This window comes from Balaenoptera musculus, chromosome 20, assembly GCF_009873245.2.
Source record: "Balaenoptera musculus isolate JJ_BM4_2016_0621 chromosome 20, mBalMus1.pri.v3, whole genome shotgun sequence".
Lineage (NCBI taxonomy): Eukaryota > Metazoa > Chordata > Mammalia > Artiodactyla > Balaenopteridae > Balaenoptera > Balaenoptera musculus.
In genome coordinates, this window is record NC_045804.1 from 22,082,314 (window position 1) to 22,151,994 (window position 69,681).

Genomic DNA, 69,681 nt, shown 5'->3' on the forward strand with positions numbered 1-69,681 from the left:
CGCGTGCCTAGAGCCCGTGCTCCGCAACAAGAGAAGCCACCGCAGTGAGAAGCCTGCACACCGCAACCAAGAGTAGGCCCCGCTCGCCGCAACTAGAGAAAGCCCGCGTGCAGCAACAAAGACCCAATGCAGCCAAAAATAAATAAACAAATGAATAAATTTATTTTTTTAAAAAAGATACTAATGATACACATTCTACATTCATTTTTTCCTATTGAGTCTTTCAACCCCAGAGTAATTCAGAGTAGTCACATTTCTGGTGCTCGATGACCATGTGTAGCTCCCGTGGTGGATGGCACAGATTAAGAGGGTTTAACTGAAATAACAGTAATGGGAGCTGCCTCGTGCCCGGGACTGTGGTGTGGCTTATGTTGTTTTTATCTCCTTTAATCTCCTCGATACTGTCGAGTTAGGAACTACTTATTACAACACCTACAAATACCCCCAATTTACAGGGCAAGAAACTGAGGCACAGAGTGGTTAAGCAGCTTGCCCTGTGTTTGTGTAGCTGGAAAGCGGTAGAACCGGGAAGCCAACTTTGCAAACTGGCAATGTTGTCCCAGCGCTGGTGGCCATGGTGGGGAACGCTGGGCCTGCTACCTGACTCCCCTCTGTGTGGCCCCCAGGAAGAAATGTCAGCTTTGCCCACGTCCCTAGGCCCCCTCTGAGGAGTCGGGAGGAGCACACAGGGTGAGAAAGTTCCCATCACAACCTCAGAGCCTCTTAGCACCTTGCCTCTCCAATTGTGGTCCCCAGCTGGCAGCAGCAACATCCCCTGGTAGTCTGTTAGCGACTCAGACTCTCAGGCCCCAACCTCAGCCTACTGAATTAGAATCTGCATTTGAATATAATTTCCCAGGCTCCTGTACACACATTGAGATTTAAGAAGCAATGACCTTGGCATACAGGATCACTTCCCTAGCCAGTTTCTGGCCCACGCGAGGGGATTTCCATGTACCAATCTCAAAAGTCCAGGTCATTGCCGAGGTGCTGGGGTTCTCGGCCCAATCGGCTTGCCAGCTCCCTCTGGGAAGCCCCAGGTGCAAGGAAACCAGTCCACCTATGTGGGAGCAGCTGCAGGCTACTCCTGGCTTCAAGGTGCTCCTTCTGTTGCAGGAAGGGGGACCCCTTCCAGGGCCCGAGAGTGGGGCTCTTGTCTAACACTCGGAAATGAATTGTCTGAGGAGACACACGTGCTGACAAAGCAAGAGACTTTATTGGGAAGGGGTGCCCGGGTGGAGGGCAGGAGGGCAAGGGAACCCAGGAGAACTGCTCTGCCTCGTGGCTCGCAGTCTCGGGTTTTATGGTAATGGGGTTAGTTTCCGGGTCATCTCTGGCCAATCATTCTGACTCAGGGTCCTTCCTGGTGGCCCACGCATCACTTACCCAAGATGGATTCCAGCGAGAAGGATTCTGGGAGGTTGGCGGGACATATGGACTGGAGTCTCCTCTCTCCTTTTGACGTTTCCCGAATTCTTCCAGTTGGTGGTAGCTTGTTAGTTCTGCGTTCCTTACCAGGACCTCCTGTTTAAGATAATTCATGCAAGTGGTTACTAACAGGCCTGGCCAGGGTGGGCGGTTTCAGTCAGTGGTTCCCTTAACACTTCTGGTCTCTTTCAGCTCAACTGGCCATGGAGACACCGAGGAAGGAGAAGGTCCATCTCTCCCACTTGGTAAGGAAGGAGGCAAGTCCAAGCTCAGATCCCTGTGGGTCCAGAAGTCAGGACTCCCGGGCCCTGCCTCTCCGTCTCCCTGCCTGGTCCTCCACGGCTGACCTCAAGGCAGGACTTGCTTCCCACATCCAGGGAATCTGTGTAAGCCCCGAGATCAGCCCTTCAGGCTGCCCTCCTCACCCAGACTTCCCACCGGGTGCCAGCGGGGCTCTGCTCCAGGTCCAAGGCCCTCTTCCCATCCCCCCTTTTAGAATCAGAGAACATTGGAGCTGGCTCCACAGGGGAGCTTTGATATCATCTAGTCCAGCCTTTCTCTAAATTTGGTGCAAAATCCCTTACGGAACACCTGGGGGTTGGGGGGGGGGGGAAGCGGCTATCAGAAATACACTCTCCTCGACATCGGTCCCAGCCAGAACCTCTTGGGGTAGGGGCCAGGAACCTGAAATTTAAACGCTGCCCTGGGGGATTCTGATAGCACACCAGAATGTGACTACCAGTAGACTCTAGTCTGCTTTTGCAGAAGAGAGAACTGAGGCCCAGAAAGGGAAAAAGTCTTGCCCAAGGTCACACAGCAGGCTGTGGCCCAGATAGAGAGCAGGATCCAGAGCTCTCGACTCCCATCTCTCCTCTTTCCAGAACACCCTTCTCTGAGCTTTTGTTGGCTCTGAGACCAAGGTGGTGTGGCTACCTTGACACTCGGGCTGCGGGTGGTGCTCTGGAGACCGGGGGACAGAAAGAATGGGGGTCCCTGCGCCCATCATCCTGGAGAGAGGAAGCTGCCCTGAGTCTACCTGCTGCTGGGCCCTCCCCTGACCCCTGCAAAGAGAGACCCTCTTCCCACACCAGCACTCCTACGGAGAGAGTCACTGCTTAGAAAACCGAAGCCCCATCTGCCTCGCCAACCACCCCCCCACCCCCCGCCCCAGCCTCTCCTTCCTCAGCTGTTTACTGAGATGCCTCCACCCTGATTCCCTTAAACACTGGAGCAGGAAAGGGGGGCTGCCATTGCCTTCTTTCCTGGCGCCAGCAGGGACAAAACACTCAGGCACGATCCCCTTAGGGAGGGGCTGCGGTGGGATGGGGTACTGGGCCTTCCTTCACTTAGGAAGCAGCTGTTGTTATCTCAGGAAGCTCAGAAAGACCAAAGGGGTGGACGGGAGTGAGGGAGAGGTCATGGAGACAGATGGAGGGGCTGCCACGGCCACTGCCAGGGCCCTCCTCCCGGCTCGGCGTCCTGGGGCTCACCCCTCCCCCAACTCCGGAAGAGGGGCTGGGCTCGGAGGGAGACCCTCCATGCCTTGCTACTGTTTTTCTAGTGCCTAGAAGTAGAGGCTCTCATATAGATCTCGTATAGTCAACAACCCAGAAAATGCCTCCACGCTCACTGGAACAGCCCAGGGTCCACTGCGTGGGCAGAGGGACCATTGAGAGATGCAGACTCCCCCCGGACAGAGGGTAGCGGTCCTGGCCACAGCCTACATGTGTGGTTTGCTCTCTGCCCCCTGAGGTTCTTTCCTCAAATTCTGTCACCCTTGAGAAGGTGACACTTCTGCAGCTGTTGGTGGTCAGTGGTCAGCAGTGGGTGGGTTTTGACCAAATCACAAAGCTGTCAGTATGGGATTCATGGGAAATGGACCTGATGTCAGGAGTTCTCTGGTCCAGCCCCAGCTCTGCCATGTCCTCCCCACAGGCAGGCTGGGATGCAAGAGGGCCGTGAGTGACAGCATTTGTGAATTCTCCCTCCCCCTCCCCTATTCCTTCAGGCCCTCATCCCCCCAGTCACATCTCACCTGAGGAATTCTGTTCTGACTCTTACCTTGTCCCTGTAAAACTGAAGATGTCACCAGAGGTGGCTCATACATCTACCTCTGCCCACATCTCCCACACCTAGGGTATTGATAGAAGCAGGGGCCCAGTTAGTAGACAAGGGACACTGCCACAAAGAGAAGTGTGCAGGACGTCCTGCCAGGATGTAGGCAGGAAAGTGTAGTGTAGGAAAGAGTCTGAGACCAAAGAACCACGAATACAAGGCCCAGCTCAGCCGCTCACCAGCTGTGTGACTTCTGGCAAGTTATATCACCACTCTGAGCCTCGACTTCCCCATTTCACAAGACTGTGGTTAGGAACAAGTGAGATGAGACACCTCGCAGTTATCCAGAAAATCGGAGCTTCTTTCCTTGGCTTCGGTGCCTATCAGGCCAGGGGTTTGTTGGCCGGGCCACCTCAGGGCAGCTGTGCTGTTAGGAGACATGGCTGGGGGCCTTGGCCAGCTCCAGCCTCCGCTCTGCTCAGCTGCTGGGCAAGGGAGCAGGAGATGGAGGGGCCCGGCATTCTGACCTGAGGACCCATGGGAGCAGCTGAGCCCAGGTCAGGAGATGGGCTTCCGCACTCGCTCTGGACTACCCACCTCTCTTCCCTGGGCCTCGGTTTTCTCATCTGATCAGGGAGGGATTGCTCAGACCCATGATCCCTAAAGAATTCTTCCTGTGCTGTTTGTTTTTTGGTGAATCTTTGAGGTGTCCAACTTTGCTCTCTCCGGGCCTATTACAAAGAACCTGCAGCCTGTACATTCTTGCTGCTTCAAGGATAGAAATAATAATCATGGAAACAAATTAATCATTCTAGGAGTTCCCAGTTGTTGAGTGATAAAACATTATCAGAAATATTTATTCTAACCCTAAGGGAAAAATTTCTATCCCCGTTTTACAGCTTGGGAAACTGGGCCTCAGAGAAGTTAGGTGGCTCGCCCAAGGTCACACTGAGACATAGGAAATTGGCCGTAAAGACTCTGACTCTGCAATCCACCCCCCTGCCTTTCCCTCCTCCTGCTCCGGCTTGCGGACCATTCCTGCTGCCAAGAACAGGCTGTTCTGACTGAGTCTGTGTTTCAGCCACTGGGGAACAGCTGGGTCCCAGAGTATGCTGGGATCGACCTTGCAGGGCCCACTGGGCCTCCTGCCAGCCCCAAGCCCTCTGCCAGCCCCAACGTGGAGATCCGGTGCCTGAGCCAGGTGTGGACAGAGGGCTCTGGGGGTCTGGAGCCACCTAGCCTGGCTCCACTCAGACAATGCAAGGAAGTGGGGGAGGTCTCTGCCCTCAGCATCCACCCACCTCCCCCATCATAACCAGACCTTAGACCATTTCACCCAGGAAGCCAGTGCTCCTGACCTCACATCCTCATTTCTTCTGATCCAGAAAATTCTTGAATAGCATGGTGGGAGTGACAGCTTCAAGAGTTCTGAGGTGGCAGGATTCCCACATCTGCAGCCAGAACCGGGCCCGAGGCCATGAGGTTGATCTCCCAGGGAGTGGGGGCCTGGGAGGTGGGGGATGAATCAAAGCCTGGGGGTTCTGGGAAAAAGGAGTGGTTAGTCCTGTGTCCCCCAGATGGACAGGCCCAGAATGTGCAGAAAAGACTGGGCTGGACCCAGCAGCTACCTGGAGAGCCCCCCAGCCGGGCTGTGCTTTTCAACCCCTACTGTTGTCTTTACAGACTTCAAAGGAAGACGAAGCCTCGTGGCAGACCCCTGAGGGAGACATGACCCCAGGCCCTCCCCTCCCCGTGTCTGGGGACGAGCCAGACTTTTCTAAGTTCATCTCAGTCTAGCCACCTAACGCCCTCCGTGAATCTCTGGAAGGGCTGAATTTGCGCTAACTTGGATAAGTTTTCTGCTACGGCTTCAGAGTCCTCCTGCCAGAGTCCAGGGCTCTCCTCCACCCTCCCCAAGCTTTCCTCCTGCATGCCCCAGCTGACCCGGAAGGCTTTGTCAGCACTGGGGCCTGGAGTGGTGGCTTCACGGTTCCATCTGGAGACGGGGACCTCCCCAAGATGGTCGCATTCCTGGGCAAAGCGTGCAGCCGCTGGACCCTCAAGGGGCCAGGCAGGGCTCAGGGGGTCTGGTCCGAGTTTGTTTCTGCTACGGGAACTCCCCTGGGCCTGGGTGCCCAGCCACAGGCCGCTCCTAACTCCCCCTCCAGACCCTACTTCCTCTTCCCTTCCTTCCATCCTCAGACTCAAGGTCAAGTTCTCCTACATAAGCTGGTGAGGAGGAGGGAGACTGCTGGGTTAGACGGGATTCTGATTTCTCAAAGCCGGGCTGTGAACCTCCTGCATCCCAGTCCTTCAGAAAGCTGGTTAGAAGGATAATTCCTGGGTCCCATCAAGAACTACCAAAACGGAACTTCCCTGGTGGCGCAGTGGTTAAGAATCTGCCTGCCAACACAGAGGACACAGATCAGATCCCTGGTCCGGGAAGATCCCACATGCCGCGGAGCAACTAAGCCCATGCGCCGCAACTACTGAGCCCATGCGCCACAATTACTGAAGCCCACACGCCTAGAGCCCGTGCTCTGCAACAAGAGAAGCCACCGCGATGAGAAGCCCGCACACCGCACCAAAGAGTAGCCCCCACTCGCCGCAACTAGAGAAAGCCCGCACGCAGCAATGAAGCCAAAAATAATTTTTAAAAAAAGAACTACCAAAACCATCTCTGAGGCTGGGCCCAGGACTCTGCATTTCTAACAAGTGCCCTGGTGATTCTAACTCTTGAGTTTGAGCACCAGTGGGCTGGTTGAGCTCTCAGGCCCCTCCAGTTTAGAGAGTCTACATTTGGTGTGTGGAGTCTCCCCCCTGTCCCCTATAGGGCCTACTCTGACCATGACACCATGACCCAGCTGGGGACTTTCCTGGACCTGCCCGAGTCCAGGCCCAGGTCAAGTGCACATTGGAAGGGGTGAGCCCAGGACTGGCGGGGAGTGGTTGTCTTTCTGATCTCCCTACCCAGCCATGCATTCCAGGCTTTGGAAGGATGGGAAAAAGCACGGCTTCTTCCTTGTCAAGAAAGGGTTGACTACCTGTGGGTTCTGAGAGCTGGGGAAGGGGTAGGAAAACACAGGGTACAGATGGAGGTGGGTATCTAAAAGGGAGGAGGGAGGGGACAGGGCAGGACCCTAAGGGGAACCTGACGGTGACCTGGAGTTTGGTCCCCTGGAGTGGGCGGACGGAAGGTAGAATAACAGAACTACTGGGTTTTTGAAAAATGAACCGGGGGCTGCTCAATATACAAAACCTAGAAAGATGGGGGGATAAAAGGAAGAAAACATATCACCCATCATCTCACCGCTACCCAAAGACAAAATTATTGCAATTTGTTGTATTTCTTTCCAGTCTTTTTTCTCCACATCACTTGCTGATGTGCTTCTACAAATTATTTTGTACATACAACTTTATATCCTGCTTTTCCCACTTAATTATTATATCATAAGCATGTTTTTGCATAATGTTTTTACAAACCTTTTATAAATTCAATGTTGATCAGCAGCATAATATTTCAGATTGGTATTCTTCAGTTTATTTCAGTTCTCTCTCACTAGATATTTAATTTGTTTCTATTTTTGTTGTAAATAACAGCATGGTGAATCTAGGCACATAGCTTTGCCTGCATTTGGAGATTTCTTTCAGAAGGATTTGCATATGTGGAAGCACCAGGTCAGAGGGTGTGAACATTTCTGAAGTTACTGATACCCATTGCTAAACAGCTTTGAGAAATGGCAGTACCAGTTTCACCCCCACCAGGGCCTATCAGCAAGCATTTCTCAAAGTCCTCACCAGCCTCTGCACCTGTCCCAGTGGGTGTGGGAGGAGAAACCACCCGTAATGCCTATGGAGTGAGGGCCTAGGGGGCTGGGCAAGGTGGAGCCGGTCTGAAGATGCAAGGGAAACTCGCCAGAAGGTGGCAGCCAGTTCCCCGGGGGGTGAAGTAGTGAGCACTTTTTACCTTCTCTGAGTGGAAAGGGAGACCCGAGTTTGAGCTCTAGGGACTCTGCCCAGGATCTGGGCACATTGTGTGCCCAGATGTTGGGGGAAGTAGGAATTAGCAAGTTTCAGGTGGTCTCAGAGAGACCCCAGAAGTTCCTCCAAAGCAGGCTTCCCCCATGAGAAATCCCTCAGCTGGAGGCTGGTGAGAACAGGGGCTTCTCAGAAGGGAAAGAAACTTCCTGTCCTCTCAGCCTGTCACCTACAGCAGCCAGAGCTTTTGGGGGACCAGGAGTGGTCAGCTGGGTCAACTCAGTCCCACCCCTTGCCCGATTTCCGACCATGTGCCTGCTAAAGAGATCTGTGTCTTTTGTGAAGCAGAGCTCTCTCCAAGGCAGCCTAGGATTGGCATCCACTGGATTCCAAGTTTCCATGGATTTATTAGATACTCAAGCATCCTTCATAGACCCTGGCACACTGTCCTAGCTCCCAGTGCTGGCCCAGCGCCACCCTCCTGGCCAGGGGAAGAAGTCTACTCCCTCGCCAGCTGCCACTCTGCAGTCCCCCATCTTGATACACCTTGGTTTTATATTTGTACACCCACATCTTCAGCTCTGCGATCTTGTGTACCTATGAGAGGCCCTTGAACAAAAGAATTGCAATAAGCCGCTGTTCACCCATCCCAAGAGCAAGGGTTTCCAGCCTGGGAACTTGCTGAGAGGTAAAAATTAGGGGAACATCAGCATTGCTAAAGTTCTGTTTTGCCAAATTGGGATATTAGCTATAATAATAAACTACCCTTTATCCTCCCATTAGTTTCTTTTAAAGAAATATTTTAACACCAAAGAGAGTGTTGATGGGAAAATGAATGTTTTAAGATAGTCCTTCCCTAATCGACCCCTAGACAAAGAATTGGATGTTATGATCCTAATCCACTGAGGCCTATTGAAGAGAGATTTTCTACAATCTTTTGGTTACAAAAGGGGAAGAGTGGGCGAGGGATAAATTAGGAGTTTGGGATTAACAGATACGCACTACTACATAGAAAAGAGATAAACAACAAGGACCTACCATATAGCACAGGGAACTATATTCAGTATCTTGTAATAACCTAGAATGGAAAAGATACTGAAAAAGAATATATATATATATATGTTTTTCATAGAGACCCTTTACCAGGTTGAGAAATTTCCCTTCTAGTCCTAGTTTACTGAGCTTTTTAAAATCAGAAATTGATGTTGATTTTATCAATGATTTTTCAACAACTATTGAGATGATTATATGTTTTTTCTTTTTTAGTCTGCAAATATGACTCTATTCTTTGATTTTCTAACATTAAGCCAACCTGGGGTTAACTTGACTTGGTCATTACTGGTATGTAGTTTTCTTTTCTTGTTAAGTTCTCTGCCTGGTTTTGGTATCAGGGTAAGCTGAGAAGTGATCCCTCCTCTTCAATTTTCTGGAAGAGTTTGTGTAGAAATGGTAATATTTCTTTTTCATATGTTTGGTAGACTTCGTCAGTGAAGGCATCTGGGCCTAGAATTTTCTTTGTAGGAAGGTACAAACTAGACATTATTGTTAATTGCTATTTTACACAGACAATATTTACTTATATTCTTACATTTCAGATTTTCTTTTTAAAAAATCATGTTAGTGGTAAACTCTGTCAGTTTTTATCTGAAAATCTCTACTTCATCAAAATTCTTGAAAGAGTTTTGCTGGGTATACAATTCTAGGTTTACAGCCATTCTCTCTCAGCATTTTGGAAATACTATTGTTTTGTCTTCTAGCTATAAGTGTTGTTGAGAAGTCTGCTGTCAGACTGAGTGATGTGATCTTTTTTCTCAGACTGCTTTCTACTTGTACAGGTGTTCTGCAGTTTTACTCCTGCCATGAGTAAATTTTTCTTGTTTGTTGTAAATCCTTACATCTGTGGATTCATGCCTTTCATCAGTTCTGGAAAATTCTCTTCAAATATTTATCTATACTCCATTCTTTTTAATGTCTCCATTGACCAGGATAAAATTTTTTTAGACCTTATCTTTATAACTGCCATATGTCTTACCCTCTCTTTCATAGTTCCCTTCTCCTTATCTCTGTTCTTCATTCTATATAATTTCTTCAGCTCTGTTTTCTAGTTTAGTACTTCTTAAACTTGAAAATGCCTATTAATTACCAAGGAATCTTGTTAAACTGCAAATCTGATGCAGTAGTTCTGGATGGGGCCTGAGAGCTGCATTTCTAACAAGCTCCCAGGCTGATGATGATGCTAATCCAAGGACCATACTTAGGGGAGCAACTTTCTGGTTCATTCATCTCTTTTCAGTTGTGTTTGATTTGCTGTTAACCCCCTCCAATTAGTTTTTGTTTTAATCATTGTATTTTTATTTCTATAAGTTCTGGATGGTTCTCCTTCAAAACTAACTGTCCATTCTAGTGTCTTGTTGCTTGTTAATTTTTGTAATGCCATCTTTTATTTCATTAAAAATTTACATGCACATGGTTAGTTTACATTTTGTGCCTAATATCAGAAGTCCTTGGACATATAAATATGTTGTTGTTTATGTTGACTATTGCTCATGGTGGTCTGTTTCTCTGAATTTTGTGATCTCTTGTTGTGAGCTCATGTTTGGATGAATCTATGGAAAATCTGGGGGCTGAAATTGAGGATACCTTCCTCCAGAAACGATTTGCATTTGCTTCTGTCAGGATGGGTCCAGTATAAAGATACCAACTTGGGACCAGGTCCCTAGCTTACCAGAATCTCAGGTTGTCTTACCTTGACCCTGGCTTTATGTTTAACTTACCAAATAAGATGCTAATATTGGCATTTGCCTTTAGGACAACTCCACCTTTCCTGTCCACTCACCATGCCTAAGAGGGCTGTTTTCTTTTGTTCTGTGACCTCTTTGAGATTTCCCTTCCCACAAGCCCAGCAATGCAATAAAAAGTGTTTCACATAGGATCTCATTGTTTAAGAGCACGAGGTACCTTGTTCACTCTGTCTGCACTAAAACCCTGACTCCCATTTTCCAGGCACCATGTAAGGCCCTTAGATTTTTATGTAACTCTAGGGAAGGGAAGAAGCCCTCCAAAACAGGATTGAGATATCATTTCTTTCCACTCTGGTGAGCAGGGACTCAGGGAAAGATTTTATTCAAGTTAGAAAAATAATGGGGTGTTTCTTACACCGGCATGTGACGAAATAAAATTCACAGTCACCACATCAGAATAAAGGGTAATCCTTAAAATTAGATATATTCAGCTTAATTATAAACTATCCTCTTGTACTTAATTTTCTCACTTGCTACAGATGAAATGGTCCACAGACCAACACCTGGGTACCAATACTACACAATATAAAGGCAGGTTTATGAGAAACTGCAGAGAGAGGAAGATCAGTTTCTGGAAGGAAAACCAAGCCCTGAAAAAAATGGGTGGAAACAGCCTTAAACACTTAGATTTTGTGAAACTGTCAGGCACTGTGCCAAGACTTGCAAACATGAAATAAGAGAGGCTACAAATATAAACATCCAGATGCTGCACTTTCTCCTCCTTAGGTGGGGATGGTGGTCAGAGGTGCACACTCATGCCTCACACCTGGCACATCTGGTTCCCGCAGTGCACTGTGGCTCCAGCATGGCCTTTTTCGAGGATATTTGGCTGCTCCCATGAGCTGGACTCCCACCAAGGAAAGATGTCCTTGGTTAAGTGGGTTCAATGAACTCTCTTAATCGTCAGCTCCATCTTCTGGCAACTCTCCAAACACTCTTCCTCAGGCTCGGTCTCACTTCCCAATAGCTTTTCTCCTTGATTCCTTAGCCTAAAATAATTTTCTAACTCACTCATGCCAAGAGTCCTGAAAATGTCTATCAATCTGTTATTCAGAACGATTACAGTCATTATTGAAATTAACAAGTAGGTCGAAACATCCCTCTAGTTGACAGGACCCCTCCCAGGTGTGGTGCTGTAGCTGGGAGTGTTTGTGTGTGTGTTTAAAGTTTGTCTAATTTGGGCCAAATTTAACCTTTATCCTTTTGTGTTGTCCCAGAAAGCTCATACTTTAAGTTGTTTCTAGATCCTTCATCATGAATTTACGCTGACGTTTGACTAAGCTAGTGGTGATAAAGAGAATGAAGCCTCTGTTCCTAACTGGTTTCAGGGTTCAAAACTTACACACACAGGGTCCACTTCCTCCATGTAAAATGACATAACACTGCATCTTATAAAGCCCTTTCCTGTTCAGAAATTCAGAGGCCATTGCCCAACTCATAAATTTTTAAGGGAAGAAAATGTCGACAGATGTCAGCTGATAGTATTCATTTGTTCAAAGAAATGGTTTTTGGTTTATATAATTGTACTAAGCCTTGTGCCAAAGGACAAGAAAGCTTGGCCTCTGCCCTCTAGGAACTCCTGGTTATGGAGGGCGGGGAGCCACATAAACAATGACCACAGTGTCCCGAGGGGGTCCATGGGGTTCTTGGAGAGTCACATAGAAAGTGAACAGCAGGCACGTGCGACTGTGGATTTGGGTCTTGGAAAATCTCTAAGAAGTCCATCCAGGTGGAGATATGTCTCATGAGCAGTTGAAAATAGGGTTTGGGAGTCTTAATGTGTACAAGGTAACAGACGCTGTGGACCCACTGGCCCAGGAGTCCGTGTAGCAGAGAAGAAACAAGAGCTAAAGGCAGCATAACATTTCAGAGGTTGGCTTATTATATTCTCGTTTCCTCCCAGTCTTATGTCCCTCTTTGGAGAACACAGCTTTATTTTCTGCATTAAGTACAGTATATGAGGACACACCTTAGCCCCCCAGTAGGCAAAAATAGGGGCAGTATTCTAATCCGGCAAGTCTGAGTGTCTTAAGTCTGGCCCTAAGCCAAGGTAGCATGACAAACTAAGGGGAGGGATGTTCCCTTACTAACTTGGAAACTTGTAAACGGAAGGTAGTGGGGAATTAGGTGATCTGTGCCTTAAGCAAAATCCCCACGACCACCACCTCCCCTCACACATGTGCACACACACTCATAGCCAGGATTCTGGAGTAGAAAAAGAAATTCAATATCAAAAATATTACCAAAATACCAATTCCTTTTCAGTGTGCCACAAGCATTTATTCATCCACTTAGCAAACATCCCCGTATGTTTGAGAATTCGTTCCGGCATCAGCACCTCTTGGAAATGCTTTTTGATGCTCCCACGGACTGACTGAGGAGCCATTTCTTGGTGCTGCCGTAACAGCTTCTCATTACAGAGTCTTGATCAGGACCCTCTTCCTATCTGCTCCCGTAGACTCTGGGCCTCTGGATGTAGGGACCCCGCCTTGTTCAAAGGTGCTCAGTAGATAACTGTTGAATGAATACAGTAGTCCCCGCTTATCGGCGCTTTCAGTTACCCACGGGCAACCGCTGTCCAAAAATATTCAATGGAAAACTCCAGAAATAAACAACTTATGTTTCCAATTGCGTGCCATTTTTTTAAAAAATAAATTTATTTATTTTTGGCTGAGTTGGGTCTTCATTGCTGTGCCCGTGTTTTCTTTAGTTGCGGCGAGCAGGGGCTACTCTTCGTTGCAGTGCGCGGGCTCTAGGCACACGGGCTTCAGTAGTTGTGGCACACGGGCTTAGTTGCTCCGCAGCATGTGGGATCTTCCCGGACCAGGGCTCGAACCCGTGACCCCTGCATTGGCAGGCAGATTCTTAACCGCTGCGCCTCCAGGGAAGTCCCCAAATTGCGTGCCATTTTGAGTAGAGTGATGAAACCTCTCACCGTCCCACTCTGTCCTGCCCAGGACACGCATCATTCCTTTGTCCAGCGTATTTCACCTGATAGTCACTTAGTAGCCCTCTAAGTTAGATCGACTGTCTTGCTACCACAGCACTTTGTGTTCAAGTAACTTTTATTTTACTCAAAATCGCCCCAAAGCACCAGAGAAGTGACGCTGGCAATTCGGATCTGCCACAGAGAAGCCGTAATGTGCTTCCTTTAAGGGAAAAGGTGAAAGTGCTCAACTTCAAGAGGAACGAAAGGGAATTCCCTGGTGGTCCAATGGTTAGAACTCCGAGCTTTTGCTGCGGAGGGCCCCGTTCCATCCCTGGTCAGGGAACTAAGATCCCACAAGCCACACGGCCAAAAAACAAACAAAAAAAAAAAAAAAAAGGAAAGAAAAAAATCGAACGGTGTAAGAACAAATCTATCCAGGAGACTGTGAAGAAGGAAAAAAATTTGTGCCAGCTTTGCTGTCACACCTCAAACTGCAAAAGTTACAGCCACAGGGACTTCCCTGGTGGTGCAGTGGTTGAGAATCGGCCTGCCAATGCAGGGGACACGGGTTCGAGCTCTGGTCTGATCCCACATGCCGCGGAGCAACTAAGATATGACTTAGTGCGCCACGACTCAGTGCGCCACGACTACTGAGCCTGTTCTCTAGAGCCCAAGAGCCGCAACTACTGAGCCCGCGTGCCACAACTACTGAGGCCCTCGCTCCTGGAGCTGGTGCTCCACAACAAGAGAAGCCACGACAATGAGAAGCCCGCGCACCGCAACGAACAGTAACCCCCGCTCACCACAACTAGAGAAAGCCCGTGAGCAGCAACGAAGACCCAACGCAGCCAAAAATATAAATAAATAAATAAATTTATTTTAAAAATAATAAATAAAAAGAATAGAGTAATTGGAAACTTTCCTTACTAGATAGTAAAACAGAAGTTTCTAAAGAATTAAAACTCTGATCATGGCAATTAGGCTAGATAAACAGATCAATGGAACAAGTTAAATGGTCCCTCCTTACCAGCTGGCATGGCCTGCACTTGTCTCTCCCAGAACTCTGTGGTCCCCACCAAACCCAGCCCTGAGGGAGCCGGGGCAGTGAGCTTAAGTCTAAAGGTGATGCCCTCAACCCCCTGGGTCTCGTGAGGAGCTGAATCTGGGGATGGCAAGGGAGCCCACACGATCCCTCGTGGTTCCCTTTCTTAGCCCATGTTTCTCCTCCAACAGTGCCTCCTTCCCCAAGCACAATCAATTTCTAATCAATCCCCCTCCATTTCTAATTTCTAATCAATCCCCCTCCATCTCTGGAAGGCAGCATGGCAGGGAAGCCTGGCTGGGAGCCAAGAGTCCAAGAGCCTGGTTCCAGCTCTGCCAACAACTTTCTGTGTGACACTGGACAAAGCCCTTGCCCCTCGAGGCCGATCTTCCCAACTATCGTGTGATAAGAATCCTTTCTGCCATACTAAACACATGCTACTGTGCCAAGAGGGAAAAAGGATTTAAAAAAAAAAACTGGCAGAATTCCTTGTAGAAATTTAACTGTCTTTATTAGGAAAAACTGATGCTAGTTTGGGACTAAAAGGAAATTCCCCCCACCTCAAAGTTATGTCCAAAATAGATGGGCAGTGGTTGGCAAACTTGGCTACACATTAGAATCATCTGGGGAGCTTTTATTATTTATTTATTTAATGTGGTTTTTTTCAATTTTTTTTTTTCAATTTACTTTTGGCTGCGTTGGGTCTCCGTTGCTGCACATGGGATTTCTCTTGTTGCAGTGAGCTGGGCTGCTCTTGGTTGCGGTGCGTGGGCTTCTCTTTGCGGTGGCTTCTCTTGTTGCAGGGCACGGGCGTGGGCTTCAGTAGTTGTGGCACATGGGCTCAGTAGTTGTGGCGCACAGGCTTTGTTGCTCCACGGCATGTGGGATATTCCCGGACCAGGGCTCAAACCCGTGTCCTGGTTAGATCCTGTTTCCTCTTCTGGAGCACCAAGAAAGACTACATTTCCCAGCTTCACTTGCAGTAATCCAGGGCCCAGTGACTAGGGAGACTGGATCCCTGAATCACTGCAAGGAGTGCCACCCAATCTCCATCAGTTGTGTTGTGTTGTGAGAAAGAAATGAATAATAAAGTTGTTCAGTTGCTGAGATGTTACTCAGTTGTTCAGTTGCTAAGCTGTTAGCCTTTCCTGAACTTCAGATTTAATTGCTCTGGATTGGGGTCCAGGCAATTGTATTTTTTAACCCCACAGGCAATTTTAATGTGAGACCAGGGTTGAGAACCACTGGATTAGGACAGAATTACAAGTGTGGAGTTGCTAGGTATAGTAAAGAAATATTGAGTTTCCGGGGGTGCCCCAGGAGATGGGGAGAAAGTTGTCCAGAAATGAGAGAAAAAAGCAGGAGAGGGCCCAGAAACATGGAGGGAAGCAGGGGGACCCAAGAAGAAAAAGTTGGCCAGGAAAACATTCTATGTGCTGGGAATGGTCAAGGGACATTTCAGCATTGGGGTGTTTAATATTCAGGTCTAAATTCTCATCAGGGCTGTCAGGTGGGTGATATAAACCCCTATGGCTGCCTCCAAATCACCAGTCAAGTTAGCCCCACACTCGTCCCTGTGTGAACGGATGCTTGGGGGGAAGTCAAAGGAAGGGGGCCAGTTCCACACCTGGTCATCACAGGGAGAAGGGAACAGCCAAAGCCCCCTCTTGAGAATCCTCAGTGAGCATTCTGGGCTCCCCTGAGGAACTCAGGTGGGAAGGAAGGCTGACCCCTCAACCACACACCCATAGTGACATCGGGGTGACATTTCAACCAGCTCTCTATGGCTCTTGTTAAGCACCTAGAATCAATCCTAGCATTAGCCCTGCGAGAGGCCATGACACTTTACAGAGGATGAACTTGAGGCCCAGAGAAGCAGAGGAACCTGCCTAAGGCCACACAGCAAGTTCCAGGTGAAGCTGGGTGGATTAGCCATGGGGTCCCTGAGTCCCCTGGCCCCCATGGATGCTCACAGACTCCTCGATATAAGCATTTAGCAGGAGCATCTTCTGGGGGTGGGGAGTGTGGAGTGGTGAGACAGGAATTTTCAGAAGACATCACAGAACGCAAGACATGTCACTCCAGCTTCCATTCCAGAATCATCTATGCTGTGCTCCCCACTCTCAACCTTTCCCAAAGCCCTCCACCCGACCCCAGTGAAAGACAAACAGAGCCCAGAAGCTTTGCTTTCACATTTAATCAAAGAAAAAGAAAACCAATCAGAGAGAAAGCTCAAGAACTGGATGGCTGAGAGAGGGGACGGGGGAAGGACAGCTGGGCTGGGACTGAGTGTGGACAGGGGGGCAGGGCCCTATTATCCTGAGGTTCCTCAATACAAGCGTCCACAGTGGGAAGAGGGAGGATGGAACCCGAGGGCTAATGCGGTGGGCACACACACCCATTCCAACCCAGTACGGGTCCCCGGAGTACGGCTAAGGCAGGGGAGGTAGAATGCTGTTCAGAGAGGAATAGAGATGGGAAAGGAGGGGCCCAACCCACAGGCATCACCAGAGGTGAAGGTGCCAGAACAGTAACTGGAGCTTCACCCTGAAGGGCCATGTGCCAACCCTTCAGCAAGGTGCCCAGCCCCACCTCCCATCAAAGAGGATGGTCTTCTAATCAGAGCGCTTTGGAGGTTAACCAAGGGGGAGGGGGTAGCTGCCTCTATTCCCCAGTCTCCCGGCTGAGGTGGGGATGAACAAAGCACCCCATGGCCCTGGGCCAGCACGAGAACACCTCATTTTCCTCCCACTCCCAGTCCCCTTGGGTTGAGGGTGAGGGTGAAGCAAGGGAGAGCTGAATTGAGGATAAATTAAAAGAACATTGACTAAAGGGAAAAGAGGAACATAAAGTTGACTGCATAGTGGATGCAGAGCTATGCAAATGAGATGGAAGTAGACTTGACCTTTACATCTCATTTGCATATCCTAGGCAAATGCAAATGAGATCCCTAATATAATAAATATATTTCTGACTTTGTAATAAATATTCTGTTTCTTCTCCCTCCCCTTCCCTAGGAAATGGGCACACAGTGGCTCAGGGGCCAGCTTGGCTGACACTGCAGCGAAGACTGATTAGACAGAAGAACTGGGGAGCACAAAGGCTGGGGGGGCGGTCATGGGGGGGTCCCCTACAAGGACAGGTTCACCCCGGGAAGGGTCACAGAGAAGGATGAGGGATGAGATGTCCGGGGAAGTCAAGGACAGCATACTTTTTAAAAAAGGGATTCTCCTATTTTACACAGTTGCCCTCCTCAAGGACTGGAGGGTGGCATTGAGGGTGGGGGGACAACAGGAGAACGCAGGAAGACATCTGGGGAGGGCCGAGCCTCTGGAATCTGGGAAAAGGGTCTCATAAGAAATGGGGGGCTGATGGGGAGCCCAAAAACGGGGCCCCAAAGAGTGACCTCCAAAGCACAACAACCCTTTGCTTCCCCTCTCCAAAAACTAAGCCTGACACACACACCAGTGGCAGAAACACAGACTAGGCACCGCAGCCTGCGGAACCGTAAGCTGTGGAGACTACAGTGTGGATGGCGCCCCCTGGAGTTGTGCGGGGAGTCTGCTGGGGCGCAAACGTCCTCCAAGGCCATTCTCCGTGGCCCAGCCCTCCCCTTTCCTCAGCGCCCAGGCCGCCCTCATGTGAGTGGGCAGCTGGACCCGGCCACAGAGACCAAAATGGACAATGACCACGGACAGGGAGCCCAGACGCGCCCCCACCACGGGCCACAGGGGGCTGGGAGCTCTCCCGTCAGGCTCCTCATCACAGGGCTCAGCCTCCAGCCCACCCCTGCCTGGGCTGAGCCCGCAGTCCCCTGCTGCCCTTGCCCTGCGGGGAGCAGAGCTGGCCTGTCAGGGGCACATTGGAGAAGTCTGTGGAGAGACTTCGGCAGTGAAAAGCTGTGCATGAGGGAAGGACAGGGAGCCAGCCCCGTTCCGAGGGGGCAGAGAACTGTGCTGCTCCCTGGCGGCGACAACTGGCTGGTGCTTCGGCTCCTCCAGCCTTCGGGATGGCACCAGGCTGGCGCCGCCGCCTGGGCTTGCCTAGCCGCTGGGGGGCCGCGTACACACCTGGCCACAGGGAACCAGCCTAAGGCCTGCCCCTAGGCTGCAGGGGCGAGAAGTAGGAGCAGCCCAGGAGTGGGGTCAGGGTGGCCAGTCCAGAGGAGAAAAAGTGACTGGCGAGAGGGGTGGGGACAGTGTACCTACTGACCACGTGGTCCCAAAGCAGCTTTTCTCTTCTCTGGACTGAGCATTATGGAGGCGATTCCGACACTCCGGGGCACGGCTTGGCCCTCAGCGAGGGACATCTGGTGGCCAGTGAACGTTGGGAGTGGGTAGCACCTGGGCACAGAGGTGCCCCACGAACACCCACCTCCCTGGCAGTGCACTCCTCCTGCGCTGAAGCCAGACTCGGGGCCATGACCCAGGGATAGAGCCAGAGTGCCGGGAACGGGAGCTGAGGATCATGGCTGGGGCTCACGGTTGGGAAGGGGACGGATTCAGGGTTCTGGGTCACAACCCAGAGGGCCGAGGTCCAGGAGAACAGGCTCAGTACACCCAGCTGACGGGCACCCACTGGGGCTCCGTGCGCAGCTTCTCCAAGGCGGCCTGGAGTTCATGGAAGGTCCTCTCCAGGTTGCTATTGACCAGACTGAGGTCGAAGTAATGCCCGTAGCCCCTCTGGATGCGGCTGCTCTCCTCCACTGTCCGTCTCAGGTCCGCCTCCTGCCAGCACAAGGGGACCTCCCGCCCATCAGTATCCCCCTGGCACCCCCAGCGTCAGGAGGACCCACAGCCTGCCCCGTCTAGCCCCCTCCCCAAAGCCCAAAGTACCAACCATGGCAGGCACAGACCCCCTGGCTAGGGAGGCAGCAGCCCCTCCCTGCCTGCCCCTAGGCAGCTCTCCTGTAACCGTGGACAGACAGATGGGTGGTGGGAAGGGAGGAAGGAAATAACCTTTAGGAAGTGCCAAGCACTGCACTAAACACTTGGCAACTAGCGCAATCTTCACTACAGCTCTGCAAGCAGGACTAATTATTCTCATTTACAACAGAGAAAACTGACGTACAAAGAGGCCACACAGCCAGCCAATGGCTGAACGGGGTCTGCCTGACTCCAAAGCCAGCGCTCCCTTCAGTCTGACTAGGTCCCCTTACCTAGACAGCCTGAAAGGCAATTGCCACGCCTGGTCCTAGGGCCACCCACAAGGGCCCGAGGCAACCCCCTCTCCAGACCCAGCCCAAGCTGGACCTGCAAGGATGGGAAGGGAACTTGAATACTGACTTACATAAGCCGAGGCAGAAGCTCTAGGACTGACCCAGCTGTGTCCCAGGGGCTCCAGTAGGCCCTGTTTGTGGCCAGAGCAGGCTGCAGCAGTGGGGAGCCCAGCCCGGACCTTTCTCCTGGGTCTGAGCAGCTGACTGGGGCCTGAGAGCTGCAGTATCATAAGTGGCCAGCAGAGGGACCCCTGAGTTCAGAGCTCTGCAAACCCTACACCTGCTGGGGAAGGCTGTTCCAAGGGGTCCCTGGGGGGAGAGGGGTGCCCTGGGGTCCTGCAACACCTGCCTTGAAGCCTCTCCTCCCTGCACTGCCTCCCCCCTGATGCTAACTGGTCCCTCCAGGCAGCCTTCCAGCCTCCGGCCTCCTCCCTCCCTTCAGCTTTACCCCCAGCTGTAAACAGCCCACCTCTGCCCGCAGATCTCCCACCGGCTCCCCTGGAGCCCTGTTCCCACAGAGTGTACCGAGCAGGGGGCCTGGCAGAAGCTCCTGTGCCCCGGGCCAGCTGTGTCCCTGACTCTACACTTCACTTCCTCGCTCAGACCTCCATTCCCACACCTATAAAGTGGGATTCGCAAGGCTCACCTCAGTGGTACCTCAGGTGGGCGCCTCTCCCCTTCCCGACACCACCTTCTTCTCTTCCTCGGCTCTAGCTAGCCCCCCACACCACCCCAATCAGCCGTTAGACCCCTCCCACCACACCTTAGAGGCCCTCACCGTGAGCTGTTTGGTGGACACCCCACTCTCCAGCGCCGTCCGGTTCATGGCTCGCAGGGTCTCAAAGTCAGGGGCCTCGATGAACACCACATAAGGGACAAACTCAGCTGTTCTCAGGACCTTCACTGCCTGCAGAAGAGGAGGGCCAGGAGTATATCCCCATGTACATCTGGGGTGATGGGGGTGAGAACAGGTACCTGGGACTAGATGAGAATGTGGACCTGGGGCTCTGGGACATGAGTCCTGGGGATGAACGGCAAAATAGCTGGCAGGTGGCTGGGGATGGGGTGACTGGGGGTCCAGGAGGCTGAGAAAGAGGTTCTAGGTGGGCTGGGTCCCTAGCAGTAGTTGAGGGATTATAGGGGGGTACTTGGAAATATATGGGGTAATACTGGGGGGTCAAGCAGAATACCCAGAGAGGTGTTGAGCAGGCTGGGAAGGAGCGGGCCAGGCAGTACCTGGGGGTTGACATCCAGCACACACACCCGGCCGGCAGCGACCACGCCCCGGATGGAGTCGATACGTGTGCCATACAAGTTGCCCTCGTATTCACCATGTTCCAGGTATCGCCCAGCACGGATGTCAGCCTCCATCCCCGCACGGGACACAAAGCTGTAACCCTGGCCTTCCCGTTCTGAGTCCTTGGGCCTCCGGGACGTGTCTAGGGGGAAGGAGGGGCCGAATGGGCACAGGCAGGCCACACCACCTCAGACACACGTGCTCGTGCTCTACCTGCACCAAGCAGCCCTGCTGCCTTCCCGCACACCTTGCCCTCGCCCTCACCATTGGCACCCACAGACTCGAGACGTCCATATTGAGGGGACCTTCAGAAATCACTGTTCTAACCCAGTGCTTACAGATGGAGGACTGAAGCCCAGAGAGGGCAATGTGCAGCCCAAAGCCACACAGCAAGGCCAAGCAGACCTGGGGTCAGCACTCAGGTTCCTGCCTCTGGTTCTGTCACCAGAAGCTCTCTTTTCCACAAGGCCACACACAGCTCATAGCCCTGTTTCACATGGGTTCCCAGCTGGACTTTTAGCAAGTGAAACATGAGAGAAGGAAAGGTAAGGCTCGCACCACCCACGTGGCCAATGGTTCCCCGCCCTCCCCAGCCTGCAGTTCCCACATCCACCCACAGAGGGCGTGCACCACACACCTCACACCCAAAGGTATCACTTAACCTGGGGCCTACGCAGATGCCCATTCAGTGGACCCAGCCCTGGCCCCCAGGGCAGCTCGTGCTCCCTGCCTCCCACGCAGCAGGACCCAGCCCCCACTCACAGGGCACTGTGGTGCCGTAGCGATCCGGATCCCACATGATGAGTTTGTTCTTCAGGCTGCGCCGGCCCACACCCTGAGCCCCGATCAGCACCAGGGTTTTCCGGCGGAAGGGGGGCATGCGGGCCACCTCCTCATAAATGAGCAACTCATGGCGGTCAAACTCTGGACACAGGGAGATGGCTGCTCATCAGGTGAAAGGGGCTGGGGCTGGGCTCTCAGGGAGGCCAAGGACAAGAGGGCTGGGGCCAAGGGCAGGAGGGAAAAACAGGGCAGGGCTTAGGGACAGGGCTGGTGGCATCAGATCCAGGAGAGGCACAAGTCATTGGTGGGGGAGGGAGGGGGCACTGCAGGAGGATGGGGGAAGGGGCCCCCAACACCCACCTGCATTCTTGGTGGTCAAATACATCATTCGCTTCTTTTTCTTTCCTGAAATGCTGCCGCACAGGGTCCCTGGCCATAAGGAGATGAGCAAGTGAGGCCAGGCAGGGCCACATCAGATCCCAGATTAGAGGTCTGGGGGGAGGACTGTACCTGAGGTGGGTGTCAGCTCCAGGTCCCGCTTGACAAAGGCTTTCCGCTTCTCTTCCAGTAGCTGACTGGGGATGAGCCCAGCGCTGCCCCCTTCTACGTGGCACGCCTGAAATGACCGTGGGACAAAGATGTGCCTGAGTAAGCCCTCACTGCCCCCCGACGCCATACCTGGAGAGACAGCACAGGTGCCCAGGGCTCACCTGCCACCAGTTGGCGTCGTCCTGGTTTACAATCTGAAGCAGGTCCCCAGCATTGAAGCGCAGGCCGGCTTCCTTGCAGGGGATAAGGCTGTCTCTGGCTGGGTCATAGTCAAAGTGGCATTTCACAAATACCTGGGCCAGGGATTTGGCAAAGGGTCAAGGGAAGAAGCAGGGGAAGGCTGGAGGGGGCGATGCCCATTCCTGTTGCCACCCCTACCCCGAGGGTGGGGGTGTGGGAATGTCACACAGTTCACCTTCTGCCCCCTCCCCTCACAAAGATGAAAGAGACCCTGGCACTGCCCATCTAAAGGCATGATGCCACAGGCCTGCCTGGTCCACCTCCCTGGTACCAGCCTCCCTTTGCATCCAGAACAAAAGGACTCAGAAGGATAGGGGATCTGCTCAGGCCTGGGGCCCTGGCCCTACCCACCAAGAAGGTGGGATCACCTGGTAAGGAACATGATCCTGGCACCTAATGCAAGATCCCCCCATCCCCCTACACCCTCCCTCAGAGGAGAGGGCTCTGGCAAAAGGCTAGACAGCCAATAGGAGAGGTGAGCAGAGCAGCGAGACCTCCACAATCCACCGACCTGAAGGCAGCTGTATAGGACACATGACAACCCAATTCTGGGCACCCGTGCCTACACGTAGGCACATGGAGGGCTGCACACAATGCAGGAATTCATTTGTACACTCAGGTACTCCAGGCTTTAGACGCGCGCACATCCCTTACACGTGCGCATGAGTGCCCAAGACTAGGGCAAACGCGTGACCGCATTCACCAGATGCATTTTGCTTTGAGTACACTGGTTGGTGAGGAGGGGCTCCCACCAGGAGGCCTGTGACCCTGGCCGCCGGGAAGCTCAGCCACCCCTTGGGCCTTGTGCTGGGTGAGGGGCTCGGTGGAGGGGCCCACCTGGCGGGGCAGATGGGGCTCCTGGTAGCTGGGCAGGATCTTGAGGATAACGCTGCCGCTGGAGTTGCGCAGGAGCTCCTGCAGCGCGCGGGGGTCGCTGCCCACCGGCTGCCCGTTCACCTCCTTGATGATGTCGCCCACGTGTAGTAGGCCTTGCTGAGCCACCATGCCCCCGTGCAGAATGCGTGCGATCACCAACTCGCCACCCTCCACGCGGAATGTCACGCCCTGGGGGACGGAGGGCGGGTATGATGAGGCGCCAACTGCTCCAAGTCAGAATCTTCAAATGGGTCTCTTAAGAGCCCCTCCATTCTACCCTTCCACCCCCACCCTCATAGCGACCTTCTCTGCCATCTTCTGCCCAAATTCTTTACTTACAGGGGCACCAGTGGACTGAAAGTGGGCAGAATGGAGAGAGTCACAATGTCTGTGGTCTCCTGGGTGCGCTGGCGCCCGACCCTGGGCAGAGCTGATCCCGTCTTCATCTTCAGCCCTCTCCTGACCAGACTGGATCCCCACCGGTTACTCTCAATCCCCCCTCCCGAGATTCCACCGCTGGCGCTGCCCAGCGCCCTCACCAGATGCTCTCCAGCCGTCTTGCGGATGCCCACCATGCGCACCGCATCAGGAGGCAAGGGCTGGTTGCTGAACGTGGGGTCCAGGCCAGGGCTGGGGGGTGGTGTCTCATAGGTCTTTGAGGCCACAGAGTCGTGCGTCTCCAGGAGGGACTGGGGAGGTGGGGGGAAGAGGAGGGACCATGGGGCAGTGCCCCGAGGTCCCTTCCCATCCCAGTTCTAACCTCCTGCCGGCGCCACCCCAGCAGCCCGGGAGAGGACCAAACCTGGAAGTGGGGCTCCTGGAGGATGCGGGCCAGCTCAGCCGCCGTGCTGCTCTGCTCGGCCAGCTGCGCCAGGTCCCGCAGGATCTCCTGCACCAGCTCCAGGTTGTTGTCCCGCACGGCCTCCAGCTTCGTCTCCTCCAGCCGCTCGTGGGCCTGGGGGTGGGGGCGGAACAGGTGAAACTTGATGCTTCCCCAAGAGCCCTGGGGTACCAAACAGCACCACCCCCCACCAGCTCCCAGGCATCTTCCCACCCCCAAATGCTGACTTTAGACCCCAGCCACAGCACTGCTCCTGGTATCAGTCTCAGAGCCTCACTCACTCAGACACAAGCACACTCACACGTGCGCACAGGTGCCTTGCTTTCTCCTTTCTCCCCCAAAACAGTGATGGGGACTCAGTTTAGGGAAGAGAGAATCCAAAGGATAAAATTTCATTTCCATCTCTTGCCACAGAGGGCCATTAAAATCATCAAACTGTCCCCAGCATCCAGGACCCTATAAGCATCTGAGTTCAAGGACAGCTTCTTCCACCCAACATCATGGTTGGGTGGGGTCTTGGACACCCTGTAGCCCAGATTAAGGAAGCCAGGGAAGTGGAGAAGCTTGCCCAAGGTCACAGGGACTTTAACTTGGGTCTCCAAGCCTTGGGCCCAGTGCTCCCAGTGAAGAAGGGGACAAGATATCAGTACATGGCACCAGGAGAAGGCCCTGCACCTCCTTGTTGCTCTACTGACTCTGGGCTCCATGACAATGAGCATGGGCTCCATGACAAGGTGGGCTCCGTGACAAGGTGCTCTGAAAAGGGGAAAGGAAGCCTTTGCCAGTGACGAGCCCAGCGGGGAGAGTTATGTTACGTTAAGTGGGAAGAAAGGAGTCCCATTTCAGGGATATACATGGAGACTTTTTTTTCCCTCTGGATCATCTGAAAGATAGTTGCAGACAAAAAGTACTTCGCCTCAAAGTACTTCGGCAGGAATCTCCTAAGAACAAACAGGAGATCTGCTATATAAACTACAGTGTCATTGTCACATGCGAGAAATTCAGCACTGACACACTGATATAATATTATCTAATAGACAGTCCATGTCCATGTTCACTATTGTCTCAAAAATATTCTTTATAGCTTTATTTTTCTGATCTACAATCTAACCAAGATCACATGTTAAATTTGGTTGTCACATCTTTTTATTCTCCTTTAATCTAGAACAGACTCCCATAACTCTTAGTCTTTCAGGGCATTTTTTAAAGAGTCCGGGCCAGTAGTTTGTAAAGTGCCCCAGAACTGGATTTATCTGATTGCTTCCTCACCTTTAGACTCAGGCTAATCATTGTGGCAAGAGTTCTATATAACTGATCTTGTGGTTTTCCCACACTTTTAGACTGTGTGACTATTCTGTTCCCCAACAATCATTCACTAATGGATTTAGTATCCATTTATGGCCTTTGCCTGAATCAATTATTATTATATGGGGGGGTTGCAAAATAGTCATTATCTACATGTCTTAGTTGGCATTCTATTATAAAAGCTCTTCCTTTTTCCCTCCCACTCCTCCTCCCTCCCTCCCTCTCTCTCTCTCTCTTTCTCTCTCTCCCCATATCTATGGACTATGGATTTTTTTACTCAGTGTGTTCTAATCCATCACCATCACTACCTTCATTGTCTCAATTTATCCCACATTTGTCCAGGGGAGCCCCAAGCATGCCTTTTGACATGTTCCCATCAGTCCTTGAGCACCTCTTCCTTCCACCATGAGCTCACCTTGTACTTTCCCTACCCTGGTTCTGGAATCAGCAATTTCCCCAAGGAACCCTGATTCCTTTTGGTGGGAAATGGTATTTAGAAACCAAGATCTGGGCACTCAGTGCTCATTGATTCTAGGGTGTCATTACTTCAGTAGACGTTAGTTGATTCTGACAGTTCTCATTAAAATCAAACTCTACAATACTTTCCTTATCTTCTCCCATTCCATATTTGTATCTCCCTTCTCCTTTGGTAAGAACTTTTCCCCAAGAACATTAATATATTTTAATTATTTGTTCTGTCCTTCAATATTCAAAAAAGTTTCAGATTTGCTAAACTACTGCTACTACCTATCACAAAACTACTAAGTAAAAATCAAGATTTATCTGCATTCTTTTTGTCCTCAGAATAGTCTAAAAGAACTTACAGCATTAATGGAAATGTTCTATATCTGGGCTGTCTACTGTGGTAGCTTCTAGCCACACGTGGCAATTGAGAAATGTGACTTGGACAACTAAGGAACATAATTTTTAATCATATATCAGCATTTTAGTTTATTTTAATTTTAACTTAAATATTTAAATAAATACCCACGTGTGGCTAGTGGCTACTATATTAAATAGTATAGCCTTAGTATATATCCCACTTAGGGAATACAGTCAGAATATTGCGAGAAAAAAGTTACTTAAATTAATTCCTTTTTCTGTAGGATTATGCTAACAATTTGATATATGGATAAATTCACTTATCTGCACTTAATTTCAGGGTGTGCCTTTTTCATTCTTTTTTTTTTTTTTTTTAAAGAAATTCACGTTCTTTTATTTATTTATTTATTTATTTATGACTGTGCTGAGTCTTCGTTTCTGTGCGAGGGCTTTCTCTAGTTGCGGCAAGCGGGGGCCACTCTTCATTGCGGTGCGCGGGCCTCTCACCATCGCGGCCTCTCTTGTTGCGGAGCACAGGCTCCAGACGCGCAGGCTCAGTAGTTGTGGCTCACGGGCCTAGTTGCTCCGCGGCATGTGGGATCTTCCCAGACCAGGGCTCAAACCCGTGTCCCCTGCATTGGCAGGCAGATTCTCAACCACTGCGCCACCAGGGAAGCCCCCATTCTTTTTAATTTAATCTTTTTTAATATGTACAACATTCGCATGGTTCAAAATTTTTTTAAGAATTTAATTTAATTTTATTTATTTATTTATTTCTGGCTGCGCTGTGTCTTCGTTGCTGTGCGCGAGCTTTCTCTAGTTGTGGCGAGCAGGGTTTACTCTCCATTGCGGTGCACGGGCTTCCCATTGCGGTGGCTTCTCTTGTTGTGGGGCACAGGCTCTAGGTGTGTGGGCTCAGTAGTTGTGGCTCACGGGCTCTAGAGTGCAGGCTCAGTAGTTGTGGTGCACGGGCTCAGCTGCTCTGCGGCATGTGGGATCTTCCCGGACCAGGGCTCGAACCTGTGTCCCCTGCACTGGCAGGCAGATTCTTAACCACTGCACCACCAGGGAAGTCCCTCAAATTTTAAATCTATATAAAAAGTAAACTCAAAAGAAAAGTCTCATTTCCATCCTCATCCCTTCTACCCCATTTACACCCACACTCTAAAGGTAATCATCTTCATTAGTTTCTGGTTTATTCTATCTGGGTTTTTTTCCACAAAAATAAATAAATATTTCCCTTTCTTACATAAAAGGTAGAACACTATGTACACTCTTTGATACCTTGGGGCTTTTGTTTGTTTAATTGGTTTGGTTTGTTGTTTGGTTTTTTATTTAACAATATGCCCTGGAAATCACTCTATGCCGCTCTGTGGAGATCTTCCTTTATTGTTGTTATTTTTCAATCACTACATTTGCATGATTGTGTGACTGGAGTACCATAATTTATTCAACCAATCTCCATGGGTATTTAGGTTGTTTCTAATATCTTACTATCTCAAATAAAACTGCAGTGAATAGCCTTGGCATAGCTGTTCTATATCTGTGGAGAAGATCTTTCATGTAAATTTCCACAAGTCTTGCTGGGTCAAGCAGTAAATACACATGTGGTTTTGTTACATATTGACAAACTCCCCTCTGTGGGGCTTGTGCCACTTTGCCATCCCACCAGCATTAGATGAGAAACTTTCCTGAAGCCTTGCCACCAGAGTGTGTGATCAAACCTTTGAATGTCTGCCAATCACATGGATGAGAAACCATCTCTCAGTGGGGTTTGATTTGCATTTTGCTTATTATGAGTGAAACTGAGCAGCTCTTCATATGTTTAAAGGCCATCTGTATATCTTTTTCTGTGAACTGTCTGTTCATGTCTTCTGCCAATTTTTCCATCAGATCTTGTTTCTTTCTTTTTCTCACTTTTTTAAACATTCTCTATATTAGGAAAATAAGCCCTTTATCTGTAATACCTCTTGCAAATATTTACCCCCAGTTTGTCATTTGTCGTTTGACTCAGCTTATGTTTTTCTGTCAATGCAAAAAATATATATTTAATGTAGTTAAATTTATTAACATTTTATGCATCTGAATTTTGAGGCATAGTTTTTTAAAAAGGCATTCCTTACACACAGATCCATGTTTCCTTCTAGAATGTGTATGGTTTGTTTTCTCAGTCTCTGATCTTCTTGGAAGTTTATTTTCATGTACAGTATGAGGTATGGATCTACTTTGATATCTTTCCAAATGACTATCCAGGTATCCCAATACCATCTAATAAAAATCCATAAGAAAATTATTCCTTAATTTTCTATGTGTGATAATGATAGTGTGAATTTTTTTTAAGAATCTTTATCTTTTATCTATACAAACTGAAATACAGATAAAATTATGTCTGAGATTTCCTTCAAAATAATTCAGGAGAGAGAGGAGGAGGAAGTGGAGGTATGCATAAAACAAGATTGTTCATGAGTTGTTAAATGTTGAAGTAGGATAATGGATGATGGGGGTTCAAGAAACATTTTTGAAAATTTCCGTAATAGAAAGTTGTTCAAGCCCATGAGATGGGGAGATTTTAAAGACATCTCATAAGGATACTCTGAGGATTTGGTGAGATGGACACAGTGCCTGGCACACAGCAGGTGCTCAATAAAGTCTCGCTCCTTTCCTGTCTTCTCTTCTCCAAACGGGCCAGGGAAGTAGCATCCCACACAGGGAGGCATATTGGCCCCACTGTCGCTAAATCATCCTCTGCTGGGGGAGCAGCATTTCAGCCTGACTCCTACAGTCTGGCTGGGCAGAGGGTTCCCTGCTGGGGAAACAGACAACTGAAGGGGCAAAGGAGTAGTACTCGGAGACCTGTTATGCCTTGATGATCCTCAGAAGCCAGAGGGCAGAGACATGCCCCAGAAGGTTCCACCAAACCCTATGTGATCTTTACTCATTAAGCTCAGCACAACCCACAGAGCAACCCTGACTCCGTTACCAGTGTCTAGACATGCTGAGAGCCCAAGGCCCCAGGAAATGTTTCAAGAATAAACAAAGGCACTCAGGCTTGCAACCATCTCACCATGGTGACCCTGGCCAGGCTCCTTCGGGTTAATGGGAGCTAGCTCTGGCCCAGGTTACGTGAGAAGCATAGAGGTTGCCCATTTTAGCTTTAGCATCTTCTGCTCCATGGATGAGGAGGACAAGTTTCCCCAGAAGCCCTCACCTAACCAAGCAGGAAGCCAGTGTGTCTCCCATGCCTTTTACCTCCCACCTTTGACTTAATGACCCCTCCCCCTAGGCTGATCCATTCCTCCGCCTGTGGCCCCCCCGGATGTCTTACCCACAGATGGAAGATCACAGCTCTCCAAGCCCAACCTTCATGGGCCAGAGGAAACTTTCAACCTTTAATCATTCAAATACAAAAGAAACACTACCAGCAGGCTGACCCAAACAGCTGATTGACCAATACTGAGAACACCCAACATGTGTCACAATTTGCAACATACTTTTCTGGGACTTTGGGAACTCAGAATTGGATTAATCATATCCTTGGCTCGTGATGTGTTCTCATCATTGGTTTGTGCACGGCTTCCTTTGAGTTGGTTGGTATTAAATTAGGTACTTTTGTAATAATACAACAAGGATCTAAGTACCCACCACTTAAACCATAGAGGAGGATCTTGACAATATCCTGCATCTAATCACATGCCCCACGCACCCATCTACCCACCTCTCCCACTCAGAAACCACCATCTTGATTCCCTGTGTTCATCATGCCCTGGCTTCTCATTTTGCATAGTTTTATTATATCTATATGTATTCAACATATTCCTAAAATAAATATTGTTTTTAGTTATTTTAACCTTTAAAAAAAGGGAATCATGCTATATATGATTCCTCAAGGCCTGATCTTTTTTTTCACTTAGTATTAAGTGAAAAATTGTTTCACTTACTATTTTTTTGCAAAGATTTACTCTTATTTTTCATATTAGGTGAACACATATTCACTTAATATTAATTTTCATTTAATGTTATTTTGCTAAGATTCATTCTTTTTTCCCATATCACATTAGTTCATTCTTTTTTTTTTTTTTTTGACCGCACCACACAGCATGCGGGATCTTAGTTCCCTGACCAGGGATTGAACCTGCGCCCCCTGCAGTGGAAGCGTGCAGTCTTAACCACTGGACCGCCAGGGAAGTCCTAGTTCATTCACTTTAATGGCTGTATTACAGTCCATCGTGTGATTATGCCATATCTGATTCATCTCCTCTCTCCTTGAAAGGCATCTGGGTCGTTTCAGGTTTTTGCCATTCCGAACAGTACTACTATGAACATTCCAGTCTATGTCTCCTGGTGCACATGTGAGAGTTTCTCCCAGGGGGTATATACATGTCTGATGGTAAAATAACACACTTGACAGACATTCCACTTAAATGTCACAATGACCCTGTGAGATTAATAGTATCAAGGCCATTTTCCCAATAAAGTATCCGAGGCTCTAATGGGTAAAATGAATTCCTTTTCATAGCTCATGGGTGTACAGCAGGGACTCCTGTCAAAGTTTCCTGAGTGTCCCCACAGCTGTGGTGTCACTATCTGGGCGCCTGTTTTTAGAAAGTGTGCTCTTGCACAGCACACACTACAGTATTAGAGGCACAAGGCCCCACAGCCAGGAGAGTGGTTTTGAATTTCTGTGGTAACCATTTGCTTAATTCGCCTCTGAAAAATCACCCTCAGCACAGCAGGGGCTCAAGCTCCTTATAGACCAGAAACTTGGGCCAGGTTCACACTTGGCTAATGGTAGAGCCGGCCCTTAAACCCAGATCTGCCAGCTCCCGATCCAGAGCCGGATGTAAACTGCAGATGCAGAAACGCCACACAGCCGTTCTTTGAAAATCTTTTTCCCTCTGCCTTCCCACTCCAACCTCTCTGATCAGGAGACAGAATTCTCATTTGAAGCCCAGGCTCATAATTAAGTAGTTCAAAATCTGAAAGTAGTCCAGAGTGTGGTGAGCCAGAAAGGAAAGGGACTCTTCAACCTGGATTTGGCCGTGTGATCTGCTTTGGACAACGGGACAAGAGCAAATGTGATGCAAAACAGAGGCTTGGAAAGTGCCTGGGATTGGCGGCTGGTCTTCCACGGCTGCTGAGACCACCATGTGAAGCAACCTGGGCCACCCTCCTAGAGGATGAGAGATCACACCATCCTAAACATTGCAGTCTTCCCAGCTGAGACACCAGACACGTGACTGACTACCCCATCCCAACTGAGCAAGCTCAGACCAGAAAAACCACCCAACCGATCCACAAAATCATGAGACATAAATCAAAGTTGTTTTAAGCCACTGTGCTGTGGGGTGGTTTGTTACACAGCAAAAGCTAACTGATGCGCTGGGCTCCCCACCACTGTAGCCTCTGTTTGTCATGTCCCCTGGTCAGAGTCTCCATCTTAGTGACCCTCCTGGCCCCTCATTCTTGTAAGGCCCTGCCTTGCTTTGCCAGCTCTCTCACCTCCCCCTTACCATAGGACTGGAGCCTTCCCTATGAACTCTAGTCCAATGGCCAAGACTGCATTATAACAACTCTTTATGGCTTAAAAATGCTTCCACGTCCATGACCTCCCCTTATCCCAACCACAACTCTGAGAGGTAAGCATCGTTATCCCCATTTCTCAGAAGAAATGACTGAAGCTCAGAGAGGTTCTCAGACCTACTAAAGTCACACAGCTAGCCAGTGAATCTTCTGACTCCAAACCCTGTGCTTTTTCTTCTTCATCTCATGTGGATTAGTTCACAGGCCTCCCAGCTGGCAGATGTCAGCTGGTAACAATTTACCTAAATTTCTGAATGTCATCTGCCTTTGATTTCTCGCCGTGGCCTTGTCCGTTGTTGGAACACCTGTTACTGGGTCCATGTCAGAGCTCCCAGATGTCACCCACCTGCCAGGCTGCCACCTGCTGTCTGTAGCCAACCCTCTGGATTTGTGATCTGCCTGCCAAATTTGACTTCCTTCAGAACCTGTATCTCTCTGGGTTTGTCCCCTCAGGGACCTGCTCCTCCCTGGTCCCAGATCTACCCAGTGTAGCCCCTCCCACATCATCTGCCGCATCCCTGGAGAGGAGAGTCATCAGGGTAAGGGAAGGAGGTGAATAGCTACCACATGGGGTTCCAATTGGACTCCACTCTTGTGGGTTTCTGGGCCACCAAGCTTTTGCAGCTGGACCTTTGATCAAAGTACTTTGTCTAATAGGTTTGAAATTGATCTGTGTATACATAATCATTAAAATAGGTGAGAAAGAGGGCTTCCCTGGTGGTGCAGTGGTTGAGAATCTGCCTGCTAATGCAGGGGACACAGGTTCAAGCCCTGGTCTGGGAGGATCCCACATGCCGCGGAGCAACTGGGCCCGTGAGCCACAATTACTGAGCCTGCGCGTCTGGAGCCTGTGCTCCGCAACAAGAGAGGCCACGATAGTGAGAGGCCCGTGCACTGCGATGAGGAGTGGCCCCCGCTTGCCGCAACTAGAGAAAGCCCTCGCACAGAAATGAAGACCCAACACAGCCAAAAATAAAAATTAATTAATTAATTAATTAATTATAAAAAAGGGCAGTGACATTCCCTTGGTTGAAGGAAGCAAACTTATTTAAAAAAAAAGAAAAAAATAGGTGAGAAAGAGTAAGAAGTAGGTCCTGTTGTCCAAAGCAAGTCAAGCAGTCAAGCCCAGACTGAAGAGTAGAAACTCTCCCTTTTGATGAGAGGACTGGCAAAGTTGCATTGTAAAGGGTCACACATAAAGGGATCGGAAAGATTTTTACTGAGCTCAGATGGGCCTTTATGGAGATTCACTTCCTGTTTGTTTCACAGCTAGATGGAGAGAAGTCACTGGGTTTCCTTAGCCCCTGAGCCTCTTACGGGGGTCTCAGCATTGAAGACATGTCCACACTACCTTCTGTTGCGTTAATGCACAACTGGAACCATTCTAGGAATTTCTTGGGAGGAAATTCTAGCCGGCTTACCCCATGAACACTCCTGGAGAAGGGAGTTTACTTACGGTCTGACACAGCACATTGGTAATTTCTCAATCAGGCAGGGGTCCCAGGACTGGGACATTGCAGGGCTCAGTGAGAAAATGACAGACTCGGGCTCCCTCAGGAGAAGAATAAACTTTCTGACAGTTCATTGCCATAGCCCTAGCACTGTGCCTGGGACTTGGTGAGCACGCCATAGATATTTGTTGAATAGAGGACAGATAACAATGACTAAGTGAAGGACAGAGCCATCCAGCCAGCAATCCCATCTTTGGCGAGCTGTCAAATGGGTTCCACGAGGCCATCAGAGAGGAATGCCATGGGGGTGGGGGTGGGAGGGTCACACTTTGGAGGGTGCTGGCTAGAGGATCTTCTAACCCAGAGGTTCTGCATCCCGAGAGCCCCTCCTTATTTCACTGGCTGTCCCGCTATAGAAGCAATCGCTAGAGTGACTCAGAGATGATGTGGTTTAATAAATCCAACTGTGAAGTCAGCTTTGGAAGGTTACAGACGTTGAGGTTCAAATGTGCATACTCAGCAACTCCACTGCCAAGTGTCCACCCTAGAGAAACTCTCACCCACGTGCAGAAGCAGATGGATATGGGGATGTTCACAGCAGCTCTGTGCTTTACAGAGGCAAGTCCGCGACACTGTGCCTGTCTCTCAGTAGGGGAACCAGTAAATGAATACGCTGGGCTCTATTCACCTATTGGAATACCACACAACAGTTCAAATGAATCTATATCTCTACGCATGTCAATAACTATATTACTTATATGAACCAGAAATCTCAAAAACCATAGCTGCTTACGCTATCATTCCATTACGCAAAGCTTAAAACCACATATAACAGGGGCACATTGTTTACATCTAAATACATGCGTAGGCAAGACAGGCACACATTCAGGGGAACGGCATCATCAACTCAAGCCAGGGGTCACCTGTAGGCAGGGGAAGCCGTGGAAATGAGGAAAAGGGGAGAGGCATTCACTGGATCATGCTTTTATTTCTTGAAAAGAAAGAGCAAGAACTAAAGCAAACATGGCCAGCATTCACATCCTGGAGATGGGTACTCAGAGGTCTGTTATGTGCTTTTTCTACACACTCTCTTGTATTCACTAGTTCAATAAATATTCAGTGAGCACCTACTATGTGCCAGGCACTGTTCTAGGCTCTGGGGATACAGTAGCAAATCAAGCAGACATCCCTGTCCTCGAGGAGCTCGTAATCTCTCTGTATGAAACATGCATAATTCCTTGTTTTGATTTTTAACACATGAATCCAATCCTTGACCACCGAATGAGAAGCAACTTGCCTTTCTCCAGTCCCCTACAATCTGCTCAGTTTTCTCTTCCCCAGAACCTCCCACTAGCGACCCTCTCACACCTCTCATCTTCCATCGTTAACGACTGCCCTTGGTCTTCAGCCATTCCACAGATGATAACATACCAGGCTGTGTCCCCGGGACACAGCATCCCCTGTAGCGAGGGAGCCTGGTCCCCTTCCATGCCCCATGTCAGGGCCGACCACAGCTGTCCTGTGACAGAGTCCCCACCCTCACCCTGTGGAAGACCCATCACCTGATTGTACCGCCCTCCCCCTCCCCGCCATCACTGTCATTGCCAACCTCCTTGTTACGCTCACCACCATTCACTGGAGACCCTGGGACTGCCTCCAGTCTCCTCCCCACCCCAACACCTGTGTAGACACCCCATCTCACGAGCCCTCCATTCCTAGATGTCTCTTTTTTTTTAATATTTATTTATTTATTTGGCTGCTCCGGGTCTTAGTTGTGGCGTGCTGGATCTTTAGTTGCGGCATGCAGGATCTAGTTCCCTGACCAGGGATCGAACCCAGGCCCCCTGCATTGGGAGCACAGAGTCTTAACCACTGGACCACCAGGGAAGTCCCAATTCCTAGACTCCTTTAACATCGATGACCTTCCAGTCCACTGCAGCCACATCCTAGATTGTCATGTCACCCCCAGAACTGTCCTCCTTGGAAATCTTTCACTTCCCAACCCTCTCTCTGACCTCGGCCTTCGTTTCTTCCAGCTATACACTCTATCCCCAAATCCGGAGAGCCCCCAGGCCTTCACCTCCGTTTTCTCCCTGCTCCTCTGTCTGCTCCTGGCCAATATCCCCTCCCCTTCCCACCTCAGCCCCAGATGTGATGCTCTGGACCATTCTCACCTCTCCCTGTATCTCAGCCTCCCACAGCCCCCATCCAGCACAAGCCCTGGACCAAAGCCACCCTCTGTGTCTCTGGCCTGAGTCACCCCCACCCTGGGATTGACAGTCTGGAGCCCTGTCGATCCTGCTCCCTGGCTTTGGTGGGTTCCCTCTCTTCCCTTCAGTTATTAATTAGTTGAACCTTCACTTCCAAATCACCCCCTCCGCCCCGCTCCACTCAACCCCTGATCCCTGATGGCCAGCAGAAGACTGCCCGCCTCCCCTGAGAAATCTGAGCCATTAGCATGATTCCCTGCGACTCCCAGCCTTGGGAGTGCTCCTCGTCCTCCTCAGCGAAGGACCGCCCCCTCCCCAGTCTATCCTTGCTTCTTATCGCACTTGAAGGCAGCACCAGCCTCACACTTTCCCTGTGCAGAATCCCAGGGGCGTGGCTACCCACACCCCTCACCTTCCACACCCAAATATCAAGTACTGCCAACTTACTTCCTAAATATTTCTTTCATCCTCCCCTCCCTCAAGCCCTGTTACCACAGGTCTAGTTCAGGGCCATCCCCGACGCTGGTCTCTCCAACTCCAGCCATGACCCTCCAACCATCCTCCCTGTGGCTGCCAGAGGGATGCTCCTAAAACACCTGTGTGCCGTCATCACACCCATGCTTAAAACCCACAAAAGGGGGCTTCCCTGGTGGCGCAGTGGTTGAGAATCTGCCTGCCAAGGCAGGGGACACGGGTTCGAGCCCTGGTCTGGGAAGATCCCACATGCCGCGGAGCAACTAGGCTCGTGAGCCACAATTACTGATCCTGCGCATCTGGAGCCTGTGCTCTGCAACAAGAGAGGCTGCGATGGTGAGAGGCCCGCGCACCGCAATGAAGAGTGGCCCCCACTTGCCACAACTAGAGAAAGCCCTCGCACAGAAATGAAGACCCAACACAGCCATAAATAAATAAATAAATAAAACCCACAAAAGGCTCCAAGTTGCTCACAGGACATCACAGGACGATGCCCAAGCCCCAGGCATAGCCCCCAGGGCCCTTCACCAGCTGCCAACAGCTGCCAACATCTCCACAGCTCACACTCCCTGTCTCACACCTAAAGCTCCAGCCTCACGCTGACACTTGCAGCTCCTGTACACTTCTGGCTCTTTCTCACCTCTGTTTCTGCTCAAGCAACATTCCACGCCATGGAATGCCCTGCCCCTCCTCCTCATACTTCAAGACTCAGCACACATGGCCCTTCCTCCAGGAAGTCTTCCCTACCCACCCTGGGATGGGTCAGGCATCTGTCCTTTACACTCCCCAAACGCCTAGCGCATCTGCCTCTATCACTGCTGTTACCAAAGTGCTTTAGAACTTTCTGTTTTAGTGAGTCTCTCCCCCACCTGATATGTGGCAGGTGACCTTAGATAGATTTCTGCACAAAATGCCCAAAGGCAGAAAGCTAAGCAGGATGAACTCTGGAGATTCCAAAGCACAGGCATGCTCACCCTTAACCAATCATACCCTCTACAAGTTGGCAGTCACCAAACACCCATCCACGTGGGCACATCTACACACTCACCAGTCAGGCGTGGGGGCAGCCTCCCTACCTGCAGTGGCTCAGATTCATCACCTGGGCATGGATGTCCATCCATACCCCCCTCTGGGGGTCTCCGGTGCCACGTGCCCCATTCCCAGCACCCCTGTGGCTAACATCCCCCCACGCACTATGCCTCCCCAGGCACAGTGCCCTTGTGTCAGCCTCCCTGGAGCACTCTACCTTGGCCAGGGATCTCACTATCGGACTTTCCATAATGCCTCGAAGGAAGATCAGGTCCAGTTCGGCTGCCCCCGTGGCATTGGGGAGGGATCCCAGGTTGTCCAGGACTTGCTGCATGGCTGGAGGGAAGGAGCAGGCAGTGAGACACACAAGTGCCAGCTGAGCACAGGGGACCCAAACACACCATAGAAACCCTGCCCTTCTTACCCCATATCCCACAGAAGACAGCCCCTCCCCGGCAGCACATACTTCCCTGCCTGGCACTCCTGGCACTCCTTGAATGCTTGGGGCAGGGGCCCTAAGAGGGGAGGGGCAATTTCCTTGGCCTGTTCTCTAGGCCCTAGGTAAGGCTAGCCTGGGCAAGTGGAAGGCTCTAGGCACCAGGAAGTGGACTCTGAGGTGGGGGGAGGGGAGAAAAGGAAGCAGGTGTCAGGTTCCAGGTTCTGCCCTAAACCAGAGAACCACATCATTCAACCTCTGGATGGGCTGAAGCCACAGGACTCAGCCACCTGCACGTGGCGGGCTCAGGGATGAGAGAAACGGTGCTTGGAGCATGTCCCTGAGTGCAAGTCAAGCAGGCAGCCATGCAGGAGGTCAAGGTCTACCCAGTATCCAGTACCAGCTGCGCCACTAATTCAGAGTGATTTTGCACTTGTCACTGTCCCTCACAGGCCTCAGTCTTTCCTTCCTGTAAAATGGGTGGATTAAACTGGTTGGTATCTACAGGTCCTTCAGCTCTGAAAGACAATGACCCAGAAGTTAATACAGATCATAGGAAGCCAAGGTTGAGGCCCAGAACACTGGTAGGAGCTGGGGAAACAGGCACCCTGGGGCTTGGGATGGTTGTGGACACCCAAGGGCAGAGGGCAGACCAAGTCATCCCAGGGATCAGCAAACCCTCAGCCTGGGATGGGACATAAGCAAGGGCTTGAGAACACCTGAAGCTGGGCCACTGCTGAGGTCTGAGGTGGGGGCTGTCTTCCCCCACCAGCAGAGGTGGGAGCTCCTGGCTGTGGCAGGTTCTGGGGGAAGGAAGGGAGAAGAAGAGTGTGCCCAGCTGGGGGCAGAGATGTGCAGGGGGTATCATTACTCTGCCACCCTGCTACCCATGCCTACATCTGCATAACAGCCCCCAAACCGGGGAGGAGGGGGGTGGGGTGGGTACAGTCCCTTGCAACTCTCACTGCTCTCGGCAGCGCCCCCCTCCTCCAGGACGGAATGGGGGTGGGGAGGAGGAGGCTCTGAGACCGGAGCTGGCAGCTACTGTCCAGGGACTCTTGGCCTCCCAACCTCTTCCCCCTCATTCTTCCCACCTTCTCCAGAAAAGACACCCACGCCTGCCCTCCAGACCCCTTCTGCTCAGCCCTGGGCTTGGCATTGGTCAGACACCTGCAAGGCCCTTAGTGGGCTGAGAAAGAGGCCAGGGCAGGGACCCTTCCCGCTCTGCCAGGATATCCTGGGACCCGCCCTCTCCAGTCATCCTCACACCCAGCCTGCCAGCCATCGGGAGGACTGAGCCAGGGTAGTTGGTGCCCTCAGCCCAGGCCAGCGCTCCCGGAGGGCCGCGCCCCCAGACCCTTAGGCTCCCGAGAGCCCGCTCCTAGGGACCCTCTCCAGATGCCCCAAAGCCCGCAGGACCAGCCCCCAGCCTCGCCACCCCGCCTTTCCCTACCTTCCCTCCGGAGCTCGGCTTCCTCAGAGGAGCCCAGGGATATATCCTCCAAGGAGGCCCCGCAGCCCGGGCTGCCGGCCATGGCTGCCCCCCCGACCCGGCCCAGGGGTCCCGGAGTAGCCTCCACGCCGCCGCCGCCTTCCCAGCCAGAGGCTGGCGGCGCTGGAGGAGGCGGGACTCAGGGAGCGCCCGCTGCAGGGTCAGCCAATAGCAAGGCTCAGCTGTCTGACCGCCTTGCTGATTGGCCAAAGCCCCGACTGTATCAGAGAGGCGGGGAAGGGGCGGTGGGAGGGTCCTCGTCCTACGGGTGGCAGGATCCCCCAGTTTTAGTACCTACCACTAAAAGGGGAGGAGGCGGCTGAGAGAAGGTTTGCAGGGGGAGGGGGTTAAGCGTGCAGCCCCTTCAGAACGGGAGCGGTGCTCAGAGACCCTCCCCTCCCAGCCCAGCCGTGAGAAACCCAAGGTGGGTGGGGACTTGGCCCCGTCTTGTTCCCGCCCCCCTCCTGCAAGTCCCTTCTCTATTACACCCCTTGCCACCTCCTCTTGAGCCTTCCGACCTCTCCTCTCAGTCCCCTCTCCAAGCCCAGTTTCCTTTACAATGACCCCCTCAGGATCTAAGGAAGTCACCAAGAACGACTCTCGGTCCTCCGCCAGGAGGCTGTGGCACCACTTTGGCATGGGACAAATACCTCAAGCCCCAAATGCCTCCCCCAGCTGCTAGCCATGAAGCGGTGAGGGGGAGAAGAAGGAGGGAAAGGGGTGGCACCACTGTGGGCAGGGAAGGGCGCCCCAAGCCCTCTGACCCCACGTCTCAGCAGCAGCTTCTCCCCATCTCCCAGTTGCGCTCCCCCTTGCTTAAGGGGGTGATGCCTGTGGGCAAGTCAGGCATCTTGGGGTTGGGGACGCGAAAAGGTGAGGGAGCATTCACGCAGCAGAGACCAGGGGGTCCGGGGGGAGGGGGTGGGGGGGGATTTGAAAGTTACCCCAGCCCAGAGCCACCATTCATTCCTCTGAGACCCTGTACCCATGAAGCCACCACTAGGCGCTGCTGCTGCCACCAGACTGCCATTCCCTGAGGAGTGACACCAGGTCACAGCACACCCCTGGTTGCCATGGCAGCAAGCAGGATTACACACTAGGACACTAACCCAGAGATTTAAAGGGACAGCTCCAACTGAAAGCCCCATATCCCAGCCTTGATTCAAAGAAAGGAGGGAACCAGCTGAAGGGGGAAGAGAGGGCAGAGCTGATGGACTGGAGTCCAGGGGTAAGCTGTCTAAACTCTCAGTCCATGCCAACACCCATGTATCTCTAACCCTCAGGAAAAGGACTCCTCCACCTTACTAGAAATAGAGTTGGGGTCTCTCTGCAAGAGGAATACACCCACACCATCTCCCTCTCTCCACAATGATAGTGGCCATATTGACACATAGGTAAGGGTAGAAGGACCCTGCTAGCTTCACTCTCTGCAGAGCCCAAGGCAAGGATCTCTGGGGGAAGGCAGAGGGGACGGGGAGGGTGAACCTGACCTTAGAGGCAGGGGCGCAGCTGTCTATCAGGCCCATGGGAAGTGTAATGACCACCAAATGAGAAGGGGCAGAACCCACCATTAGATTTTTGAGGCCAGGAGCCAAGTCCAGCCCCAGGGCAGGCACAGAGGGCCACCTGAGGGAAAGACAAGACTCCTATGCTTTGAGTCTCCCATCACCTCTTTACAGAGGAGGAAACACAGGCTCCAAGAGGTTAAGCAGCTTGCTCCTATCCTTCTTCCTTTGAATATGGAAAGGCAAAGCAGCCCATGGCACAACACCCAAGGGAGCAGGTGCCCCAGGAGTCCTCAGAGGAAGTAGGCCCTCACACCCACCCCCTGGGCTCCACTCACTGCCCTGTCTCCCCCCCCACCAGGGCCCATCAAGAGGCCTGCAGCAGGGAAACTAAATTGCTCGGCCTTCCCCTCCCTCTACACCCCTGCCAGGCACTATTAATGGGTTTACTGGACAGTCCCAGATTGAGAGGCCTTTAATCACAGGCTCAGGGATGGGCTTAATTAACCCCTAAGCAGCTTACAGAGGGGCCCAGGCAGGCTGGAGCAGCGGGGGGAGGCACTGAGCCCTCCAAGACTGCAGAAGCTGGGGACATTGGTACAGTCCCGCCACTGCATGGAGAACAGGCCTTTCCTGGGGGACAAGGGTGTCACAGTTTAGGCTCTGGCCCACTCACAGCAGCCTTCACTTTCCTAGTTCAGTTTGTCAGAGGAGAGGAACAGGCGACTCAATCTAACCGAACTGGGGGGCCTGGAACATCTTGCAGAGGCAGCAGCAGAGCCTAGAGAGAGGGAAGGGGCTACGTGGGCAGGAGGCGTGCAGGCAGGGGAAAATTCAGAGAAATCAGAGCAATACAAGAGCAGTTTACAATCGTTAGGGCCCTAAGAAAGCCTCTAGCACAGGGCACTTCACCTGGTGGGTCTCTGAATGCACTTAAGGGAGCGTCCCTGAACGCCTAGAGTAGAATGCAGATTTTGTGCATAGAAGACTTTGTCTATGATGAGGACCCTCGGCTTTCATCAGATTCTCAATGGGACTCAGGACCAATACAAGTTAAAAACACTGATCTTGTCCCATCACTTCATCTTCCAGATGGGGAAACCTAGGTCCTAAAAGGGAGGTGGATTGACTCAGGGTGACGTGTTAATGAGGTAACAACTCAGCATCACAGCATAATAATTGTGAATATTCTTAATGGTAATGTGCTTTCTCTGTCATAGCCTTTCCACCTCTTTACAGAAGAAGAGACGCAGGCTCCAAGAATTTATGCAGCTTGTTCCTGAGGCTTCCTAGCTTGTCTGGGTGACCCACACCCTTGCCCTAAAACCTCCTACAGAACTAAGTCGAGGCTTCCTGACCTGGCATTCTCCACGCACAGCTTCCTGTGCCCCAGCACACACACACTCCCATCTTAGCACGTGACAGTTCACTCTACCCATCTGGTGGGCACTGCACCATGGACTTCTCCAGAGCATGCATTCCCCCGGTCTCCAGGGAGGTGAGTTGTGCTGTGTCTCCAGCCCCACCCTGGGGCAGGTGCAGCAGGGTGATAGAAGTTGCCTAAGAAATGGCTGAGCAGCTGGGTGGAGCAGCCGGGGCAGGGGGCAGTTTGTTCCTACAGGGAGCTGTGGGAGTGCCTGACTGATGCCCCCACCCTGCCTGGCACCCTCTGAACCACTGATATAAACTGACATCCCCACTCCCTTCTTACCAGACTCAGAGTTGGTGGCAGCAACTGGCATGGTGAAATCAGCAAGGGCTCTGAAATGGCTCTCCTGGAGGAGGGGAGAGAGGAGGTTGAGAGGGCACAAGGGCAAAGCAATGGGGAAGGAATTAGGAAGGGCCTCCCCCTCAGGATCACCCAACGAGGTAGGGGAGAGTGCATTGCCCTGACACTAAATGATCTCACAGTCCTGGGAGGCAGGAAGAGCAGATATTACATGCCCATTTCTCCAAGGAGGAGGAGACAGAGGATCAGGTGTTAGCTGATTTGCCCAAGGTCACAAAGCTAATAAAGAGAGCTACAATGAAAACCCAGGTTTTATGACTCAAAAAAAATTGTTTCTGCCTACCATCTGTCTTTTTTTTTTTTTTTTTTGAGAGAGAGAGAAAGGGTGGGAAAAGTCCAGTTTAAGTCAAAAGCAGGAAAGATGGGTGTTCCCTGACTTTAAGCTCCATGGGTCAAGAACCACATCAGTTTTATTTTGCCTCTGGATCCTAGACCTAGCGCAGTGTAAATGCTCCACAAACGTTTGTCCATCTGTCTGACAGAAATGATGTCATACATCCCCAAGGCCTCTGTTGCTTCCTCTTTCTCCCCCTGCCCCTTCTTAGCCGGAGCTGGGACAAGGAGAGCAGGGGCTCTGGGCAGAACCAGCCATGGAGTTTACAGACCCAGTTCCCATCCCAGGTCCTCCCCAAGCTGGGGTTGGATCCCTCATTCTCCAGGGGAGGGTGCAGGTGGGTAACCCACCATTCTTCCTCACTTTGCCTTCCTGGGCCTGTGCCGCTGGAGAAAACCCTAATTCCTGGTTGCCTTGACAACAGGAGGCGGTGGCTCACAGCAGGGGTGGGGGAGTGCAAGGAAGCAGCTGGCAGTGCCCACTTTAGGACTGAATGCTACTGGGCCCTGGGGGTGGGGGGAGCTACAACTTCACCTCCCCTACCAAAAGGTCCCTAGAGGGACCACTACCTGATTTTAATAAAATCTTCTCTCCTCCTATCACCTTCCCAGGCCTGAGCTGGTCATCTGAGCTCAAGTAGCAGAAATTACAAAAGTGGAAGGATGGCTCCCCTTCCTCCTGGATCTGCCCCTGAGAACAAGGAAGAAAGGAGCTTTCAGGGAGAGGAAGGGCACCCCCGTCAGGCTAGCACCCAGGCTGGGAGCAAAGCCCAGGATCCACTGTACCAGCTAGTGCGCCGGGCGCCAAACCCTGCTGTCCTATTCCTAGACAGTATCGAGGAGGGCTCCATTCCTGCCCCCTCCCAGGTCCCAAGGACCTGGAACCTGCAGCCCTCTCCTGGCTGACGCTAATCTCCCTGACAGTTGCTGGCAAAGAGAACTCCAGATGTCCTCCTTCCCCAGAGGGTGGAAGGTGGGGAGAGGCAGGGAGGATCCTGTCCCCAGAAGTCTTGCCTAGCCTGCCTGGGTTTTCCCTCTGGGGAGTCGGTTCCCACGGCATCGGCTAGCTCTGCCCTACCCCCACCCAAGCCTCCGAGAGGGCGGGGCCCGGCTGTGCCCACAGGAGAACAGCAGTGCCAGGCAAGCCAGCCTGGCTCTGAGCCAAGGTCCGGAGCCCAGGCATCTGGGAACCCGCAACTCAGCTTCCAAAACCTTGGGCCCAGGCGCCCTCTCACCCCTACGTCCAGGCTATCCACACTACCCAGGGTCGGTAGATGATGTGGGCCCACCGAGAAAGGGGGAGGTTTCCTCCAAGCTCCGTCAATACCCGTACAAAGAGATGTAGAGGAGAAAGGTCTGACAAAGGCACTTTGAAGACCGACAGGTCGTGGGGAGGGGCAGACAGACTGGGTCTTGTGGCTGGACGGGTCTGCAAGCACCGACTGTCAGAGCGCCCCCCTGCCGCTCCAAGAGCCCAGCCCGAAAACGCTGGGCGCTAGGACCTGGGAGGAGGGGGGTGTGTTGCGAGCCATCAAAGAAGGCTCTTTGCTTGCTCGCCCGCCAGAGACTAGGGGATGAGGTCACTGAATGGCTGCGCCCCCACCCCCACCCCGTCCTCCCCCCCCCCCCCCCCCCTTAGTTGACCTAACTTTCTGGCCCTGGCTCCTCGCTCCTGGCACCGATCCCTTCCCAGGTCTCCAGATCCTAGCCTTGGCCCCCGACCCAGACCCGCCCCCTCCACAACCTGGGAAGTGAAGAAGCATCACACCCCCTTCCCAGGACCCCCTCCCAGGAAAGATTAAGGTGCTGGCCTCCCAAGGTGGCGGGGGAGCCAAGGGGACCAACGCAACCTCTGTCTTGCGCCCCCACCCCCGGAAGAGCTAACAGCGCGGTTCTTACGTAATGCCTGGCTCCGAAGTCCCCAGAATCCGCACAGCCCCCAGAGAAGCCGACCGGACGCCCGGGCCCCTCACAGCTCACCAGCTCTGTGCCTGACGTCACTTAGGAGCCCTCGCCGCGGGGGCGGGGGCCAGCGTCAATGGGCAGCGGGGTTTGGTCTCTCTCTAGGAGCACCCGAGAAAGGGGGGTGGGGGCGGGAGGGTGAGAGGGAGGGGACTGGCCTGAGGGAAGAGGCAAGGGGAGGTGGGACGCAGAGAAAGGGCCCCAAGTGCCGTGCCAGGACGAAAAGGGCCCTCGGGTGGGTGCTGGCTCGGGGGCTGGGGGCCGCCTACCTGCGCCCCGAGAGGCCCCTAGCTCGTGGTTGCTCCAGCGCAGCCCGGCGCTCCGCGTTTATTGCTTGTCAATCGCAACCCCCGGTCTTAAAGCGGCGAGGCCTCCTCTGCGCGAAGGGGCGGAGACCGAGAGAGGAGGGGAGGGGGATACGGATCCCGCGGGACCACCCCGAGGAAAGTAGCTTTTCCGAGCAGCTAGTGGGTAGACCGGGAGGTGGTGGTTTGGGAGACACTGCACAGCCCAGGATCCACCCTCCTCCCCAACTTGCTTCCTACTCGGGGAAGCAAGGACTGGGACCTGTACCCACTAGTCCCTCGGCGCCCAGCGATCCCTTAAAAGGGCGATGGTGAAAGATTACCCGCCCCCTTCTCTCAGCTTAGACTCGCGTTCCAGTTCCAAGCGTGCCTCACGTTTCCTCATTATCCTGCTTCCCAACTGGATAAGGGAGCAGGAGGAGTTTAGGGAAGCCCCTAAAGAGCAAGAGACGCACCCCCGTAGGGCCTCGGGCTCAGGGGCAACTTTTAAGGATTCAGTGATGGCTACCTGGATCCCAGATCCTCTAGGCGAATTTGCAAAAAAAAAAGGGGGAAACGTCGAGACCCTATTTCAAGCCTGGACCGGAGAGCTGGTCCACACCTATGTCTACGGAATACAGAACGAGGTAACCTTTCCTCAGAGTGCCATCTCAAGAAATAAAGAAACACTTAAACCCAGTTGCCCGCCTTCGCCCGGCTTCTGGCTCCACCCTAGACCTGCACTTAGTTCTGGCCTTGGAATACTGGAGGCTCAGCCCCAAGACCACCCTTCGCTAAGTGCGCGGAGCATTCGGGGCCAGCCGCAGTACTACTCTGGCCGCGGTATCCCCCAACCGCTCCAGCTGCCCTCTAGAACATGCAGGGCTCCTAAGATCAGAAATGAACTGCATCCTGGAAACTTGCTTGGAAATCTCAGAAGTGGGTTTGACTTGGAAATCCATCTTGGAAGAATGGGACTGATCCCCGGGTACAGGAGACTCAGCTCGCCCCTGAGCTCTGGAGAGCATAGGTTTGAGTATAGGTAAAGGCAAGAGCCACAAAACCAGGCCAAACTCGACTGAAAACCCTGATGTTTTTCAGTGCTCTCCGCCCTTGTTACTGAGGAAGGAGAAGAACGTTGGTTAGCGACCCCAGATGGCGGGAACTGGAATTGCAGGCTTCCGTCTCCAACCAAAGAGCTTGCTGGAGCACGATGCTTCCAGCCCTCTCTTCTGCCTTCAAGCCAGAAGTTCCTCCTAATTCAATTCAGGAGGAAGTCCCTTTCCCATTATGAAGGCTACTCTCCACTCTCACCTGTCCACCTCTGGGCGGTGAATCACTTGGCTATTTGCGTTGGGTTGGGAAGTGGAAGGATCTTGAATCTCTCCAAAATATTAATTACTTCTTCTCAGTCACGTGACTATTACCCCATAGCAACACACAGCAAACTTTCAGTTTCACTCAAGATCAACAGGACAAGGTGGGATCCCAGATTTTGGCCCTCTAGGAAGGTGGAGCCCAATTCGTTACCCTTACAAGCTGCCTCCCCCCATTAGCCAGTCAACAAGCATCTCTCTTATAAGGGCCTTATAGAATGCCAGCTCCTCACATCTGTTCAGAATCTTACAATTGATATATTGTTCGATTCTCACAACAGCCCCATGAGGTTACAGAGAGGGGAGAAACATTTCCTGATACAGAGTAGGATGCTCTTATTCTGTTCCAGATAGGGTGCCAACTTCAGTGATAGTGAGTCAGATACCAGCTTCAGCGCCAGCATCAGTGATTCCTGAAAGTGGAGGTTGGGGAGGGGTGGTGTCAGACACAAAAATCACTTTCTGGTGGTATAACTGAATGTCATAACAGAGGTGTAGTAAGTGTTCTAAGCAGGGCCCCAAAGGAATGCGGGTGCTACTAGTGGGAAATAGAGTTGCTGGGGCGGGAAGCAGGTTTGAGGGGTCCACAAGGCATCCCATGACAGTTAGGGGCTGCCCCTCTGGCGGCGGGATGGGGGAGTGGGGGGAGTAAGGGGGAGTGGGGGAGGTGGGGGGGGAGTGAGGGGAATGAGTCCTCTCCCTCTGGGGTCTGTATTTAGCTGTCTTCCTCCCTGTCCCCGCCCCAGAGGTCACAATGGTGCAGGCAGTCTCTGCTTCCCCTAAAATCAAGGTTTTCCTCTGGTGGATATTCATTCCAAGGCTTTGGGATTCAAGGCACAGAAAGAAAGAAAACTCGGAGCGGGTGTTCTGAAGGGCGTTGTATTGAGTGATGTTGCACTTCCGGAGATGACCAGCAGGGGCCGCCAACAGCTATCCCGAGCCTCTGTTTCTACACCCACCCACTCCGATCGATCTCTTTCCCCGACCCCTACAACTCGCCAGTCTTGTTCTGAAAGTCTTTTCTATTGGCTGTAGCTCTCAGTAAAAAAAATAAATAAATAAAGTTTGGAACCGTCACTGTATGTATATTTATGTTTATATATTATATTTATGCGATTGAACTAATATGTTTATTAAAAATCATTCATGCACCAAAAAATTCTCATGATTATTTTTTAAACTATGAATAGAAGTTCCAATATTTTCTTACCACACCCTAAAGGATCATCTGATGCACCCCTAGGTGCATTCCCCACTTTGGAAACCAAATTTCTAAAGAAAAAGCTGCGCCCCTACCCTCTCTTCAATCCCAGCCTCAACAGGGCATCTAGACAGGTAGCTTTGCCTCCTCACCAGGACCAAACCAAACCCTCCCTGGAGAACCAAGTGTCCTGGCCCCTTGCTCCCGTCACAACCTCAAGACAGCCTGAAACGCCCTCCACCGTCACCACCACCACCACCAGACACACACCAACCTGCTCTGCACCCACATTAGACTGCTGGTCTGGAGGAGCAAAACCTCTCCCGAAAGCAGCCTCCTGGCCCTCCTCCCCTCTCCCCACCCCTGGCCCAACACTCGTACTTTGCTCTGCCTCCTTGCTTTACTCTGCCACAACCCCATGGGGTGGGATGTTCTGGAACTAGACAGTTCTGTGCTGACATCCTGGCTCCGCCACGTGGTGTACGTGTCCTAGGCCAGTTACATAACATCTCTGAGCCTCAATTTCCTCATCTGCACAATAGGGATAACAGCCTCCGTCCTGGGAGAGGACATAGAGTGGCTGCCACAGTGCCGGGCACACAGAAAGTGCCCCATAAATGTGGTTCCTTCCTGGGAGTAGATCTGAGTAGGCTCTCACTAGGTGCCAGCTGGGCAGTGGGTGGTTAGTCTCTGTCTCTGGCTGTCTGATGTACCCATAACTGGCCTCAAGTCTTCCTGGGGAAGGCGGTGGTCCACCCCAGGGCTTCTGAAGCCCCAGGTATCTGGTACAGAAAGCGTGTCCTCTTCCTGCTGCCCACACACCCATTAGTGGCATCTTGCCCAGCCCTATCTGTGCCACCCACCTCTCTTATCCTCTTCCTCCAGTGCCCAACCAAGGTGCCAATGGCTTTGCTGTGGGCACCATGTAAGGGGGCCAGGAATAAGTAACCCATCACTAGAGTGGGGACGAGCTCACAAAAGGCAGTGCAGACCCTGGGAGTGGGAGGAAGTCCTGCTAGCCAACCCCAAAACCCAGTGTCCATTGCTGGAGACTCCCACAAGCCAACAGTGCCTTGGAGTGCCCCTATAGACCCTGGACAGGGCAGGAATGGGGGAGGGTCTGGACAGGGCAGGAATGGGGGAGGGTCAAAGATGAAGGAGTGAAAGGAGGCGGGGGTTAGGAGAAATGAAGGAGATCTTTTCTTTCCCCTGAGTCTAGAGCATCTGCTTAGTCACAGTTCACCCCACTGGTTAGATCTGCATTCTTCGATTTTCAGAGAGCTTGCTCATAGTTTAAATTTTTATCCTACAATTGTGGGCTGATGCCCTGAGCTCTAAATATCATCCCCACCAGAGCCACCATTTGTAAGCACACTGCCAGGCACACTTCAGTCTCTTCACATGTATTAATTTCTTTGATCCTCATAATTACATGCTGAGGTGGGGAATACTATCACCTCATTTTACAGATGAAGAAACTGAGTGCAGAGAGGTTAAGCAATTTACCCAAAGGCATTATGCTAAGTGGTAGAGTTGGGATTTGACCCCAGGTCATCTGGCCTCAGGCTCCACTATACATGCTGCACCTCACTTCATAGCTACCATTATTAGCTTCGTTTTATAAATGAAGAATCTGAAAGCCAGAGAAGTTCAGTGACTTGCCCAGGATCACCCAACAAGCTAGTGGCAGAGCCAGGCTTAGTAGGTTTGGTTAGTAAAGAGATTTGCTTAGTTTTCCATCAATTATTCTTCAACTTACAAAAATATGATAACTCACAAAAACAGCTGAACTTAAATAACATTTAAATTTGACTTAAAGATTATGCATATAATCATCAGCCTTAAAAGAAATAAATACCTAGAAACAATTTGTAATCTTTCTTGCTAATCCTTAGCTGTTATCCATCACAGCTTAATCTAATCTTGAATTTATCTAGACTTGATTAAAATACTTTTACTAATGCGCCCTAAATCTTTTATTCACTTGGCATCAGATACTGGATTGAGAACAGCTTAGCAGCTCTCAAGAGCACCTGGCGGGGATGCCACAATGCAAGAGCCTTCTGGCTTTCGGAGACCGCTTTCCTCCTCCCACACAGAAAACTCAGCCACTTGGCCTTGGTTTCCTCATCTGTAAAATGGGAGGTTGGGGCACAGGGACTAGTTAACTAAATTCCCTTCCAACTTCATCAATCTGTGTATCTCAGGAGACCACTTTCCGCTCTGCTCATAAAGGAGATAAAAACCTTCTTCTTGCCACCAGGGATTTCCAAGAGGTAACCTCTTGATAGGTATTTCTTGAAATGTTCATTATTCCACTAAATAAATACCTATTTCCACACCTGTGAAGTTCTTTGAAGACGGTGAATGTATCTTATTAACCGCTGTAACTCCAGCACCTAGCGCAGCGCTTGCCCTCAAGTGCGTACTTGGTCAACACGGGTGCAGGCTCTGGGGGCGGGGCCACGCAAAAGAAGTTTGAAAAGCTCCCCAGGGGATTCCAACATACAGCCAAGGCTGGCAATAGGTGCATGTAAGGGATCGTCAGCAGGAGATGTGGCCTGAGGCCCTTGGTCATTAGACTGGGGCTGGGGCGTGGACAGGTGAGGACTCCCGGGCAGCTGGATGCAGAGACGACCCCCAAGACCTCTTGCCTGAGAAGGTAGCTATGGACATGGGAAGGTAGCTATGGACTCAGGGCAGCAGGAAGAGCTGAGGGAACCCAGAGGAGAGCAGATGAATGTGCCCCCAGACCCAAGGGAAGAGAAGAGGCCGCCAAGAACTGATGGCCCCATCTGTGCTCTCTAGTGCCCACCCTGCGAAGGGGTCTTCCATTTGGTGTCTGAGGACGCGGAGGCCCAGAGAGGTCCATGACTGGCCCCTGGCCACACCCAGCTGGGGGCTCCAGGGTCTCTGGTCCTTGCTGTCTCTGGCACAGCATCTGAGAGCAGAGGCAGAGCTGATGCCCTCAAGAGGAGCCAGCTCCGTCCCCTCACTCAGGGGAGAGACGGTCCTCTCCTTACAAAGGGACATGCAAAAACAGCTGATCAACATCCGCACGATGAAAGACGTTTCTTTTTATGAATTTTAAGTATATATATGTATATAATGTTTCATCAGACATTTTTTTCTTTCTTTTCTTTAATCGAGGTACAGTTGATTTACAATGTTGTGTTAGTTTCTGGTGTACAGCAAAGTGATTCAGTTATATATATATTCTTTTCCATTATAGGTTATTACAAGATATTGAATATAGTTCTCTATAGAGTAGGTCCTTGTCATTTATCTATTCATCAGACACTTTTATTAAGTCAACGCCAAATTCTTTCCCACTTCTCCTGGGTCTGATGTGAGGCTAACATCCCTCTTAGAGGCACCCCCATTTGGAGGGGGGAGCTGGGAAAGGGACACATTAGGCATTTGTTAGTTTGTGATACCACGATAAGGGAGCTGTCCTCCTTCTCCTCCTGGGTCTGGGGATCACAGGACAGGAGGGAGTTCCCTGCCAGCAAAACTTCAGTCAAAACAGTTCCTTCTCGTCCTCCTCTCCCTGCACAGGCCTCAGGAGCCTCGCGCGACCTCACCTCTCCACTGCTCCGCTGATGAGGCAGCATTATCTTGAGATAATTGTTCAAGTTTCTTCCTTGTTGAATAGTACAAAATATCTCTGAAATTAACAGGAAGATATTTTGACATAACTGGTATAACTTGTTGCTTTAATTAAATATTACCTCGCCTCATTTTATTTTAACTAGGAGTTTAAAAGTATTATTTAAAGAGTCTTTGAAATGCTTGTAACTAAGAACCAACAGAAAAAATTAAATTTAGAATATGAATGATCTCCTTAATCTCACCTTTTTGTTTTTTGTTTGCTCTAAAACATTATTGAACTTTTCGTAAGTATTTTGATTTAAGGTATCTTGGATCTTGTTACTTTGTCATCTAAGACTCATTCTTTTAATACAGGGGAAAAAAAAGATTTAGCAGTTTCTTTTTATCTTGCTAAAATGTAAAGTTTGCCATCCAGTCATTTGAGTGTGATCCGTAGGTCCTTGGCAATATGTATTTGCATTCACGTTATTTCTGTTTTACTGCAGTTTTGAAAAGCATATAAGGTGCCACCAATCGTCATGTAATTTTTTTAGATGATGTAACTATAGTTATCAAAATTGATATTAAGTAATGCCTAATACTGTGATATGTAAACTTCATGAGACCTTCATTTTCACATTAAACATGAAAAAATCAACTTCAAAAAAAAAAATTTTTTTTTTAATTCCCACCAACAGTGTATGAGGGTTCCCTTTTCTCCACACCCTCTCCAGCACTCACCGTCTGCAGCTTCCTCGACAATGGCCATTCCGACCGGTGCGAGATGACATCGCACTGTAGTTTTGATTCGCACCTCTCTAACGGTTAATGATGTTGAGCATTCCCCCACGTACTTGTTGGCAATCCACATATCCTCCTTGGAGAAATGTCTATCTAGGTCCTCTGCCATTCCTGGATTGGGTTGTTTGTTTCCTTGACATTGAGCTGCATGAGCTGCCTGTAAATTCTGGAGATCAACCCCTTGTCACTTGCTTCATCTGCAAATATTTTCTCCCACTCTGAGCGTTGTCTTTTCATCTTGTCCATGGTTTCCTTTGCTGTGCAAAAGCTTCTAAGTTTCATTAGGTCCCATTTGTTTATTTTTGTTTTTATTTCCATTTCTCCAGGAGGTGGGTCAAAAAGGATCTTGCTGTGATTTACGTCATAGAGTGTTCTGCCTATGTTTTCCTCCAAGAGTTTGACAGTGTCTGGCCTTACATTTAGGTCTTTAATCCATTCTGAGTTCACCTTTGTGTATGGTGTTAGGGAGTGATCCAATTTCATTCTTCTACATGTAGCTGTCCAGTTTTCCCAGCACCACCCGTTGAAGAGGCCATCTTTTCTCCATTGTACATTCTTGCCTCCTTTATCAAAGATAAGGTGACCATATGTGCATGGGTTTATCTCTGGGCTCTCCATCCTGTTCCATTGATCTATACCTCTGTTTCTGTGCCAGTACCATACTGTCTTGACCATTGTAGCTTTGCAGTATAGTCTGAAGTCCGGGAGCCCGACTCCTCCAGCTCCGTTTCTCTTTCTCAAGATTGCTCTGGCCATTCAGGGTCCCCTGTGTTTCCATACAAATTGTGAAATTTTTTGTTCTATTTCTGTGAAAAATGCCAGTGGCAGTTTGATGCTGCTCTCTGATCTGATCTCCATCGATTAGTTTTGCCTATTTTATTTTAGTTTTGCCATTCATATAAATGGCATCAAACAGTGTGTTCTTTTTGTGTCTGACTTCTTTCACTCAGCATCATGTTTTTGACATTTCTCCGTATTGTTAGGCAACTCAGCCATTTGTTCTCTTTTCTTGCTGAGGGGTACTCTTCCTTTGTGAGATGTATGGCAGTTTATCTTTCCCCTGTTCTGGTCATTTGCATTTCAATCCACTTTCTTCAGCCGCATTTCCTGCTGTTCCTGCCTCATTGTACCTGTCTAACCCTCTACCTGTTTCACTCCAGTGGCCTCCTGGATAGTCTTGCACCCTCACATCCGCCCCCCCCCACACACACACCTTGCCTTTGCTTGTGCTGTTCCTTCTGTCTGGAATGAGCTGTTTTCTGCTCCTCTGCCCAGCAAAATCCCCCCTGGGGCCCAATTCTGGCAATTCCTCTTCTATGAGGCCTCTCTGGTCCCCTCCCTGCCCTGCCCTGCCCTGGACTCCTGGGGCTCTTGTTCTGCTCAAGCGGCTGTGACGGCGTTTATGGGGTCTTCTGGCAGGTGATGCCCACGTCTGGCTCTTGTGCTAGACTGAACTCCAGCAGGGGGAACAGTGCCTTACTCACTCCCTGTCCCATGGACACTGCCCAATGCCTGGAGGAGAACAGATGCCTGGTGTTAGTTGAGTGAACACATGTTAACTATCTTGCCTGAGTAACATAATATGAAAAATCAGGATGTGAATTTCACTTCCTTGCACGTTCCCGGGGGATGAGGGAGGGCAGGCCAGGCCACCTCCCAGATGGGGTCAAAGCCATCTGGGGAGGGATCAGAGAGTCTCAGAGAGAAATGGGGGGAGTCAATTCTTGAGCCTGGTTCTTCCTGTCTGAGCTTGGTTGGAGCATCCAATACCCTTTCCTCCAAGCCTGAGACTCCTTCCAAAGGAGACAGGCTTGGGTCTCTCCTCACAGCCCATGGATCTGAAAGACTCAGACTCAAATCTTTCGCCCCAAGGAATCTCTTTGATGATGTGGGTATTTGGGTTAACCCACGGGAGGCTGGAGGGGCTGATCCCATGCCTGGGACACAGTAGGTCAATCTTCTTGATGTCCCTCCCACTCTCCTTGTCTTGCCCTCACTCTTAGGCCACAGGCCTCAACGCAATCTGGCTAAGCCTTTTGGCAGGGTTCCAAAGCAGAGTGGAGGTACAGATGCTCTAAGAACAGCTCTTGTTTTTGCAAAGGGGAGTGGTCTGGAAAATTCCAGACTGGGAGTCCTCAGGGCCCTGCTTCAGTTACAGGGGTCACTTGGCGTATTTATTGCACAATATTTATTGAGCACCTGTCCTCCTGGAGGGGTTGCGGGCACTGGGACACACCAGTGAACACAGCAAAGTCCCCTTTCTAGGAGCTTCAATTCCACTCACACTCTTTTTTGGGGGGTAAAAGTTTTATTGAGATATAATTCATATACCATAAAATTCACCCATTTACTCTGTACAATTCAGTAGTTTCCGGTACATTCACAGAGCTGTGCAATTGCCAACCACGATCAATTTTAGAGTATTTTTATCACCCCCCTCAAAAGAAACTTCATGCCCTTTAGCAGTCACCTCCCATCCCCCCCCCCCCCCACCCCCGCTCCGCCCTAGACAACCAGCAATCGACTTTGCAAGGTTAAGTTCTTTACTACATACATTCCGTTATAGCTGAATAACATTCCATTTCATGGCTGTACCATATTTTGTTTATCCATCCAGCAGTTGATACATACTTGGGTTGTTTCCACTCTTTGGTTATAATGGATAATACTGCTATGTGTGGACATAGTTTTTCATTTCTTTTGAGCCCACACCTAGGAATGGAATTGCTGGTTCATATGGTAATTCTATGTTTAGCATTTTGAGGAACGGCCAGACTGTTTCCCACAGGGGCTGCACCATCTGTTCTATGCACTCTTATTGAGGGAGGCCTCCCCTGGGCCAGACCAGAGTGAGAATTAGTAAGCTGACTGTCATTTTTCCTGTAAGACAAAATACCAGTAATTTCCAGACCAGCATTTCTTTTCCCAGCCTCAATTTAAGATGATATTATTTGCATTCTTGTCATTTTAATATTTACTCTACTAATGAGGGCTCAATATATAACCTACTTAATTTCTTAACATGATAGCTACATTTTTTCCTAAGTCACCACAGACAACTGTTTCCTCCAGAACCTTCCATCCTGGGCCACATTCTCAGCCTGAGGGGATGCCTGGTTCTGGCCAGATGAGCTGGAAAGGAGCAGGAGGGAACTTGCTGGGGTGATGAAAATGTTCTGTATCTCGACTGTGGGGTTGATTACATATTTGTCAAAACGCATCCAATTGTACACTTAAAATGGGTGGATTTTTGTGTTTAAATTTTTCTATAAAGTTGTTTTTAAAGTTATTTTTTTTAAGTAGGCTGAGGTCAAATTGTGAAGGACTTTAGATGTCATGCTAAGAAGATTGGGCTTTATCCAGGAAGTAATGGGAGGCTTATTAATCAAAGGTTTTTCGGTTCGCTTTGGTTTGGTAGCAATTAAAAGTCCAACTCAAGACAGCTTAAGCAAAAGAGGGAATTTCTCTGAAGGGTCCAGGGGCAACTCACAGAATTCAAGGCAGATTTGGGGCTGAAAGCGTAAGGAGCCTTCTCTCAGTTTTGCCTCCCAATAACCCTGTGACCTAGCTGTAATGTACCCGCCATAGCTGAGGACACCGTGCTCAGAGAAGTAAAGTGACTTATCCAGGGATGCACAGCCAGCAGACAGCAATGGTAAGCTTGGAGCCCAGGTCAGTCTGATGCTGATGCCTGTGTCTTGACTGGAGCAACAGAGAAGAGTTCACTCGAAAAGGCCCCTGGGAGAAACAGAGCCAAGCAGATGGAAGGAGACTGGGAGGGGGGAGGAGTGCAGAGCTTGGCCAGCAGTCTTGCTTGAGTTAGGAGCAGCTGATAGACCAAGGGGCTGGGAGGTGATGGAGGGGGACTCAGGACTGCAGATGGCCCGAGGCCTGAAGGACAGAGAGGCATGTAACTGGCTGGGGGTAGCTTTCCAAGAAAATGGGCCTGTTTCTCCAGATCCAATAGGGTAGGTCTCAGAACTTCTCTGAGCCTGTTTCCTCAAATGAAAAGGAGTTCACAGTGCCTGCACGGGTCATCAATATTACAGATGCTGCAACAGAATGCTCCTCCTGGTACCCAGCACTGAGCAACTGCAATGATTATCAGTTATCAATATATAACTCTATATTCATAGAGCTACTGTTATTGATAATAATATTGAGTCCTTTATGCCTCCTCCTGCAACCTGCTCACCCTATCGAGCATTTTCCCTTATTCTGGGCCAGGAAGGAGGGGAGCCGAGCACCATCCCTCAGAACTTGATGGTTCCTGGAATGAACTGAGCCCGGAAGAGTGAGGGACTGAGGGCCCTTGGCGCCGGAGGAGGAGCCCAGAGGTTTGTAAGGGCAGCCTGGGTTCTCACAGCCAAAGCTGCAAGAGGACACATATTTGAGCTCTTTCGGGGATGGGGGCATCAGCGCTGGGCTTGTGCCTAAGTAGGATAAATAATAGCCTATTTGTTGGGATTTGAGGTACACTGGCCCCTACATCTCTCCTCCTGCCTTGTACTATGGAATTTTATCATAGGAATCTCATTGCTTTTTCTGGAGATTCTTGGCTCCGTGGAAATGTAGTCCTGGTCTCACTTGGCTACTGAGCCATCCCATAAACTTCTGTGACATTGACATTGAGTTTCTCATCCCTTCCCCTGAAGGAGAAGTGTGAATGCGGGTGGGGGGAAAGAGCGCATCTGGGAGTAGAGGGGCTCACACACTCCAATCACTTATTTGTGCCGGGAGCTGTCCAAGGGCTTCAGCTACATCATCCGACTCAATCCTCACAACAGCTCTGTGCTCTAGGTGTAACCAGCTCCATTGCACAGACAAGGCTGCGGAGACTCAGGGGAGATAATGTCCCTTAATCAAGGTCACACAGCCAGGAAGTAGTGAAGTCAGGATTCCTACCCAGAAGCCCCTGCTCTTCCTACTGTGCCCCTTCTGGGAGTGGGATGGGCATGAAAAAGCATCAGCCTACATTTCACAACCTTACCCCAGAAAAGCAGTAATGTTGAGCAGTTACAGGGGCCCTGACAGGCCACACAGCCAAAACTCTGTGACCTGAGGCAGCCCAAGGCCTGAGTTCATCCCTCAAGCAGGCAGCCAAGACCCACCACCCTTCAGAGGGCTCTGCGGGTCATCCATCAGGGGCTCCAGAGTGGCAGGGCAGGCTGGGAAAATACCCAGGATGAGCAGTGAGGTCTGCGGTCCTGAAGGAAGAAACCTCATCTTCATCCCCCCACCTTCCCCACGCCAGAGGCCTAGAAGCCAGGAGCAGGGGCTCTGAGGCCTCACAGCAGCCCTGCAGGGAAAGGAGGCACCCTGGAGCCAGCTGGATGGGAAGGAACGCCTGGTCTCTCAACATAGCGCCCCTCCCAACCCTGAAAATAGCCTCTGGGAAAAGCACAGCCCCCTCTCAACCCCAGAGACAGTTCCTCCCTAGGATCTGTAGGCTTGGAGCAAAAAGTTACCCTACTCCTCAGTGCCTCTGCCTCTGCCACCCACGCCTCTGAGCCTCTGCAGGGACTGTGCCCTGGTCAGGACAGCTGGCAGCCCATGTGCTTCAACCCCCACCCTCTCCCTGTTCCCAACTCCCAGGTTATGACACAGGGGAAGGAGAAGGAGGAGATGGAGACTTAGAGGGAAAGGGGGCATGGATGCCGAGGAATATAAAGGGTCTGGGAGGTCCTGACCAGAGACCCTTTTGCCGTGCCGCTCTGCACCTGCCCAGCACCATGGTAATGTCTGGTGGTCCCTGTCAGCTGTGCTCTCCAGGAGCTTGGGACGGAGGCTGGCACCAAGTGCCCCTCCTCAGGCCATTAAGGTCATGAATGAGGCCAGGGCAGCCCCCTCTGCCAGTCTGATGGCCAGGACAACTGCCAGGGTTTCCTGTCCCTGCTTTGGGTGGTGGGCAGGAGAGGCGTTCCTGGTCAAGAGAGGGTTGAGGGTCTCAGGGGCTCCGGTGGTATGTAGCATGTGTATGGGCTTCAAAGTATGTGAATCACTGGGTGTGCCTGTGTGTTGCCAGCACGAAATTCTCTGTGCACGGCTGGGTGTGTGTGGGGATCCTTGGGCTAGCATTCCTGTATGCAACTGTGTTAGTCTTTCATTTAACACGTAGTATTGAGCACCTACTAAATGTCAGGCACTGTTCTAGGTACTTGTGATACATCAGTGAACAAAACAGGCAAAGAGGCCAGCTGTCATGGTGCTTACATTGGTGGAGCGGTGGAGGGGTTACTGCTGGGGATGAAGACAAGAAAAAATAAGCATAGAATATAGTAATTTAGAAGGTGCGGTGAGGGGGCGGGGGGAGTAGAACAAGATGAAGGGATGAGTTGCAGCGTTAAATAGGGGCGTCAGAGTAGGGTCCATTTAGAAGGCGAATTTTGAGCTGACTCCTGAGGGCGAGGCGAGGAAGTTGGTCACACGGATATCAGGAAGAAGGCTTCCAGGCAGAGTGAACGGCATGTCTGGCACTGTTGAGGAACAGCAAAGAGGCGGGAGAGGCCAGAGTGGGGTGAGGAAGGAATCACGGAAGTCAGTGAGATCAGGGAGCTGACCAATGGCTCTATGGCGTCCTGGTGTGTTCATCTCAGCGTGTGCCCCCCAGTCCATCGCCAGGGGCCCCCGTTTACCTGGTGCTTTGTGCTCATCCCTGTGCACGGCCAGGTGTGCACCATTCGGCCTGGGCACCTGGAAGTCCCTTACGGCAGTAGTGTACCTGGCTACGTCCCAGAGTCTGAGGGTCCCTGGGTCTGAGCGCCTGGGAGCCCCAGCTTGCCCACCCCGCCACGCGTCGGAGGGCTGCGCGTCACGTGACCGCCCCGCCTCTGTCTGCCCCGCCCGCTCCAGAGGTCGGCTCCGCGCTGCGCGTGCGCATTCGCTCTGCTGTGCCTGCCGCTGCTGCTGCTGCTGCTGCTGAGGCCTGACGGGGCCGTGGGGGAGGAGGTGCAAGTGCCGCAGCGTCTCAGGCCCAGGGCTGCTCCTTGGCTGCCCAACTTCGGCCAGTTCAACAAGTACATAGAGAAGCTCTTCAACAGCAGGTGGGCAGGGAGGAAGGGAGGGGGAGGGGAGGAAACAGACACCACCTGCCCCCGCTACCCAACCCTACCCCACCCCACTCCCTGCGCATCGCAGCCCGGAACCGGGCTCGCAGAGCAGCCGCCTGACCTCTGCAAAGACGTGTTCCCCAGCGTGAAGTCCAAGAACTCTAATGACGCGAACAACCCCAAGAATACTCCACCAGCAAACGCTACGAAACCCCTATCAGCGAACGCCACGAAACTCCCCCGACAGAACACCACGAACCCGCCACCCCGGGACGCCGCGAAACCCCGACCAGCAGCCTCCTCCCGGGGCCCCAGGTAGGAGAGCCTGGGCTCGGCTGGCACCAGTCAGGGGCCTCGGAACTGGGGGCAGGTTGGGCGGGAGCGAAAGGAAGCCCTGAGGGCTGGGGGGAATCCAGGGCCCCGGGGACTCCCTTCTCCAGGCTGGGCTTTGACTTCCAGAAGCCCAGCTCAAGTCTCCCTGCCCACCGACCCTCTTTATATTCTGAGAGGGGCCCAACTCCTGCCCAGCCCGGCCCCGGTGAGAACAATAAAGAGAAACGGAATCTCTGTTGCTTCCTTGACTTCTGTGGGTCCTGGGCAAGAAGGGACCTGCCCTTGGAGGCGGGAGAGGGGTTCCTGGAGCTGCTACAGTAGGAGGAAAAAGACCTCAGCTGTGGGGTCTTCCCTGCTTCCTCCCTGCGACCCATCCACCTTCCCCCACCTCAGGCACTTACACCACTACGGGGGAGGGGCTGGGGGGCCCTAAACAAGAGGGAGAGCAGAGGTGAGAGAAGTGGGTCCCAGCAACCTCAGAGGAGGAGCTTCAGCCAGACCACCCCCCGCAAGCTTCTGCCCTGAGCAGGGCAGCTTTGATGCCAGCCTGGGAGGTCAGGGTTGGCACAGGAACAAGCAGCCCCCCAGTGTGCAGAGCGTTAAGGTCCTGCCTTTGCCCCACCCCCGGGGACCCTCTCAGCCCCTCTGGCTGTGAGCAGAGTAGGGAGAGGGCAGGCGCCCCGCCAGGCCTGTCCCCGAGAAGCTGTCTCCCCTGGGGGCAGGGGCCCCGTCCTGATCCAACTGTCACACTCAGGTATGTCCTGAGCAGAGTCCCGATTCCTGCTCCTGGGAAGTAACTACACCTCTCCCAACCTAGAACCCATCCCCTTAGCTGCCAGGGAAAATTCTGGGACTTAAGGCTCCATCATCCAAACTCAAGCTCTATTCTCCTGCTGAAACCAGCCCCCCTCCCGGACACCCCCTTGGATGTCAGAATCAGCCTGAGCCATGTGCTTGCCCAGTGGCGGCATCCTCTCCAGCCCTTTGCCTTTTAGGGCCTAGTTCCACTTTCAAGTCGTTTGCACACACCAGACACAGCCAAGACTTGAGGGGAACCACAATTGTGGTGTTGTTGCCATGGAGTCAGTGTGAGGTGCTGAGCCCAGAAAAGTGGACCCCCTCATCCACCGAACCCACAAGCCCCATCTCGTCAGGCAGGACATGTAGGGGAGGCAGGAGGAGCCATTCCAGGAACCAAGAAGGTTTGAATTCTCTCACTTCTCCCCACACCCCTGCCATGACTGTCCCCTATCCACAGGTGCTCCCAGGCCAGGAAAAGAGGAGAGAGACAAGGTCACTCCCTCCCAGTCACAGACACACCAGCCCATCCCCACCTATTCTGGATGCCTGAGAAGGGCGAGGGCTGGCAAGGGCCACTGGGACCCCTCGTCAGGGCAGGCCTCCCCGGGCAGGATCCGGGTCCTCACCCTCCCAGAGCTGGAGTGTGCAATCCACAGATCGGACTCCTGGCGGTGGCCGGAGCGCCCAGCCAACGCAACCTCCTCCATGGAAGGCCGAATTCCTCCTGCGGCCTCCCCTCCTGCGACTGCTTGAATAGCTCTTATGTCCAGGAGTTCACTACCTCTCAGGGCAAGTCCTTTCCAGTTTTCTGGTTCTTCAAAGATGAAACTTACAGTCAAGGAAAGCCTGCCTTCCAGAGCCCCTCCTGGAGCCGCACGGTGTTAACCGTAACCCTATTCCGCAAGCTGGAGCTGCATATATTTGAAGACTAGTCGTCCCTCTGCTCGTCTGTCCACCGTGCTTCATGGAAGCAGCTGGTTGGCTGCAAGTCTGCCCTGCAGAAGCTCCCGTCCACTAGCACTTTTCTGGGTTAAGGGCCATGCTAAATGTTTCACATGCATTATTTCACGTCCTGCTCACTACAACCCCATCACTTTTCCCATTTTACAGATGAGGGACCTGAGGCTCAGAGAGGTTATGTCCTGGCCCAGAATCACACAGAGGGAACATGGCACATCCTGGATTCTAACCCAGGTTCATCTGACTCTAAAGCCAATGCTGTATCCCTGTATTAGATTGCCGTCTGCTGCCGGGCCTTGGACAAGCTGCTGGACCTCTCTGAGCCTCGGTTTCGTCCTCTGTAGAGTGAGGATAACAGTTTCTGCCCCATCACAGAGAAGGTTGAATGCCCCTGGCACACAGGGGCTCCTTTTCCCAACAACCTGCTGGGCACCGTGCCGTGAGGAGCCACCCTTCAACCGAACACGCACAGTGACACACCTCTGACTGCCCAGAGGAGGGCAGCTCCGATGCCACAGGTGTAACCGGTGACTGTCTTAACCCCAGTCATTCCTCTGGGCTGGGCTGTCGCGCCCGCCCCCATGCCAAGGACACTTTAGTATAAATGAGCGCTTCACCTACTGCCTAGGCTATAGGAAAGCATTGATGGGGGTGCATTTGGGGGCAGGGCTGCCATCAAGCCAATGATCAGGAGGGTCTAGAGATGCTGAAATGGGACGATTCAAGCTTCACTGACTTGCTGAATGAACTTGGAGGAGTCCCTGCCTCCTCTTGGGCCACAATTTGCCCCTCTGTGAAGTGGAGAGGATGAGCTGGATGGCTCTGATGACCCTACAGACGTTCTGGATCATTCCTAACACCCTTGTTTCCCTTCTCCTCCCCCTGGCCTCCCCCTTTCTTCCTGTGCATTGGGCCTGCTCCTGCCCCGACCTGGGGTCCACAGAGACACACAGAGAGAATGAGGCTATGACTTTGATGTGCTTTATTTAGCCTGCGTGGGAGCAGGGAGCAAGCTGTGGCCAGAGCCAAGGGTGCGGAAGGGAGAGCTGGGCCGGCACTGCCCTGGAGTCAGAGGTGCAGGAGGTGGCTTTACGAGTCCATTGGGCTGAGCTGCCTGTAAGGAGAGGGCAGAACATGGCAGCATGAGTGGGTAGTCCTCGTGCTCTTGGGAGCCCTCAGGCCAGCCCTAGGCCCCTGTTCTCCCCTCCCCGACACACACCCCCGTTTCCGCCCCAGGCATCTGGACACACAGGGCAGGGAACCAAGCCCACCTGGGGGCAGCTGCGTTGGGGGATCCACACTCCGAGAAGTCCAGCGAGCCTTCTTGGTCTCTTTTCCCATACCTGGGAAGGGAGGGGTAGCTGGGGTCAGCGCTGTGCCGAGGTGCCAGCTCACCTGCCTCATGCCTACCCCTGGGCACCATCCCGCCCGGGGCACATGGGCCCAGGCCAGATCAGTAGAGATGCTCTGCTTTCCCAAGAGCATGAAAGGGTCTAGGGCTGGGGTCTCTCTCCCTCTCTCGCACACACCTGGGCCTGGTCAACATGTTGATGTATCTGCGGAGCTCAGCTGCGTACTGGGCCATCTGCTCTGGCGTGGCATTGTCCCCCGGGTATACTGGCTCCAGCGGGGCCCCCCGGGCACCCAGTGGTGGCTGCAGCAACAGAGCCACGCCCGTGGACAGGAGCAGCAGGAAGAGGCAGCGGCGAGCGACGGCCATCTGCGGAGCAAGGAGCAGGGAGAGAGAGACGGCACGCAGCCCACCTGCCCAGCCCCCCGGCCCATCACCCATGTCTCCAAGCCTGGGACGAAGAGCAAAGGGCTACTCGGACCTGACCACCCCTCCTCCCAGACCCTGCCCTGGAGAGCACGACAGCCCCTCTCAGGAGCAGCGCAGCGCAGCAGACGGAGCTTAGCCAGGGCCCGGGCAAAGCAGAAAAGTGTAGCAGAGAAGGTGGAGCCGTGGGGCAGGAGACACAGGACTCATGACATCCAGGGCCTGATGGCTCTGAAGAGGCAGGTGCAGGGTGGGAGTTGGAGGGGAGGGGCTGCTGGGAAGTAAGGGCACGCCCGCTCCCCTGCAGGTTGGGGGCACACAGAATGAACTTGTGAACCAAAGGGCAGGAATCCATTGCCTGTTGGTGTGCTGCCCTCCCACCCTCCCCAGCCTCCCCGCCACGGGTAGACATGCTGATGCGGGTCCTGGAGAGGACACCACAGCCCCTGTCACTGTGAGCAAGAGGCCGGCCACACGTGTGGATTTGTGTTCACGGCCACCATCCCCTGCCCCCCACACATTTGCAGTCTTCTTTTCAGCAGCAGGCTGCTCTTCCAGGGTGCTGGATTTGTCCAGATGTAGAGCCAGACCCACGTAGACCTCAGGCCTCCGGAGGCCCCCAGCCCTGCAAGGCACCGGCTCCTTCCCCACATCCCAGCCCGAGCCCCTCCGAGCCCCCCGACCCCCGGAGCTCAGGGCAGGCTGAGCCCACTTACCCTGAATCCTGAGGGAGCGGGCGCTGGACCAAGCGGGTGCCTGCCTCAGGCCGGATGGATCCCCCTGTCCTTGGCCATGGCCCTTTTATAGTCCTCAGCCCCCCAGAGTCCCCGCCTCCTGTCAGCCTCTCTCACTCCCCAGCCCTCACCCCCTCCTCCCACCGTCTCCCGGGTGCCCGCAACGCCAGCGCTAGGGCCAGGTACAGGAGGGGAACAGGGAAGTGTTATGGGTGCCACACTAGCAGCATAACGGGTAAAAGTTATGGACCACAATCAGTCTCCTGTAGGCCCCCCTCTGCCTTCGGGCACGGAGCAGGCTTAGTTCAAGAAGGACGGGGTTCTGGGACATCAGGATAACTGGAAGGTTCTGATTACAGGCTTGGGAACAGCCCCACCTGCCTCCAAAGGATTAACCCAAATCCTCAAACAGATTCCCTCAGGGCAGAAGATTGAGGCTGTGGCTCAGAGACTCCAGGGATGAAGGCTGGAGACTCAGGACTTCCCTTCCAGTTTGTGATTAGAACAAGATGGGAACGGGGGAGATGCTTCAGGTAACCAGGGAATGTGGAAAGGAGTGGGGACCCAGGCAGGGAGAAACCCTCTCCCTGGCTGATGTATAGGATGCAGAATGAGAACTGATGTGCCCGGGGGGAGGGGGGTGCCAATATCTGGTAGCCGTTTCCCAGCACCCCCATTCCAGGGAAGTGATAAAAACCAGCATCATTTGGAAAGCCTTGAATTTTCCAAAGTGTTTCCAGCTCAGTCACCTCAGTGAGTTCCTTCAACAACCCATTCTACAGATTCAGAAACTAAGTCTCAGAGACATTAAGTAACTAGCCTCAGGCCACATAACTAGTCAGTGTGAGATGCAGGGTTTGAAACAAAGTCTAACTCCAAAATCTGGACTCTTCTAAGTAGAGCTGTTAAAATATTGCTATAATTTCCTGCTTTTTGGCTGAGAAACGTGAGGCTCACAGAGGCGAAGACACTAGCCCAAGATCACACAGCTGTCCAGGACTCAAGTTCTGGCTTAGATTCCCAACCCCACCAGCACCAGCAGTCCCCCCCCCCACCCCGCCCCCAGGAGCCTCTGAGCCTCCCCTGTTCAGTGTCCCTTCCCCAGCCCCCAGTCCCTCCCCAGCTCAGGCCAAGGAGCATAAGCAACTGTCTGAATAACTCAATGGAGCCTGAGTAGGGAGCAAAGGACTTCTCACCCCTGAGGTTCTGCTGTCCCAGATCAGGACACCAAAAGAGTGTGTCAGGAGAGGATTTGTTGGGGGGGCCGGGGAGGGTGAGGACTGGAGGTGATGCTGCAGGGATCTGAGCTTTGCTTTTCCTCAAGATAATGAGGATTAAGGAAGCCTCAGGAAACACCAGTGTTCTGCCTTGTTCCTCTCAATTCTGATTTCTGGCAACAAGAAGAACAATAATGCTTCACCCAACAACAAATTACATTCTGCAAAGCAAATATGGAGGTCGTTCTGTCTCCACTAGTCCTGGCCCTTCTCTGGGCCTTGGGATCCCACTTGGTAAAACAAGGGTGAATTAGTGGCTGGTCCCAGGAGGGCCTCTGGTGAAGCCAGCAGAGGCTGCAGGCTGCCACCAGAGGGCGCCAAGCTCCAACCCTAGTTCAACAGGTCTGGTCTCCCACAGGACTGTAGTGCTGTGGGACGGGTTCTGGCCACCACCCCCGTCAGCTCCCAGCCCCTGCAGACAGATGGTAGACCTGGGGATTGACTCAAGTGCTGGGCCATCTATATTTTTGTCCTGTCACAGAGGGGACATAGCTTTGTCATAGCTTTGTCAGTGCCTAAGAAATGACAGTTACTCTACAATGTCAGCTGAACCTACAGCTTTCGTTTTTCTCCTTTGCAAACAAGTGATTCCTCTTCTGGGTCCTCTCAGGGATGTTGTGACAACTGAGGAGAAAGAGGTAGTGGATGTGCTTTCTAAACCATATGGCTGTGTCCAGACTGGCGATGCTTCTCACTCACCTTCGTATATTCCCAGGGCTTGCCATGGAGCCCTGCTTAGAGAAGCACCAAGGACTTACCTGCAGACAGAGTAAGTGAAGGCAGAAGTGGTCTCTCTCCCCCTGCCAAACCCCATGCCTCTGGGACGAGGACGATGGCCATTGGGCAGTGTTGGGGATGGCGTAAGGGCTCAATGAGACGAGGAAAGGAAGACCCCAGAAACACCTGGGGTCACAAGGTGAAGGTGAGTGGACAGTAGCAAGGGGCACGGGGGTCCCCACTTATGGGACTGCAAGAGCAGGAATTGGACCAGCATCGCATCCTCCATACCCGCCCGCCCCCCCCCCAACAAGAGTTCCTCCAAAGCAGCCTGGGCCAACTCTTAGGCCAATGTCTTATTCCCACACTGGATGGCAGCAGGAGAGGTGGCGAAAACTAAGCAGTGGCCACCCCCAGATACCAGGAACCCAAGGGGTCCCCCATTCCCTGGGGAAACCCTTGGGCTGAGGATTCTCACACACACCTTGGGCCCCTGTCCCACCCCCTCAGGACCAACTCAGGCCCAACTAAGGGCTCAGGTCACTAATTTGGAACCCGGGCTCTGTCCCCACTTCCCTCCGCCCTGGGGACTCCATCTGCCTCCAGGGTCCCCTGCAGGCTCAGGAGTGCTCAATAGCTCTCCCTGCCCACAGTGCCTGCAAAAGCAAATCCTATCATTGTCAGCTCAAATTTGTCCTGAAGAGGAAGGCTTCTTTCTTGCTAAGAGAAAGGCTAAACCAATCCATATAATAATGTGTTGGGGGAAAGGGATGGATGAATGGGGAGGAAAGAAAAACGTAGGGGCTGGCTGTGGAAGGAGGGGAGTTTTTCCTTTGGGGTGGAAGGGAGCGATGCCAGAGCAGTTTTGAGATGGGTTAGGAGTGAGTAGGAGAAGAAAGGAAAAGAAAGGGGATACTCATAAACATGTGCCAGGCTATGCCAAGCTGACCTGTAGATTCAGCTCTCCTACTCACCAGTTCTGCCATTCATTAGCTATGTGACCTTTAGCAACTTACATCATCTCTCTAAGCCTTAAAGCAGCGAACTATTATTATTATTTAAGGTGTAAGGATCCCTGTTTAACCAGTGAAGAAATAAATGCAGTGAAATGAAATGACTAGGCCAGTCACACAGCCAATTAATGGCAGAGATGGGACTCAAATCCAGATCTTTTTTTTTTTTCACATCCAGATCTTTTGTCCCTGAGGCTATTGCACCAACCGTGGGGTCCCTGACCTTGAAGAACTCCTAGTGTGAGAGCTCAGATTCGGGCTACAGATATACTCAGGGCAGACCAGGAAGGTTCCGAAGGAAATGAGACTTGAGGTGGACGTGAGGAATGGTGAGGGGTGAGGGGATGCTATTTCACAGAAGCAGGGAGGTGGCAGCAGGACTGAGCGGTTCAGGGGCGCACATCAAGGAATCGTGGGAGATGCCACCAGAGGAGAAAGGGTGTGTATCAGGAGTCTTGCATTTCTGGCAGAAGCATTTAGGTTTAACAGTTAATGGAATCAGAACAGGCATAGCGTGGGCTCTCTTACCTCTGTCCCCAACTCTATGGCCTCCTGTAAGTTTTTCCCCTTCTCTGGGCCTCGAAATTTCCATCTGCTCAATAAATAGATAAGACCAAATGATTTCTAGTTGATGTTCAAAGGAGATAGTGTTTGTAGCAGATTAGGCTAGTTGCCCCAATATCCACTCTCTCCTCCTTCCATCACAGAAGAGTTTAAAGCGGGCACATGGCCATTCAGCTGAAGACATCTCCTGGGCTGTTCTTGCAGTGAGGTAGGGCCATATGACTAAGTTTTAAGCAATGAGATGAGAATTTGAGTGACTTGTGCCATTCTGTTTTGACAAGTGGATGTACCCCCCTGTGGCAAAAGGTACCAACAGTGACCACAAAAATACTTCCTATCCCACATGTAGTTCTATGATGAGGTCTAAGTCCCCTCTTTTTGAATGCAGGTGAACCTGTGACCGCTTGGACCAGTAGAGTATAGTGGAAAATGCTATGTGACTTCTGAGGCCAGGTCATAAAAGGCAATTGTTATGAGTTAAATTGTGTTCTGCTACCCCCCCTTCCAATTCATATGTTGAAATCCTAACTCCCACTACCTCAGAATGTGACCTTATTTGGAAATAGCATCATTGCAGATGTAATTAATTAAGATGAGGTCATACTGGAGTAGGGCAGGCCCCTAATCTAACATGACTATTGTTATTATAAAAAGAGAAATTTGGACACAGAAGCGGACATGCATAGAGGGAAAATGATGTGAAGAGACACAGAGTGAAGACACCCATCTAGAAACCAAAGAGAGAGGCCTGGAACAGATCCTTCCCTCACAGCCCTCAGAAGGAACCAACCCTGCCAAACACCTTGATTTCAGACTTCTGGCCTCCAGAACTGTTGTTAAACCACCCAGTTTGTGGTACTTTGTTACAGCAGCCCTAGCAAACTAATACAGCAACGTAGCTGCCTTCTGGTTCTCTTGGAGCATTCATTCTGGGGGAAACCAGCTACCGTGTAAGTCCAACTACCCCAAGACATCATGCCGGAGAGGCCACACGTAGGTGCCGGGCTGGGATCCCAGACGACAGCCAACAGCACCTGCCAGACCCAGCCAACCTCTGACAGCCACTGCATGAGAGGCTCCAAGGGACAACTGCCTAGTCAAGCCCTTCCCAATCCTGACACACGAAATCATGAGTGAAATACAGAGGTTATTTAAGCCACTAAGTTATAGGATAACTTGTTACACAGCATAGTAACGAGCGCACCTCCTCTTTCTCCTTCCCCCCCCTTCCCAGTGGCTAGAACATGGATGCAGTGATGGTGGGCCGTCTTCAGTCGTGTAGATGAGGGCGTGGGGAAGCCTCAGAATAGAAACCTGGGATGTTGGATGCCCCCATGGAGCAGAGCTGCCAACTCCTGAGATGCCACTCTTATTTTATGTAGGAGAAAAATAAACTTCTTTCTTGTTTAAGCCGTTTTTAATTCTGTCTCTATCTTAAAAGCCAGATCAATACCCTAGCAATATAATGTATGTAAAACAAATAGCTCAGTGTCTAGCACATAAGTAAGTGCTTTTTTTTTTTTTTTTTTTGGCCACCTGCGCAGCTTGCAGGATCTTAGTTCCATGACCAGGGATCGAACCTGGGCCCCTACAGTGAAAGCACTGAGTCCTAACCACTGGACCACCAGGGAATTCCCAGTAAGCACTTTAAAAAAAAAAAAAAAAAAGCTCTTTATATTGTCGTCATTAATGTTACATCTAAGTTTCCCTCCAGCTCCAACATTGCTTGAGTCTGATCAGCAGTGGATTAACCACCTCTCAACACTCCCCCCGTGGACGTGAGGCGAACCCATGTCACTGATGTTGAACCAGACACGTCAAACTGGGCAAAAATTGTCTGTGGCCATATAATTTATACCAGGGTTCTCTTCTATTAGCCTCAAACTGACCACGGCTCTCCCAAGCAGACCAACAGACAGTGGACCATGGACACCAACACAGATTCACATCCTCCCACTTCTCCAACCACAAAATGAACCAAAGCTTGTGGCAGCCATTGCGTGCTCCCATCCCACCTCTCCTGGGGCGCGGGGTGGGAGGGGGAGGGGATAGAGTAGAGGAGAGAAGACAGGGGGAATTGTGATGGGAAGTGGGTCTCAGATAATGGCAATCCTGTAGGGAGAGGAAACCAGAGAAATGAACTAACTCCACCCCCCAAGCAATCAAGAAAGGCTTCTGGGATGAGGTATCCGCTACCCTGAAGCTGATCTCCAGACTGAAGAGAGGGAAAGGGATCTCCAGGCAGGGGGAGTGGCCTGGGCAAGGGCTTAGAGCATTAGAGTCCACACAGCCTGTGACCTGAGCAGGCCCTGGACCTGCTTTCATCTCACCCTTCTGCCCTACCTTCAGGGAGGCCGGAGGCAGCGCAGGGGAGGGTAGGTGTTAGAGCCCCAGGGACTCCAAGGCAGGTTGCATCTGAGCAGGGGCCTCTTCTGCAACTATGACAGAGCCAGCTTGAGGGTCTCCTCCCAGAGCCACCTAATGAGGGTATCCTTGTCATGGCCTCGTCACAAGGAGGGCACGGTTAGTGACTTATCTGCTGGGTGTAAATTCAGAAAAGGGAGGGCGGCTGCTGAGAGAAAGGACAGCCTCCACACTCCCATTGCCCCTCCTGCCCAGGGAACGGAGGTGTGAGAAATGACCCCTTCCCCCAGCACACACACCCATCTCACCCCCCAAATAACTCTCCCTCCACAGCCCCATCTCGGGTCCCATCTCTACCCCCAGCCACTACAGCCCGGGGGTTAGTGATACACCTCCTCGGGGTAACCGGGGTGT

The 69,681-nt window shown here is 51.8% G+C and overlaps 3 protein-coding genes across 20 annotated transcripts in view; 1 reads left to right on the forward strand and 2 right to left on the reverse strand.

Moving 5' to 3' along the window:
- The window catches only part of CD300LG (CD300 molecule like family member g), a 9,653-nt gene extending 3,730 nt beyond the window's left edge, over positions 1-5,923 (forward strand). For 8 of the 11 annotated variants that reach the window (XM_036835220.1, XM_036835217.1, XM_036835222.1 and 5 more), the window contains 3 exons: positions 1,621-1,673; positions 4,565-4,684; positions 5,167-5,923. In XM_036835220.1, the coding sequence (XP_036691115.1) occupies positions 1,621-1,673; positions 4,565-4,684; positions 5,167-5,280 (287 nt within the window). In that variant the 3' untranslated portion in view covers positions 5,281-5,923. The remainder of the gene's footprint in view (positions 1-1,620; positions 1,674-4,564; positions 4,685-5,166) is intronic. The other 3 variants (XM_036835219.1, XM_036835227.1, XM_036835228.1) reach the window with 1 other exon arrangement.
- A 10,492-nt stretch (positions 5,924-16,415) lies between these two features.
- MPP2 (membrane palmitoylated protein 2) lies at positions 16,416-44,967 on the reverse strand. 8 transcript variants are annotated; one of them, XM_036837495.1, is made up of 15 exons: positions 44,695-44,967; positions 44,363-44,526; positions 43,034-43,154; positions 42,053-42,116; positions 37,126-37,244; positions 23,999-24,151; positions 23,736-23,885; positions 23,158-23,385; positions 22,242-22,373; positions 22,042-22,147; positions 21,892-21,960; positions 21,511-21,672; positions 20,688-20,890; positions 20,230-20,358; positions 18,420-18,960 (listed from the first exon to the last, which is right to left on the reverse strand). In XM_036837495.1, exons 4-15 carry the CDS (start codon positions 42,081-42,083, stop codon positions 18,784-18,786), a joined length of 1,659 nt encoding a protein of 552 aa, XP_036693390.1. In that variant the 5' UTR covers positions 42,084-42,116; positions 43,034-43,154; positions 44,363-44,526; positions 44,695-44,967; the 3' UTR covers positions 18,420-18,783. The 8 variants fall into 8 exon arrangements, with proteins under 8 accessions (XP_036693386.1, XP_036693393.1, XP_036693390.1 ...); XM_036837496.1 differs by lacking the exon at positions 44,363-44,526; XM_036837493.1 differs by lacking the exon at positions 43,034-43,154.
- Positions 44,968-61,807: 16,840 nt separating this feature from the next.
- On the reverse strand, positions 61,808-62,541 carry PPY (pancreatic polypeptide). The gene is made up of 3 exons (XM_036838082.1): positions 62,351-62,541; positions 62,093-62,164; positions 61,808-61,935 (listed from the first exon to the last, which is right to left on the reverse strand). Exons 1-3 carry the CDS (start codon positions 62,539-62,541, stop codon positions 61,911-61,913), a joined length of 288 nt encoding a protein of 95 aa, XP_036693977.1. The 3' UTR covers positions 61,808-61,910.
- Between the last annotated feature and the right edge of the window lie 7,140 nt (positions 62,542-69,681).

Excerpts from the sequence above, each read along its gene's own strand:
- MPP2 (XM_036837491.1), bottom strand. The coding sequence starts at position 38,879 with ATGGCCGGCAGCCCGGGCTGCGGGGCCTCCTTGGAGGATATATCCCTG. Across the intron at positions 23,386-23,735 it reads AGACGGCTGGAGAGCATCTG|GGCGTGACATTCCGCGTGGA; the intron begins GTGAGGGCGCTG and ends TCCGTCCCCCAG. Across the intron at positions 18,961-20,229 it reads TGTCCACCAAACAGCTCACG|GAGGCGGACCTGAGACGGAC; the intron begins GTGAGGGCCTCT and ends TTGTGCTGGCAG.
- PPY (XM_036838082.1), bottom strand. The coding sequence starts at position 62,541 with ATGGCCGTCGCTCGCCGCTGCCTCTTCCTGCTGCTCCTGTCCACGGGC. Across the intron at positions 62,165-62,350 it reads AACATGTTGACCAGGCCCAG|GTATGGGAAAAGAGACCAAG; the intron begins GTGTGTGCGAGA and ends CTCCCTTCCCAG. Across the intron at positions 61,936-62,092 it reads CCCAACGCAGCTGCCCCCAG|GCAGCTCAGCCCAATGGACT; the intron begins GTGGGCTTGGTT and ends CTCTCCTTACAG.